Source organism: Anastrepha ludens, chromosome 6, assembly GCF_028408465.1.
Source record: "Anastrepha ludens isolate Willacy chromosome 6, idAnaLude1.1, whole genome shotgun sequence".
Taxonomy (NCBI): domain Eukaryota; kingdom Metazoa; phylum Arthropoda; class Insecta; order Diptera; family Tephritidae; genus Anastrepha; species Anastrepha ludens.
In genome coordinates, this window is record NC_071502.1 from 95,338,171 (window position 1) to 95,410,259 (window position 72,089).

Below are 72,089 nucleotides of genomic sequence, written 5' to 3' on the forward strand. Positions count from 1 at the left end.
AAGTAGTATTAATAATGCCATCGATATACGTGGAAAAAATGTGGACAACTGGTTTCGAAACTATTTCATTATACGAAATGTTTAAAATCAAGCTATGGTAAAAATTGAAACACTCAACACTGCACAGCTGAAAAGATGATAGAGGTGAAAGCGGAGTTGTCCTAATAATTTCTGAGAAAATGCGTAACATTTTGGTGGTTCAGTCTTCTGCCACAAGAAAATCCATAAATACTCCTTGACTTCACCCAGTGGGACAACTCATAACCAAATAGACTGGGAGCCGGCATAGACAGCGACCACGAGCTAATTACCGGCGACGTCAAGATCAAGCTGAAATGTAGGAAGAAAACCAAAACACTGCGTAGATATGAGTGACTCAACATCCAGCTGCTATTCTATCCTGCGACCAGAAAAGATGTGGCTAGCGCCTTTCGCGAGAAGCTGCGCACCAACCAGAGCAACAAAGATTGGGAAGCCACAAATGCCACGCTGAGGTAAATCACCCAAGAGTAAACTGGCACAATAAAAGCCACAAATATCAAACTACAGATCTCTGATACTACATGGGGCAATATTTAATGCACAAATGAACTCAAAGGGCAACTCATCCGCGATGGCTCCCTTCGGACAGCGGCGAAGCAAGTGAAGAAATCGGTCTAAAACTATTGATTTCACCAAACATTATTCAGAATAAGCGCTAGTAAGAGATCGTTTGTCGCGAGCCGTTTGATGCAAGTTGAACGCCCAGTATAGCCGCCACCAACCAGTGGTCCGACGCTACTAATTAAGGTGCTCGCCGTCTGGTTTTTTTCTTCAGCAAAGAAAATTTTGGTGAAGTAAGTTTCCGAGTATTTTCTTTGCTCTTTTGTCAGAAGACTGGAAGCTTACTTGGTTGGTTGGTTAAAGTGGTGATTTCGCCCAGAATTCAGTTAGCGCTTCTGCACCATCCGTGCCACCAACAAGTTAAACGGCTCAGTACTTAACGACTAGGTATATCCAGTCTGTGCGATTGAGAAACCCTATAAGGTTTACGTCTATACCAGAGGTTTTCAAAAAGCAGTTTGCCAAGGGTTAACATCCTCGCCTTCGATAGGGCAGGCCAGTCACAGTGGAGGTAGAATATAATTTCATTTTGCCTCGGTTGATTACAACTATGACAGTAACGATTTCGGCTACTTGCTCTCCTATGGATCAGAAACCAGTTATCACTGCCGTGAGCCTGCAGACATCCCTTCGTTTCATATTTAGCTATGTTGACGTTTGCTTATGGTGGGCTGGGGGTCATAATGCTCTGCGGACTTTGCTTGTGGTCTGATATCTCGATGTATATTCCGCCATCCGTAGGTATTTTGAGGAGATTGCATTCTTGATTACACCCAGTGGTGTGAATACTGATTCTGTAAGAATGTTATTCCCAGTGGATCCTCCACTTGCCAGTTCGTTCACTTTTTCGTTTCCTTGCGTGTTCAGATGACTCGGAACCCAGATTAAGGTAACGCTATGATTAGCGCTCAAGGTTGTAAGGCTATTTCTGCTTTGTTCCAACAATTCCAATAATTGGCATATCGATATTGCCCTTAAGGCCCTCCCACCTCATTTGAAAAGGTGTTTGCTGGGTGTTTCTTTAAGAACAAGTAAAATAGAAAAATACATGGTTTTGAAGGCTGACAACTTTTTGAACGAACTTTGTGTGATCAAAAAAAATTTTTTATTTTTTAACAATGGATCAGAAAATAAAGTACCGAAAACAAAAATAAAAAATTTTCTTTTTCATTTCCATTTTACAAGAAACACCCAAAAAACACCATTTTAAATGAGACGAGGGCCTGTAAACATAAGTCTGCGATTATGGGATAACTTCTGTTTTTTAACTAAAAACTTTTTATGTTTCGTTTTTAATAAACTTTAAGCCACATAATCGTCAAATAATTTTTCAATTAAAATAATGTGTTTTAATTAATTTAATTTTTTTCAACTAAAAAAAGGATTTTTTTTTGTTCTAAGCCATATAAGTGCCCGTATTTTCCGATATAAAAAGCGTACACAAAAATTCGAAAAGTTTTTTGGTAAAAATTTATTTTTATTTATTTTCTTTTGAACTAAGCAATTTTTTTGAACTAAAAACTTAGTTTTTTGATATTTTTTTAAAGATAAAATTAAAATTTTTTACATCAGAAAATACGGAAAATTATGTGGCTTATAATAAAGAAATTCCTTTTCAGTTAAAAAATTCGTTTTTTAGTTTAATACAAATTTAAAATAATTTTAATTAAAAGATAATAAAAACACAAGTTTTTATGGTTCACAAAATTATGTGATAAATATGGACTTCAAATTCCAAGAAAAACTAAAAAAAAAATGTAGTAAAATTAACAAAATAAAAAAAGTTTTTTCATAAAAAAGAAATTAAAATTTTTAGTTAGAACAAATTCTGCTTAGTTAAAAACAATGACCCATGAAGTACCTTAACAAAAAACGTATGAATTGGATCAAATATAAAGAACATCTTGCCAATGGACTTCCTGATATCAGGCAGTTTGAAATGGCAAATAAAAACGATATCGAAAACGCTGTCAACATGATAACGAAGACGTGTCAAAGCGCAGCACGACAATCTTGTCCCCTGACAAAAACAGGAGGTAAGCATAAACCTTTTTGGTGGACTCCAGAAATCTCAGAACTTCGCAATCGAACTCGGAAACTCTTTAACCAATCTGAAATAACAGACGAATGGGAAGAATATCGACAATGTCTCAAAGACTTTAAGAAAGCTGTCAGAAGTGCAAAACGCACATCCTGGCGATCATACACTCAAGAATTAGAGAACACCTCAGAAGTAAGCAGACTACGCAAGATTCTTGCTTCAAACCCAGTCTCTCCCAGTTTTATCATGACTCAAGATGGAACTTGGACTACTTCAACTGACCACACTCTTAGAATACTTCTAGAATCTCACTTTCTCTTCAGTGTAATTATGGGAATAGATCAGAACTAATCAGCTCTAATAGTATCTCTAGAGCAATACTAAGTTTTAAAAAATTTAAATCACCAGGTCCTGACAATATCATTCCAGCAGAACTTCAGGAAGGACTAGAAATTCTACTGCCTTGGTTAACAAGGATCCTTAACAAGTGTTTAAATCTCTCTTACCTTCCGACAATTTGGAAGAAATCGAAGGTAGTATTCATTCCGAAAACGGGGAAGCCTTCACACTGCAAACCAAACGACTTCAGGCCCATTAGCCTAACCTCTTTTTGCTTAAAAGCTTTTGAAAAAGTCTTAGATGAGCAAATCAAAACCCAACTTGATACTAAGTTGATCTCTGAGGCACAACATGCCTACACTAAAGGGAAATCGACTGAAACGGCACTTCATTCACTGGTGCAAACAGTAGAAACTTCCTTTCACAATAAGGAGTACTCTCTTGTCGCATTTATGGACATAGAAGGTGCTTTTAATAATATTGAACCCAAAGCTATTTTGTCGGAAATTGCAAAGTTGGGTATTAATTACGCCATCCGAAAGATGATCGAACAAATGCTCCAAAATAGAATAATCACTTCAGAGCTTGGGTTAAGCCGCATGAGAATGTATGCCGTCAAAGGCACTCCTCAAGGCGGAGTACTTTCACCCCTTCTCTGGAATCTCGCTATAAACAGTTTGCTCCGAAATCTCGAAAAAGCAGGCTGCAAGGTTGTAGCCTATGCAGATGATATTGCTCTCTGCGTGTCAGGCAAACACCTGAATACCCTCACTGAGCTCATGCAACGCTCAATCTATATTCTGTCCAAATGGTGCACCGAATGCGGACTAAATGCGAATCCAGCAAAGACAGATCTTGGTCTCTTCAATAGGAAACAACAATCTCCTCCATTGCAAACAATAACTTTAAAAGGGGAATCATTATTCCTATCTGATTCAGCTAAATATCTAGGAGTTATTCTAGATAGGAAGTTGAGTAGGAAATTGAACATTGAAAACAGATGTAAAAAAGCTTTCATAGCTCTTCATACTTGTAAGAAAGCGATAGGCAAAACCTGGGGTTTTTCACCTCGGATCATTTATTGGATATATACCTTGATCATCAAACCGATACTCTTCTTCTACGGTGTGGTTGTATGGTGGACAGCACTCGAAAAACGGTGTAGAGTAGCCACAATTGATCGAGTCCAAAGAACAGCCTGCCTCCTGATAACAGGATGCTTAAGTACAACACCTACTAAGGCTCTAAACACGTTGCTTCACTTGTTCCCTATCGATCTGGCTGGCAAAGTGATTGCAGCGAAAGCAGCGACACGCATGAATGCTATATCGAAATGGAATAAGTATCTTAGTCATTCGGCCATACTGAACAGGAGCACTGTTATCTCTTCCGACATAGACTATCATGTAAGTCTTCCATCACCACCCTTGCTATTCTCCTGTTCACTCCCAACTAGGGAAGAATGGAAGACAAATCTTACCGAAATCGATGGCCCTCTGATCATATATACAGATGGTTCAAAACAAGACGGTAAAGTGGGATTTGGAATCTTTTCCAATTTCCCTCACATCAATCTATCATTTAGATTACCCGACTACTGTAGTGTATTCCAAGCGGAAGTATGCGCTATCTGGTATGCTGCGAAAACTCTCTTAGAAAAGAGAATATCACTAGAGGATATCCGCGTTTTCACTGACAGTCAAGCGGCCGTTCGAGCACTCAGCTCCTCTTATACCCACTCAGATGTGGTTCGATCCTATCTCTTATCTCTTAACGAGATAAGTGTTCAGAATTCTGTCCAAGTTATCTGGATACCGGGTCGCAGTGGATTCGAAGGTAACTGCAAAGCTGATGAGCTCGCAAGAGCTGGAGCTGCGCAATCAAATGTTAGTAACTTACCCACAATCCACATTCCGATCTCAACATGTAAATTGCTCATTGATCGAGAATTTCACAGCATTGCTGATCGGAGGTGGCGAGTGGAAACTACTTGCGTTACGACCAGACAAATCTGGCCATCCTACAATCTGAAACAGACAAAAACCCTTATAAGTCTTTCGAAACACGAACTAAGGCATATAATATCTCTAATCACCGGCCACTGCCTGTTGGGCACTCATGCACGTCGGCTCGGGGTTCCTCAAAACGACCTGTGCAGATACTGCGAGGACGAAGATGAGGAAGTATCGAGCAGGCATTTGCTATGCAGTTGTCCCGGTCTAGCCAGAAGTCGACTCGTTCTTCTAGGCTCTCCAACAATTGACAATCTTTCAGCACTCTCGGACCTGAAAATCGAATCTCCTATTAAATTCTCGAAACGAATTAATATTTTGGACCAAAATCTATAATAAAAATCTCGGTTAGGTGGGGAAATCATATAAGATAATGAGCTCTAGGGCAACACAACGGACCCAACTTGCGGTCTATGTGGCACTCCGATGCGGGGTCATCCTTAAACCAACCAACCAAAAAACAAAGACAATTGTTTTATTTTTTATTTCTTATTTTTATTTTGGAATTTAAGTCACATAACTAACGTTTTAAACGCAAGCAAAAAAAAGGTTTTTTTAATTTATCGTACTTTCCGATAAAAACGCCAAAAATAAAAACGCACATCTAAAAACTATTCGCATACGAGTATACCTAAAGTTTCAGCTTGAGAAATGCTCACGCAGTTTCCCAGTCCTACTGACCCTTAACAAACCTTTACCTCACGTGTCAGCCTCCCGGTCTAGAATTTGTTAACTTTGAATCTGGGGATTCCGTATTTTAACAAGCCAAGTTGTCAGGTTGTCTCTTCAGGAATTTTCTATCACTTTTTTATAAGTCTTTCTAAATTTCAAACTGAGCTAAATTCTTCGCTACATCCTTTGTTGGTTGGTTGGCGCAGCTCCTCCCCCATTTTGTGGTGTGGAACTTTCAACCATATTCCGCCTACAAATGGCAGATGGTCTTCTATGTGGAGAGCATTTGAGTTGAAAATACAGTCGTAGGTTCGCCATTCCCGGCCAACGGGCGACGTTCATTAGAAAACGTGCATGAAACCGGGGTTGCGAATCCACGCTCCCACTCATTCCGCTACAGCGGCTTAAAAATCATTTACTAAAACTTAAGTTAATCCAAAACTCAGCTGGCGCAGCTCATTTCCCGCTTGCACCTAACAAAGCAAAAAAAATAGAAGACAAACTCTGTGTCTTGTCACATTGCCGACATTGCAGCTGTCTGCCTATCTTCCCCACGGCGCGTAATGGCATTTTTCTCCCAATGATCATCTGATGTTCTTATCCGGCGCGTAATTAAATGTCGATCTAAAGTTGAGTGGAATTGCAAGTGGAGTTAGGCTAAGAGAAGTATACAGCAAGGCACTGGAGGTGCGCAATAAACTAAGTGGGTACACACATATACGCACATACATACACATACATAAACATCTATTTGAGCACATATGGGCCGGTGGCATTACTGCAGCCGCATTTCATTCGCATTTCGCACTGTCAACGCGCTTTTAATTAAACTTTTGCGACGGTAGAATGTCAGCAGAAACTTCCGCTGGCCACTTGGCTGGCAGGAGAGTAGCCCGAGCTTGCACCACTTGGCTGGCCATAAAACTAACAGCTTAGGTTTGCCTCATGCTCCTTGTGGTCTGCAACTAATATGCGCCACCAAAATACTAAGTTGGCTTAAGAGAATAAGAGAATTGGTTCAGCATATCTTCGTCTCCTTCTTCTTGTTTGTTTTTTTTTCTTTTTTTTAACTGCAAGTTTTTTCACTTAAATTTTTTTGCAGGCTCCAGACGTCTTCACAAATGCCGCAGTCGGTTTGTGGTCTAGTGCAGTTGCCAGCGAATGTGGAAGGTGTACGCAAACGGGGATGAGCACCGACCGAGCGCCAAAGGCGCATTGCACTTTTTGCCATAAACTTTTTGTGCCTGCCACACTCTGGCATACCTTTGTGACACCTGTCGGGCTTCAAGCTTACTCTGCGTTTGTTGCACTAAATTTTCGCAACTTTTTTGCGCATTAATTAGATGAATTTACGGCTAATATGTTTGCAAAATGATAAGTAAATAAAAATGAAAAAAATATGTTGGCTGATAAATTTTTGACGCACTAAAAGTTCATCATACGCTCCGGTGGGTGCACCTCGTTGGCATTGCGCTGCAAGTGCCGCACACTAATTCACGTTGCATTTAGCACAAAACTCATTTAGCAGCCAACGAACCAAGCTGTAAATTAGCGCAATATTATGAACGTCACTACAGTAACAACAACAACAACAGCATGCATTAATAGTTCAGCCATGACTGGCTCCACCAACGACTAACCTCTGCTATTTTGCCTGACCTCAGTCTTTTCCTCACTTTGTCACCCCCTCTCGCCCTCGCTCCCCTTCTCCCTCTCTTACTCTTTCTCCCTCTACACTCCTGTGCCAATGTAATTACGTGGCTACACATTTGTATTGCGTTACGCATTATTGCTGGCCATTGACGCACTCACCCGCACACCCACACATCGACGGAAGTGTCCAGCCAACAGTCACAACAACACACAATTAACAGCCTTGTGTGTGTGTGTGTAGGAGTAGCGCGGCGCGCACGCAACAGCTTGACATTCAGACATAGTTGGATGTGTCCATCTAGATGATGCCTCAGGGAAATTTACTTGCCACATACGTTCATTGCCAGTATTGCTATTGCAATATAGGACGCACACACGCACCTACACACATATATACAGATGCATGCATACCACATATACTTATATTCACTTATATAATTACATATCTACTCCTCTAACCATTCACTTACAGCTTGGCGCCATTTCATCTTGTGCTGGCTTTGGTCTGCGTCCTGCAGTTTCGTTGCGTTTCGCTTCGCTTGGTTGGCTTGGTGTTGGCTATAAATGCCTCATACGAGTACAGAAGCTACATGCATACATGCGTGTGTGTGCCGCATACATACATACAAATCTTCTAATGCAATTAGCTGCGTATGTTATGGCATATAATTGAATCAGTTGTTTTGCGGTGCACGCACGGCTGGTTGGTCACACATTCATAGAGGCACCCGTACTCGCATTCAGCAATGAGTGGCATTAGTGAGCCATAACTACATTAATAGCTGCTACGAAGGGATAATCAATAGATTGGATTACTTTGCTTGGTGTTGATGATTTTGGTTACTTAAAATATTTTGCGGGCTGAGTGAGTCAGAGGTGATGATTTTTAAAAAGTAACCAGAAATTAAATTTAAGATTGTGCAGGCAATGAAGACGTTGAGTCAGTGTGACCAGCCTTGTGAAAATGGCACGTTAATTGGAGTTTATCACATAAAAAGACAAAACAAAAAAATTTTTAAAAAATTGTATTGGATTTCGCGCTTTAAATGATAACTTTTTAGCTGAATTTTTCTTGGGTAAAAGTAAGCTTATTGACATGTCAGTCTTTTATTGTGACAAGCTCAGAACACCTTGGCGAGAACTGATTACATCGTCTCGACGGTGACATTCAAAAGGAAGTTTGCCACTCTCTTGCCATCCTGGGAGATCTGAAGGCAGGGACTTTCACTAAGCAAATTCGAAACTACAGCCTACAAAGAAAGCCTATGATGCTGCAATGATCAGGAAAAGACACACTTACGTGTGGAAACCGGCATACTGGTGGAACAGCGATATAGCTGAACTCAGAGGCGCTTGCCACAAAGTTAAACCTCAATACCGGAGAGGCAGATTAACAAGTGAATAAGAAAGGTTGCGGGAAATTTTCAAAATGAAACGCAACGGCCTCAAAAATGCGATTAAAAAAAGCAAGGCGTTCTGCTTCAAAGAACTGTGTGCCAAAGCTGATGAAAATCCGTGGGGAGGAGCGTATAAGTTGGTGATGTCTAAGATTAGTGGTAAGGAAAGGAAAAGCGCCGACTTGCCCTGTTATCTTTAAAAAAGGTTGTGGAAACCCTTTTCGCAAGGCAAGAAGATGAGCAAGAATACCGACTACCAGCAGACGCATAATTTATTACAGTCACAAAAACAGCGGTAAATACAGCCTTGGGTCGTTTTGGAAACGCTAAAGCTCAAGGCCTTGATGGAATACCTAACGGAGCTCTACACACTCGCACTGCAAGAAGACGCAAAACCCCTCACGGAGACGTTTCAAAAGTGTTTTCGAGATGGTGTCTTCCCAAATATTTGGAAACAGCAACGACTTGTCCTTTTGCCGAAACCTAATAGGACGCCGGGTCAACCAAGCTCATATCGACCCCTCTGTATGATTGATACGATGGGCAAAATTTTAGAACGGCTTATTGCTGATCGTTTGGAGCAGCACTTTATTGAAAAAGAAGTCTATCGTCCGACAACCAATATGGTTTCCGCAGGGGACGCTCCACTATTGATGCAATAAAAAAGCTTACATCAATAGCGGAAAATGCCATTGAAGGCACAAGATGGATGCATGGTACCAAGGAGTATTGCGCCGTCATAACATTGGACGTAAAAAATGCATTTAACTCTGCATGCTGCTCCCACATTATGCACACTTTAGGGAATCTGGAAACGCCATCATACCAATTGCGTTTGATAAAAAGCTACCTGTCAGAATACTATTGTATGATACAGACAAAGGAGTTAAGCAATATAGAGTAACTGGGGGAGTACCACAAGGCTCCGGGCGGGCCAAAAAACTGAAACAATTTTGATGACAAGTAGAAAAAACTTGATAACATCACACTAAGCATAGACGGGCATAACATCAACACCCTACCGTACTTGAAATACTTGGGAGTCATGATTGATGCACGCTTAAACTTCAAAGTGCCCAGAGAAAGAGATTGTGAGTAAGCAGCACGGGTAAATACGGCGCTATTTTGAAAAATGGCTAACATAGGCGGGCCAAGTCAGAACAGAAAGCTACTACTGGCAAAAGGTACCCAATTCATTGTAACGTATGCTGAACCTGTGTGGGGAGAAGAGTTAAAGAAGCGCTTTTCGCACTGTATCCCGTGAAGCTATCGGGGTAATTTCTGGCAGAATGTCCCCAGATATAATTGCTCTCGACAGTAAGAGAATAAATGACAAAAGCCGAAGCCTTGGCAGGTCGTTAATAGCTGAGGAGCTGAGGAGGAAATCAGATACGAGAGTCTATCTAAATAGCCAAAACGCTGGGATATAACAACCAAAGGGAGATGGACATACCCACTCATTAGAAATGTGCAGGCATATTTTTTTATTTTTTATTTTTATTTTTTATTTTTATTCCTTGATATCTCTAGTCAAATTAACAATAAATAGTTTGTACATGAAATTATTTATATAGTTATATGAAGAAATACCGCTCTTAATCAGAGCATAGGGCGGAAAAAAACTCAGACCAACGTGAGCGATCTTGTGGAATTTTTCGAATTTCATGCCAGGAACATGTTGACTGGTATTCCGCGTGTGTTGATCGCATCTAAGTTGTTCGTGGTCGTCCTCTTTTTCTGGAGCCTTGTGGATTCCATTCTAGGGCCATCTTTGCGATGTCATTGACTTCTTTGCGTAAGGTGTGCCCAATCCAACGCCATTTCCTTTCTTTGATATCAGCTGCGATGGGCTTGCACATTGAAATATTTACAAGATTTTCGTTGGTGATAACTCTTGGCCAAAATATGCGGTGAATAATGCGCAGACATCTGTTGATAAATGTTTGTAGGCTATTGCATAAGGTATCTGTGACTTTCCACGTTTCGCACGCATAAAGTAACACTGGTTTGATGCTTGTATTGAAAATTCGCAATTTTGTTTCTGTGCTAATATGTCTTGATAACCAGATTTGATTCATCCTGTGGAAAGCGTAGCGAGCTTTGTTTATGCGGGAACTTACATCAGCTTCCGCTCCACCATTTTTTGACACTATGCTGCCAAGGTAGCAGAAGTTTCCGATGTCCTCAATTGTAACCAGCGTGCCACCCTCTTCAAGCGTCTGTGCGTCCTGATTTGGAGTTTCGATACGTATAAGCTTCGTTTTTTTGAAGCTGTCTCGCAATCCAACTTGGCTTGCATATCGTATTAAGGCAGTAAGTTTAGCGTGTGCTTCAGACAATTTGTGTGTCAAAAAGCATATATCATCGGCATAATCCAGATCGCAGAGCTTCTGATATGGGCGCCAATGAATGCCCGATGGAATATCGATATTTGTTTTTCTTATAATATCATCAAGTACAGTGATAAGCAGAAGCGGCGACGACACACCACCCTGACGCACACCATTGTGAATACTGAACAACTCGCTCGTTTCGCCTTTGAAGAGTACACTGCACGCAGCTCCCTCATAAAGTTCTTGAATGATGGTGACGATTTTTTCCGGTACTCCATTAGTCCTCGAGGTAGACCAAATTGCGCGCCTGTTCAATGTGTCAAAAGCGCGCTCAAAGTCCACAAAGAGTTGGCACAGTGGCGACCGCCATTCCACTGACTGCTCTATAATTATACGCAGCGTGTTAATATGATCTACCCACGATCTTTTGGGGCGCAATATGTTGTTGAGAACCGGGGCGATTCTCTCAAGAATGACAAATGCCAAGATCTTTATTACGGCATTTAAAAGAGTTATGCCACGCCAATTGCACAGCGACTTAAATCATCCTTCTTCGGAATTGATATTATTATGCCCTCTTTCCAGTCGATCAGGATGGTGTTTGTTGGACAGATTTGAAGTAAGAGGGGACTGAGTAGTGGGGTTATTTCATCAGCACCAAATTTTAATAACTCAGGTGGTATACCATCCGAGCCAGCAGCTTTGTTGTTTTTAAGCTTGTGGATTGCGGTTTTAATTTCCGTGCTAGAGGGGGGCTGAGTCGAGATATCCCTGTTGGGATTCCGTCGTCTATTGCTGGGGACGGCGTCTGCTTCTTCAACGCAGGCATGGGTCGATAGAAAACACGGTAATGCCGACTTTAACATAATGCAGTTCCTGACAGGGCATCGTTGTTTTAGAGGATATCTCCACAAGTATGGCCATGATGATGGAGTTATTTGCTCATTTTGTGCCAAGGCTAATGAAAATGCGGAGCATATTTTCTTTCACTGCCAAAGAGATAGTAAAGAATGAGAGTTTTTGGAAAACCAAATAGCAGAACCAATAACACCGGACACCACACGTACTACAATCTAAAGAGGTATGGGATTGTATCAAAAATTTGTCATGATTTGAGTCAAATGGAGAGAAGGTGAAAAAGCGAAAGCATAGCACTAAATAGCTGAAATTCCATAGTAGTAGATGTAGTAACTTTTCTTGTAGTAGTAGTAACTTTTTCCTTGGCGTATGCCGATGATATTGACATCATCGGCCTTAATAACCGCGCTGTTAGTTCTGCTTTCTCCAAACTGGATAAAGAGGCAAAGCGAATGGGTCTGGTGGTGAACGAGGACAAAACGTAGAACCTCCTGTCTTCAAACAAACAGTCGGCGCACTCGCGTTTCGGCACCCACGACTCTGTAGACAGTTATAATTTCGAGGTTGTAAAAGACTTCGTTTATTTAGGAACCAGCATTAGCACCGATAGCAATGTCAGCCTTGAAATCCAACGTAGAATCTCTCTTGCCAACAAGTGCTACTTTGGACTAAGTAGGCAACTGAGCAGTAAAATCCTCCCTCGACGAACAAAACTAACACTCTGCAAGACTCTCATCATGCCCGTCCTAACGTAGGGCGCAGAAGCAGAAGCGTGGACGATGACAACATCCGATGAAGCGACGCTTGGAGTGTTTGAGAGAAATATTCTGCGTAAGATTTTTGGACCTTTGCACGTTGGCGACGGCGAATATCGCAGACGATGTAACGATGAGCTGTATGAGCTGTACGACGACATAGATATAGGGCAGCGTATAAAGGCTGGGTAATGTTGTCCGAATGGATGCAAACGCTCCGGCTCTGAAAGTATTCGATGCGGTACCAACTGGTGGTAGCAGAGGAAGAGAAAGGCCTCCTCTGCATTGGAAAGATCAGGTGGAGAAGGACTTGACTTCACTTGGTGTGTCCAACTGGCGCCGGTTAGCACGAGAAAGAAACGACGGGCGCTTTGTTAAACTCGGCCAAAATCGCGTAAGCGGTAATAGCGCCAATTAAGAAGAAGAAGGTAAACTGACGATCCCGGACATAGAAACTTATCTTTCTATGGTATGGACAGAGACATGGTGGGTGGGGGAGTACTGTTATGACAGGGGTGGCTCTCTCATCAAATGACCTAAACAGGGGGTGCTAACAAGCAGATGCTACTTTGGACGTATTGCATCAGGACAATAACGGACGTTGAGTTTAGTGCTCAAACCACCTGCCGACGAATGCTTTCGATGCTTCCTCCTCGTAAAAAAAAGAAAGCCTATAAAGATGATTCAAAAATTGATTGTGCCGTTGGAGCAGTTATACAGTACCTGGCCATTGAATTATGACCGATGATAAAAATTACTTATTTATGGCTTTGAGAGCGAATAAAAAGCAAACGGTCTTAAAGCATTTAAAAAAGTTTACATATTTCTTTTTATTAAAGGCTTCTTGACATTTTTGCATTAGAAATATTTATTTTAAACTAATATTTCCTGGCCCCTCCCCTTGCTGTTAAGACGGTCGCAATTCGTTGAAGCATATACCACACATTTTGTCCATTGTTGCTGTTGTATTGTGGTATTATTCCGCTGATATACTGCCGATTTGAGGTATGCACAACAATTTTCGATGGGGTTAAGATCTGGTGAATTGCCAGGCCATGGCAAAACCATTATTTTCATTGAATTCAAACAATTTATGCTCATCCTGGAAGTGTGACATGGAGCTCCATTTTGCATGAAGGAGTATTGGTCTCTAGGACACTTCAGGGTTTCTAAATATGGCATCAAAACGTTTTCCAGCACCTCCACGTACTGGACAGAGCGCATTGTTCCCTCAGCAAAATGCAGCGGACCTGGTCCCTCTGAGGTTATACGTCCCCAAACCAAAAGGGGAGGAGGGGGGTGCGGGGTGTTTGACCCTTGGAAGCACACAATCTTCAGAATATCGTTCTCTGGCTCTTCTGCGAAGAAAATTTGCTATTTTGTCACCGCTTCCAATCACCATTCATCGCTGAAGATGATCTGTAAGAAGAAAAACACAACCACTGAAAAGTGCGAATGTTCACATCTTCTTACTACTGCTATTTGACAAAGGAAAATAATGTTTTTTTAAACTAACTTTTTTCGAATATTCCGCGTCAAAGTCTCTGTGAAGTTGTGCCCAAAGTTTCCGCCGATTTCGCATACAGGGTGTCAGTTTTGGCTCTTTTGCTGGTCGTCTACAAAAAAGTCCTTTTTTGTATAAGCGTCGTCGTAAGTAACGTTCTTTCCGAAATATTTACTCCAGATCTCTGAACCTCTCTTAAAATCATCCGACTTGAAGCATTTCTGTTCCAGAGAACTGTTTGGACGATTTTGCGATCCTGCCTGGTTGAGGTGATGCGTTCTCGGCGCCAATTTTGGCGATTGTTTGAAGTTACCGCTAAAACGTTGTTGGTATTTTTCAACTTTTTGGCAACATTTACCACAGACGCCTTGGATATTCCAACGGCTTTTGCTATGTCTGCATAGCTCAGGTTCTTGGCTATCAAAAGAACTGCAATTTGTTGCTTTTGTCCAGATGTCAAATCCGACTTTCGGCCCATTTTCTAAAAAAAAACTGGTTAAATTTAAAAAAAGGATAGTTCACGTGACAGATTTAAAAGGTAGGTATATTTTGTACTTACTGTTGTTATATTCTAGATATATGAATATTCACTATTCAATTCTTTCACTTTTCAGACGATCTCAATTATTTTTTTTATGCGCCTCACACAAGATCGAATTAATTCGCACTGGCACTTGCACACTTAACTTTTCACTTATAAGCAAAAAAACTGATCCTTTTCTAATCGTCACAGGCCAATTGACCGTAAATTTTTAAAAACATCTAAGAACAGGTTAAAAACCCTTTAATACCCTTTTTTTTTGGAAAAGTCCACATTAGATTGAAAATGTTACCTGATATTTGATATAATTTGATCATAATTCAATGGCCAGGTACTGTATATTCTCATAGACTGAGAATTGAAAAATCTGCGCCGACGGTGGATTGACAATAAAGGATGCTTTTGGGCCACTTATGTTTAATGCCCTCGCCTCATTTCAAATGGTGTTTTTTGGGTGTTTCTTTAAAAGCGTGTAAAACGGAAACGAAAAAGAAGATTTTTTATTTTTGTTTTCAGTATTTCATTTTTTATCAATGGATCAAAAAAATAATATTTAAACAATTATTTCAGAATTATCTCGTAAGAAAAAAAGTTATTCGCCTTGCTGCACTTCAACCGCAATGATTTACTATTCCATAACTTGAGTTTGTAAATTACAAAACCAAGTCTGTTTAAATTTTAAGATTTCCTTATCACTTGAAGTTAAATAAGTTGAACTTTTATTTAAAGAAAAAACTTGCCTGCAGCCGAGTTCTTTACCGCCTTCATTTCATTGTTATTTCACTTTTAATTTCTCACACCTACCACAAGCGTACGCCTTCAAGTATGCAACAAAAGTGCAGCACAATAAAATCAGCCATATAAAATGACGCGAAAAAAACCCCCTTACATACAAAAGAATGCTTTAATAAACAACCACAAGCGAATGCTGTGAAATGAGCAAAGAAAAACAAAACATAACAGAAATTATTACAATAAAACAACAATAACAACATAGCCACACTCCTACTAAATGACTAAGAAAACGTTTCGTCTTTCTATTATCCTGTTGTTTGTTAATACAACTCGCCACCAGTGCAACGCAGTGCTGCGGCATCTTATTCCTACCTCCACTGTATTTTACGCTGCTGCCTTCGCAGCGCAGTGACGCCGTAGAAGAGCACCTTGAAAGGAGCTGCTTAGTTGTGCCGTGAGTGTTTATATTTTGTTTACACTTCTCATAAAACATGCACACACACACACACAGGCACACAGCCACACTCCTATACTCAGATTATGAAAAAAATACACGTAAACAGATATTTATGTAGTTGTGTGTGCGCCTGCCTTAGTACTTAGGTGTTTTTGCTGTTATTTTTGCTGCCGCTGCATAACAAAAATTCATTAAAAATTAATCCTGCCGGACGCTTTGCAATGAATCCCACCACTGGCTGCCGCTACTGCTGCAGTAATTCAACGTATTCAATTACGGAACGTCGCAACAGGCCAACAACGCACACGCACACGCACACGCACACACTTAACCCATGGGGCTCAGCCTATAAAATAGTGCGGAACAAGATGAAACAGACGGTACAACCAACATGCCCAATTCTCTTGGACCAGATTGTACGAGAACTCTTCCCTCCGCAGCCTGACTTTGTGAGAAAGATAGATAGCGAACCAGCCACCAACATCCCGGCGGTAAATGTAGCCGAAGTGCTCAAACTAAGTAGCAAATTATCGTCTCGAAAAGCGCCTGGGCCAGATGGAATTCCAAACATTGCGTTGAAAAAAGCCGTGCTGCAAAACCCGTGCTTGTTTGCGAGAATTTTTAATGTGTACCTGCAAGAAGGCGTCTTTCCAAATATCTGGAAACTACAAAAATTGGTACTTGTACCAAAAAAACCAGGTGCTTGCGCTCCAAATGAATACCGTCCACTGTGTATGCTGGACTCCATTGGTAAGTTGTTTGAGCTTGTGATTAAAAACCGGCTGGAAATATATGTAGACGGACAGCTGTCAAGCTACCAGTTCGGCTTTAGGAGGAAGCGATCTACCACAGACGCGATAGAGGCCGTAAAAGTAATTGCGGAAAAGGCAATTGAAGGCAAGCGATGGTTAGGTGGTGCAAAAGAATATTGCCTAGTAATAACATTAGATGTCAAAAATGCGTTCAACAGTGCCAGATGGATAGACATACTACACGCCCTCCGCGCGATGCAAGTGCCTACCTATCTACAGCGTATCATATCCAGCTACCTGTCTGATAGGGTGTTACGTTACGGCAGCGACAGCGGAATTGTTGACTACCAGGTCACAGCTGGTGTGCCACAAGGATCCGTTCTAGGGCCCCTCCTGTGGAACATTATGTACGACGGCATTTTGCGACTAAAGGTACACAAGAGAGCAACATTCGTTGGCTTCGCGGACGATATATCAATCGTTGTAACCGCGAAAACGCTCGCGGAAATTGTAAATATCGCGCAACAAGCTATAGGCGCGGCTCAAAGATGGCTAGGCGCGAATGGTTTAAAGCTAGCTACGCATAAAACAGAAGCCGTACTCATCAGCAGCCGAAAGAGAGTTGAAAAGGTCAAGATTAGAGTTGGGGACAGCATTATCGAGTCAAAGCCATACATAAAATACTTAGGCGTCTTGGTAGACCACCGAATTAGCTTCCGATACCACTTGGAATACGCTAGCAACAAAGCTGCGACTGCGACAGCAGCCCTGGCTAGAATAATGGCGAACATTGGAGGACCAAGGCAGCAGGCAAGACAGGTCCTGGCTGGAGTAGTGAGGTCTATCCTTTTATATGGCGCGACAGTTTGGCGCGATGCATTCCAACACGCTTCATACGTACGAAGTAGTAACTCCGCGTACCGCTTGTGTGCTCTTAGAGTCTGCTCTGCCTTCAGGACAGTCTCAGAGGATGCGGCGCTCATCATAGCCGGTCTATGCCCACTCGACTTGATAGCGCAGGAGATGTATGAAATGAGACGTATGAGGAACAACCAAGCCCAATGCGATCAGCTGGCACTGAGAAAATCCATAAACCACCGCTGCGTGGACCAATGGCAGACGCGATGGGACAGTGCAAATAAAGGCAGGTGGACCCACCGTCTCATCCCCAACGTTGAAGCTTGGCTCCAGAGAAAGCACGGAGAAGTAGACTTCTATGTCTGCCAAATCCTAAGTGGCCATGGTTGCTTTAAAGCGTACCTTCACCGCTTTGGACACGAAGAAAGTCCATACTGCGAGCAGTGCACACCAGCAGTTGAGGAGGACGCAGAACATGTGCTTCTCACGTGTCCCCGCTTCAGAAGAGTAAGGGCTAAACTAGAAGGCAACCTTGGCAGCAGCATCACGCCCGAGAATTTAGTGCCACTGATGTTGATGAGCCAGGACAATTGGAGCAAAGTCCAAAACATGGCTGCTGAAATAATGCAGCAACTTCGAAATAGCGAGCAGGCAAGGAGGATGCGCGAACGTCAAATAAGAACGTGAAGCAGCACACCTATCCAGAGATGAAAACACAGGTAAACTGACGATACCACTATTAGAAACTAGCTTTTCTATGGTAACGAACAGGGACATGGGGGGAGGGGGCGTATAGATCCGACAGGGGTGGTTGTCTTCTGATATGACCTAACAGTGGTGGTAATAGGCAGATGCAGCTTGTGACATATTGCATCAGAACAGTAACTGACGTTGAGTGCAACGCTCAAACCGCCTCCCGACGAAATACTTGACGGTAGTACCGGGGGGATCGGTACTTTGACGGTAGGAGGTTTAGTTCGGGTTAAAGTCCCACACTGACGGGGTAAGGCTTTCGATGCTTCCTCCTCATAAAAAAAAAAAAAAAAAAAAAAAAAAAAAAAAAAAAAAACACACTGAAGTACGCCCCATATATGTGTGCAAATGCATATGCTATACTCTTTGTAAGTGTGGATGTGTGTGTACAGCATGCAGTGAGCTTTCTAGCAGACTTCTTGGCTAAACTTATAAATGTATGTGTGTGTGTGTGTATAAGAGGCAGCTTGAAACTGCAAGTGACCCGACACTGGTGTCCGGCTGCTTATCTTTAACACGCGCACACACACACACACATTCTCATATACTTGAATTCACTCACTTCCTTTTGAGTTTGCCAGTATTTGGTTTATATTTGCACTGCGCTTCATTGCTGCCGCTTATATTACTTGCTGCTGCTGGCCATTGCTGTGCTGAAAATTGTGCTTCTACTGCTTTTCAGCAAGGCGTTGAAGTGAAGTCCGAAGTTGGTACACTAAAAATTTTCAAATCAATAGAATGAACACTTTTAGCTAATCTAAATTAGAATTAGAAGTCCCCTTTCATCCTCTATTCCTTAGAAATCGTTTCTTTGGGAGTTTCCGCTTCGACTCTTGTTGCACCGTGGTCCACTCTTCTTTCTTCCTATTAGTCCTTGACTTTATCTCCATCTCCACACTATCGGACTTTTACTTTTTTAATAGCTGGGGATTGGGTTATTTCGGCTCCGTTGGCGCTATTTTTGGTCCTTACTCGCTTTGCAAATTGGGTTAACTCCACTAGTCTTTCTGCCAGCGAGACCTTCCCCCATTGTGTTGGAGTCTTGTTTTGGTCTAGTCGCCCCGTCTTTCTTACTTGTCCATCTGAAGCATGGTTTCGGCATAAAGCCGTTTTATACTGCTGGACCGCCTGTTTACAAACAGAACTTCTGCAGTTCAGCGATTTCTTTTCCCCGCAACATCGGTGGAACCTTCATCAAATAGGGTTGCTGGGTCACCATCTATGATCGACTAGGAACTGCATGCTGCAATAGTTGTAGATAGACTTTGCGCGCCCAACTGTAGTACTGCTATACACCCTAGCGTTTCATAGCTTTCTCCTGTGGTTCCATTAGTTTTCGGAGTCCATATGGTCCACATCTTGATTCTTAATAGGTGATCCCAAAGTTGTTGTATTTCTTCGAAATTGACACAGTATGTCGGTGTCCTTGAAGATATGCTCAGTTGTTGCCTTTAGAATGCTCATCATCGATTTCTGTTGTAGTTGTTGAGTGTTCTTGTTGATGGGTCAGCTCTTCAAGCTTCTAGCTCAGTGCTTACGCACAGTCGCCTCTTTGACCCGGTGATTATCTTTGCAATGCGGGGAGACCGACGCGAGGGTTAACACAAACCTTTATGGGTACCTGTGTTCAGAGTCGGGTCAGCATTAATCGGGAGAAAGCCCGGACTAACCTGAATCACCAACTGAATGGCGACGAACTGAGAACGTACTTCAAGGACTGCCATGGTTATACCGGGACGGGAGGAGCTGTAGCAATATCTGAATCGCAGTTTTTGTGGGGTATCAATCCACATACTAATGCACGAGTTTTAAATATTGTATTGCCAACTGATCTCCCCATTTCGAGTGCTTTAGTTCGGCGTGGTTCAGCCGCTTCTAACCTGGATAACATTCGCTGTCCGAGAAGTCGCTCGTTTCTAGACAGAAGCTTTCGGATTCCATAGTTTGCTTTGCGACAGAATACTATCAGCACCTCTAAGCTGGTGTTTTGCTTGTTTTGGTCCACGAGTGGTATTTTATTGAAATTTTTATTTCCCATTTACCCTATATATCTGCCGAGCATTCCCCGATCTGCCATCTGGGGACGCTTCCGATGTGAGACAGGGAACTCTGCACGAAAAGTCTCGCTTCAATAGAGCGCTCTGATTCTTAGGGGCAACCATTTAACTTAGATTGGTTCAAGTCGGTCGTCTGTAGTGGTTCGCACTTCGGCTCAAGGCTTTTTGTGATAGCTTCAAGACAAAACTAACCGCTGTCGCTCAAATCAATTCGGGCTGAAAATCAAAATTTTCAACCTTCTTTACTTCATAGACGTGAAATCAGTAAACTTCTTAGAGAAATGTTCACTAAATTTTGGGTGAAGTTGTAAGTTCTCTTTTCTTTCAATGTGCGACGACTTTTACAGAAACCATTGCAGACACCACCTTATCCACCTACGTGCCTGCCAATGAAGAAATGTACAGCAAGAACCGCAGTTGCCAGACCAACATTTCGCTAATCTCTTCGGCGTCGTCTCTATACCAGAAAACCTCGTCAAGCAAATGCTGAACTCGAAAGAGCAATGGGAAGCAGTAAAAAATAGTAAAGTGCAGTAAGGATCGTAGTAAAACTTCGAAGTATAGAATAGGAGGCGGCCACCGTAGCCGAATGGGTTGGTGCGTGACTACCATTCGGAATCCAGAGAGAAAATAGGTTGGAATCTCGCTGAAAAACCAAGATGAAGAACACGTTTTTTCTAATAGCGGTCGCCCCTCGGCTGTCAATGACATGCGTTCGAATGTATTTCTGCCATGAAAAATCTCCTCCTAAAAAATGAGTCCTGTTCGGAGTCGGCTTGAAACTGTAGCTCCCTCCATTTGTGGAACAACATCAAGACGCCACCCCAAATAGGAGGAGGAGCCCGACCAAACACAAAAAATAAAAAAAAACCAGATGGCAAGCACGAACACCTGAGGTAAGCTTGAAGACGAACTCAAACCGACGGCAAGTCGATATCGAGTAACGATATTGCAACTTTCCGATGCCTTATAGGTATCCCAAACTATGGGATGCTATTGATAGCGTATAACCTACTTAAGCTTGGACGCAGGTAGCTGGTTAAAAGGCTCAAACAGGTGGAGCCGCTTGATGAAATAATTTTAGCAGTCCCAGGGTGGAATCAGCTGAGAGGGGAGGAATACTACAGTGTTAGTAGGAGCGTGCCCCACATACCACTGGTGTGACTGCATCTTTGATGACGATGCTGACATTTTCGACTTTAGCCTGCTCTGGAAAAAAGGTCCAATATTTTGGGTATGGAGATATGAGTACTGATCCCTTAAGTCTTGAGTGGTGGAGATAAGACTGGCTTGGAAGTCTCTAAGAAAAGAGCTTTTTTGTGTATATAGCTTTGCATTCACTGCACTTAGATCCTAAAAGAATAGAGTTGGTGCTATTCTCTCTATTTTCACTGAAATAAAAAGTGGAACAAACAAGCGAATTATCGAAATTTCAAAATTTTTAGTCAGAACCAGGGCTAACGTAGAATAAATCGTAAAGTAGAAGTAGTTGCATACTTCATTTCATTATATTTCCTCTTAACTCAGAAAACTGTTTGGTCGTAGTACTGCCACATTTCTTCTCCCGACAGTCGGTGTCCAACTCTCTCTGGACTAAAGAGCTGTAATACCCTTCGACACTCTCAAGTTTCACATGCATTTTGGCCTAGAAATAAATACCATTTTCTTCAAGGGGCACTAATACAATTGCGAACGTATCACAATGCTTCGTTATACGCACATCGTTGCGGCCAATGAAGCCGTCAGCCCTTGAAGCTATCCATTCGCCTGCAACATTAATTATACGTAAATTTTCTCAGTGTATACCAGTTACCGTGTAAAATTTGATCCTTTGTGGTTGTTGTTGTTGCGTTTGGCGCATTTCATGCAGCTATTGCTGCTGTGTTGTCTTTATTTTGCTGTTTGTCCGTTGTTGTATGGTCGTTTAAGTCTACATATTTTTCTTGATGTCCTGCAATTTCGTTGCTGCTGCTCCTTTTTCTATTTCAGCTACGAAATCCTTCAATTCATTTTTGTGCTGCTGTTTATTCTTCCGCTTCTGCTCTGCACTACTCTGGTTGTTTTTGCCAACGTCTTGTGGCAATGCGACTTTTATGTGTTTCGTCTTGCCATGCTGCATAAACAGAATAATTTATAAAACGTATACTGAAGCTGTTCAGGCTGCTCTGTTTACCTGCCACATGAGGCGCATGCAATGGTAATTGTAGCTACATATATCAGCAAGAACACCAACAACTAGGCGATATCTACACAAATAAATACAGAGCAAAACACATTGAAAATGAATGCCACTGCTTAACCGGTCGCGCTGTTGTTGGCGCATTTGATCCGCATCCGGACATTAGGTAATGCTGGTAGCTGCGGTGGCATATTGCGAGTTGTGTGAGTGTGTGTGTATGTGTTTGGCACCACTTGAAGGACAACAATCAGACAGACTTCATTGCACTTCACTGCTGTGGCATTTCCAAAAGGAAGACATTGAAGTCTGAAAAGTGAGAAGGCAGCAAAGTAAAGGCAGTGGAGTGACAACGAGAGTTCCTTGTTATGTGCGAAGCGCGGCAACAGTAAATGTTCGTGAGTGTTGCGCAAACAATAAAAGCAACAATTGTGCTAGCGATACTTAACTAACCAACACACACCATCACCCTGCGAGCCGCTCCTTCAACAGAGTATCAAAATTTTTGTTGCAAAGCAAATAAAAAAGGCGAGTCGAGTTATCCTTTCATATTCAGTGAAATTACTTGGCGCAAAGGTGTGAAGTTCTATTTACAGCTGCGGTTCGTTAACTGCTTCGTCCTTTCGCTAGTTCTGCCCGATTTTAGCAGCTCGTGGAGAACCAGCCCCGGCAGTGAAAGTGATAAAGTTACATTAGTTAAGCAGCATTTAGCGACTTAGAGGGGAGTGAAATGAATGTTTGACCGACGCACAAGCAAACTTGTTGAGGGGGCAGAACGAAGAGACTGAAGAGATTTAATATCTTATTTATGCTCTTTGCTACAGAATCATAAAAATGTCTATTGTAAGTACAAAGTTTCATTAAATCGTTGCAAAAATATTTATTTAATTAACGCAACACAGAGCGGTTGGAGGAAGAAATGAAATTGTCAGCTCAGCCGAGCTTAGGGATTCAGTTTAGTTTGTATCAGACGTCAGTGGTTGGTTTATTAAAAATGATTGCATTGATGGAACTTTATAAAAGACTTATCACCATCAGCGTATGAGTTTTAAGAGGAGATTAACTTGATTTCTCTAAGATCAATGAGTACAACCTCTGCACGTCAGTAACCTCAGAAGGGGGGTTTTCCATAGAAACAGGGGCGATGTTTCCCGGCTATAGCCATCGTGCTGGCGTCCGTAAGATCCCTTATCTATTACTCAGTGGTCGCCGTAGCTGCATAGACGGGTGATGGACTACCATTCGGAAGTGCATAAATTCGAGTCTCTGTGCATTAAACATCAAATGACAGAAAACATTTTTTCTATTAGCGATCGCTCTGCGCCAGGCAATGGCAAACCTCCGAGTGCATTTCTGCCACGAAAAAGCGACTCATAAAAAACGATTTGCAGTTCAGAGGTGGCATAAAACTGTAGGTCCCTCCATTTGTGGAAAAAAATCAAGACGCTCATCACTAGAGCTGTGATAGTCATGCAAAATAAAAGGCCAAAAAATAATAATAATTGGCGCGTACACTTCTGTTAGGTGTTTGGCCAAGCACCTCCTCCTATTTGTGGTGTGCGTCTTGATGTTGGTCCACAAATGGAGGGGCCTACAGTTTCAAGCTGACTCCGAACGGCAGATATTTTTATGAGGAGCTTTTTCATGGCAGAAATACACTCGGAGGTTTGCCATTGCCTGCCGAGGGGCGACCGCTATTAGAAAAATGTTTTTATTAATTTTGCTTTCACCGAGATTCGAACCTACGACCTCTCTGTGAATTCCGAATGGTAATCACGCACCAACCCATTCGGCTATGGCGGTCCAAAAGCCAAAATATGCATGCAAAAATGCATGAAAAACTCTGGAATATGCACGAAAAAATGCAAAAAAAGACAAAATAAGCACGAAAAAGTGTATGAAAACATGCAAAAAAAAGCCCAAAATAATGTTCGAAAATCTCTCAAAAAATACCGAAAATGCAAAAAAGGTAGTTTTTCTCCTGGGCTAGTAAACATTTTTATTTCAGTTAGCCAGATACTTACAGTAATTCATTGTTGCAAGTCAAAATAAGATGTTGTTTCAGACTATCGAACGAGAAACACCGCCGTTTTTCAGTTAAAATTGACTTATAGGTTGAGAAGGAAAGTTCTAATTCCACCGATGTGAATCTCCATTCAAAATATCATAAATTTCAAGCAAAGAACTATATCCAACATTCCGAGATAACACTTCTTCGAACTTCTTCAAAAAATGGTCGTCGGTCATTGTGCCTAAGATAGAATGAACTTCTTCATACAGCTCTATACACTTTTTCAATTCAAGTCCTTTCGATTCTAATATTTTGATCTTGTCTGCGATGAACATGAAGTTAACTTTTATGAATGCCAAATTTTGTCGAATATTGGACGCTCTAAACGCTTTTTTTGCATCTCGAATACATTCCGAATCTGCATCATTTAAATAATCAACAACCGATTTTAAAGCGTCAAATTTGTCAGCATAGTAATCACGTGCTTGTAGCCAAGTTCCTCATCTAGTGACAATTGGTTCGGATGGCAGTGGATTTGCTTGCTTAATTAAACAGCTGCCGTCAAGCTGCTGACTGTGAATATAATTAAGAATTTGAACTATAGATAAAAATAGCAATACGTACTTTGACGAAGGTAGCCTTTACTTTTGATATCAACAAATTTACTTCATGGAATTCTGAACGAATAAATTCTACCAATCGATGCAAATCATGGGCAAAGCATGTAACGTGTAGCATTTTTGGGAATAAAACTTGAAGAGACTTCATTGCCGAAATTAATAGGACTATGAATAAGTTCGTGCGGTTTTTTTTCGAAATTTGAAACTATTGACGTAAAATGGTTACAAATTTAATATTCAAAATATTGTCCATCGCTTACTACTACTTTTTCCCATCTTTCTGGCAATTCACGGATTCCTTTTGTGAAAAATTCGGTCGGTTTTGCCGCAATCCACGAATCGATCCATTTTTTGACTTCATCGTAATTACGGAAGTGCTGGTCAGCCAGGCCATGTTGCATCGATCGGAAGAGATAGTAATCGGATGGCGCAAGGTCTGGACTATACGGCGGGTGGGGTAGGACATCCCATTTGAGCGTTTCTAAGTATGTTTTGACCACTTGTGCAACATGTGGCCGAGCATTGTCATGTTGCAAAATAACTTTGTCGTGTCTATCGGCGTATTGCGGCCGTTTTTCTCGCAGTGCTCGGCTCAAACGCATCAATTGTCGTCGGTAGACATCCCCCGTAATCGTTTCATTCGGTTTCAGTAGCTCATAATACACAACACCCAGCTGGTCCCACCAGATACACAGCATAACCTTCAGGCCATGAATATTCTGCGCCGACGTCGATGTTGAAGCATGGCCAGGGTATCCATACGTTGCCCGACGTTTTGGATTGTCGTAATGGACCCACTTTTCATCGCCAGTCACAATTCGATGCAAAAAACCCTTTCTTTTGTGCCGTTGAAGCAGTTGTTCGCATGCCATAAAACGGCGTTCAACGTCTCTTGGCTTCAATTCATACGGCACCCAATGGCCTACCTTTCGGATCATTCCCATGGCTTTTAAACGTTTGGAAATGGTTGATTGATCAACTCCCAAAGTTTTTGCAACCTCTTCTTGCGTTTGAGCCGGATCTTGATCGAGCAATTCCTCCAATTCGGTATCCATGAACTTTGGCGGCGCACCCTCGCGTTCTTCGTCTTCCAAGCCAAAATCACCACTTTTAAAGCGTGCAAACCACTTCTGGCACGTTCGCTCAGATAGAGCATGCTCACCATAAACTTCCACCAAGATACGATGACTTTCGGCTGCTTTTTTCTTCATATTAAAATAATGAAGAAGAATTCCCCGCAAAAACACATTATTTGGCACGAAATTCGACATTTTCAAGTGTGGTAAAAATATTGTTGTTTACGCTTCAAATAAAAAACTTATACTGACGTTTGTGCCTTACGACAGTAGCTCTCCAATGAATGTTTGGAAATGTGGATCGATGGAATAATAATCAAGTTACGCCATCTGTTGTAAAACCGCACGAACTTATAAATAGACCTATTATATATGCAATAGCATCGATAGTAACGAGCATAACATTTTCATATTGAATTCCTTCAATGCAAAAGAAACGCAAATAAAAGGTGTTTAGGTAAAGACTTACATACCTTTAGGCCATAAAAGTAACATCGATTCAGTAAAAAATATTGCGATCGTGTTGGCGTCACATTTGTCTAATTCTTTAACGTTCAACAAATAAGATTTGCCGCGCTCATTTTCATCATCCAATATGCCAAAAACAAAATTCGCAACTGATATTTTTTCAATATCCGTTGTTTCATCCAGAGCAACCCAAATATGTTCTCCATCAGCTTTTAAACGCAATTTTTCACTCGATTTTTCATACAAATGTGGCACATAATTACGACGAAGGGTGCTTTGATCTGGAACTGATTGTGAAGTGTATTTTTCTATGAATTGTACTACACTCGGATGATTCAATTTATTTAATGGAATGTTGGCTACGATTAAAGTTTTACATAAATCCATATTGGATTCCGAAAGATTTGGCCCACGTTTCTGTTGATGATTTGATATTAACAATTGGCTCATTTCACGTTCAGAATTCTGTTTTTTTCTTTGTTGAGCATCCTTGTGTTTCACTGAATCAATGTGCTGTTTGAATTGAAATATTTTTTTCGCAGAAACCAAACAATTGCAATGTGAACAAAATAAAACTGATTTGTCCGACTGAAAAACATTGGGAAATTGGTTCTTCATACGCACAATAAATTCACCCGGCGTCTCTTTTCTATTTGTTGGCATCTTAACCCAATTTTCAATCAACCGAGAAGAATATGATGGAACTTACTGCTTTTACTATGCATTTCATACTAACGAGTGACGCATAGCACTTGTCGTTGTGCTCTCTTCAGAAATCATATTAACCAATAATTGCGCCAAACTCATTTCGTGGAAATTTTCGAGTCCCATTTTTATAAACAAATTTGTCGCCTCATTGGAGAAAGCAAATAAAAAGATTTTGAAACAGATGGGCGCATAAAATGTTATAGATCTGTTCTTGAAGCGAAAGTTTAGCTCCGAATTGGTTTGCTTTATGTTTTGATTAGAAGAATGATTTACATTTCTTAAAATTACTCAAAAAATATGCAAACATGCATTTTAAATCAAAATATGCTTTTATGGACGAAACATGCAAAATATGCATGCACATTCATTTGCATGACTAACACAGTTCCCTTCATCACAAATAGGAGAAGAAGCTCGGCCAAACGCCAAATAAAGATTGTAAGCGCCTTACTCAGTCATTGCAACTAAATTGCCACATCCAAATAATGAAACTTTATTATTCGAAACTTGAAATAAAATTTGGAGACTGTTCCAGAACGACTATAAGAAAGCTGCAGAAATTTAGTCTGAATTCGAACAAAGAAGTTACAACTTCAGTTCAGTCTTCTTTTCTTTTTTTCTCAGTGACACCTTTTATTCTTTCTAAGACTCAGCTTTACTACATAATCGACCTCGCTTCCCCTCCTTCCTTCCTTCAAACTCTTCAGCCGATTGTGACACCTTGTTACATAGCGGCTCTCAGACCAATTGGCTAGCACTTGAAAAAACTACATCTAGGACCAAATCAGAAGGCATGCAATGGGCGGTATCTATGCTTGGTGGACAGCAGCTGGAGAACTGCCCTTTACCCCTATCAAGGTTTATAGCGCTTGCTCTGAATTTTCATCTTCTTGTATGGCAAACTTCAGGAGTTGAAGGATCGCATTTCTTGTGTGAAGGGATCTCGTCTTTGACTACGCCAAAGCTCTGGAAGCTACTCCTCTCAAACTTAGGCAAGCTATACTATACTATATCACGTGTGTGCCTTGAAAACACAGGAATACCTGAAAGAAATGAATGGCAAACTTGTCGAACCTGGAGCTAGCATCTACAACCATCCTCGTCGATATCTCCGATGGCTCAAAGCTTGATGAAAAGGTTCTTAGTGGGCTGCTTTTCTAAAGAGCTCTCATTGAACTGCAACCGAGGGTTTCAGGATCATTCTAGCGCTTTTAAGTATATAGTAATAAAAGACAATGCTGCGAGAGACTTGAAAGGGTTCTCATCTCGCCTCGCGACTGGCCCACTTGGACAAATATTCCAAAAAGTTTTCCCTTGTGATACTACACAGGGGGAGGGGAGGGGAGGGGAGAAGGGTAGGAACCAGGCAGAAGCGAAGGTTCGCGGTACTTTGCATATTTGCGCACTAGCCCAGTGCTCGCTGAGTTGACGCAAGGCACATCTTTCCAGGAGCAGATCACAGGTTCTCAAGGGAACCCCATCGTCTCATTTTGCGATGAAACCAACATAGACCTACACTCTCAACAGAGTGTACGATATCCAGCTCGCAGTTATATGTCGACGTTGCAGTAGTACCTCCTTGAAAGTAGCTGTTGCGTGCGAAACTCATTTAATGAGCTCATGGCGAAGTGTGCTACGAATGGGCCCTCGGACACAGGAACGACCATAGGAACTTTACCGCAGACGAGCTAACAGTCGGTAAACTCTGTCTCTAGCTCAAGCATTTCTCTACCTTCCTATAAATTACGGCTTAATTAGCTTGCATGGAGCAGAAAAATAAAAGAAAACCCACGTGATGGGTGGTTACATAGATCTGTCCTTGGTGAAAGATCCAGCGGCTACGTTGGCTGGGTCATGTCGTCGGAATGGGTACAAACGCACCGGCTTTGAAAGTATTTGATGTGGTACCAGCTGGTGGTAGCAGAGGAAAAGGAAGCCCTCCTCTGCGTTGGAAAGATCAGATGGAGAAGGACTTGGCTTCACTTGGTGTGTCCAACTGGCGCCGGTTAGCACGGGAAAGAAACGACTGGCGCGCTTTGTTAAACTCGGCAAAAACCACGTAAGCGGTTATCACGCCAATTAAGAGGAAGAAGAAGAAGATGTAATGGATAATCTCGCTTGGCCGATCCTCCATCCTTGGATCCACTATTACTTAACGTTGACTAATGGCAGCTCGCGGCGCATGAATGGGTTTCTACCCAAGCTACCATTACCGTAGTTGCAGAGAAGAGAAGAGCATGGAATCCGGTAAGTACCATCTTTGCCACTACCCAGTGCCGGCAAAGTATAGCCGACTCGGAGTCAATAGAACTTCGGATTCTACAGCATTTCATAAGAGAAATTCATAGCTTGCACCAAATGGGTATGGGAAGGGATGTTTTAAAGTCTGTTCGTGTGACATCACAATGGAAAATTTGGACTAAGTGTGTCTCATAATTCTCTGAGGAAAGTCAACCAATTCCACGTGGTACTCAAGATATCGGCCTTCTGTAGACTTCAGATAGGCGTATTGCTCGCCAGAGCTTGGATCCGTACCCGTGCAGTATGCAACTATTCCAGGTGTTAAAAGTTGGTGATCACAGACTAACTGCGTTCGAGTTGTTTAGAAAAGTACCCCAAATTCGGCAAAATCAGTTTTAACAACGAGTCGGATTATCGGATCGTTGACAATATTAACAGGGTAACTTAACTCGATTTGTATGGAACAGCCCCAACTCACATGAATTTTACAAGGTGGTAGTGTATCCATAAAATTTGCGAATTTTGCGGCAACGGCGTCATTGCTCCGTACTTCTTCAAGAAGACAAATATTTTTTCTGTTAGCCAGTCGAAAAAAAAACTCTAAGCTCTCTTTGCTGGTGAGATCGATTGAGGAATACCTAACTCTTCTCTGAGTCTCAGCTGATTATCCCACTGCCACGCTTGTATATATTCCAGGCTCCGGGAACTTCGTAGAAAACTTCAGGATGGCTAATGCGGTTGGACAAAATACTCTTGAGATTCACTCTCTTTGCAATGTGGGTATGTCTTTTGCTATCCGTCGGCTGTGTTTGAGCAGGTGTATCGTGACTCAGGTCTGCGATCGCTAGGCAAAACAGTTGATTTCGAGAGATGTCGTGGTCGGCACCTCTTTTTAGTGACAAATTGTTGTAAACGAACACTGCCCACTGTGCATCTATATTATGAAACTCAACGTATCTTCTAGGCCCTTCTGCGGTATCTGCATGGTGGACAATGAAGTGAAATCACCTCAGGAGTGCCTTTTTAATCGCACAGCTGCTGCAGGGCTAAGACTCAGACCACTTCGTTGTGATTTTTTACACATGTCTAAGGAACTGTATGCTTTAATATTCAAGTTTGAGGTCCTTTCTTAAGCACCCTGAGCGGGTAAATGATGTAGTCTATGATCACCAATTTTGAATTCTTGGGGCAGTTTGATACTGCACAGGTACGTATGCAAGCCTCAATTATTGCCAATTGTTCCTATTCGAGCATTTTTCTTGTCTTTATATTTTATTCTCTGTTACTGTTGTTATTGTTGCTGTAGCAGCATAACATTCACCGTGCCTATACGAGGAATGCAAGTCCTTGGCCGGATATAAATCCGGGTCATTCCGGTTACGTAGAACGGACTGTCGTGGGAGCGGTTCCCTCGCTATCTTCTTTTTTCATGGTACCACAAAGGAAGAAATAATTAAAAGGAATATTTTTTATGTTTTTTTTTCGTATAATTTTCTAAAAAATTGAAGTAAAGCAAATTAACGTGACGAGTTGCATTTAATTAATTAAAATTAAATTAATAAAAAATTTATAAAAAAACCGAATTTTCAAACAAATGAAATTATGCGTCATCCGGTATTCATAAAACAGATTATCCTTCAGTGATTTACCTCCACAATTTAACAATCGAAACACTCAAAGTGACGAGAGCGATAAGCATTGCACTCAACTCGTGCGAACTCACTTCATAAAATGCACTACTAAAAGCACATAAATCACTTTTAGTGTAAATTGTGGCAGAATCAGCAACAGCAGCAGCAGCGGTAGCAGAGCAAAAGAGCCGCCGGCGCCAGCAACTTCTACGCTTCATCATCATTATGAGGACAAGTAAGTGAATTTTGAAATGACTGAAATCTCGACAAAACGTTGTTACCATAGATTAATTACCAAAGCACTTGGCAAGCGAGCGTGCGACAGCCAATGTGCAACTACCTGGGCCAAGTGGGCTACAGAAGGACGGAGAAGGGTGCTGCACTCATGCCACTGAGAGGCAAACATATTTGCATTTGTGTTTTTTCCTTTCATTTCGTGCTTCACAAGCAGTGAAAGCGACCAAGTTTTCCTTAGAAATTTACCACTTTTGTCTTGTTTTTTGCGGCTGCTGCTGCTGCTGCTGCTGTACATCCGTTTCTACACATCCTTCAAATTATCTGCAATCAGTGCGACAGTCAGTCAGTAGTTCTTAGTTGGTGGTAGGTAGTAGATAGTAGTTATGCCACAAAAATAGAGAACAGAAGAATGATACTGCAGTTGCTGTCAGTCGCATGACAAGCACTTTCATGCACTCACTGAGCCGTGCCCCTCTACCAATAAGGTACGCTGATGTGCAGTAGTTGTTGTTGTTGCAACACTTTTCTTGATTTATGATGCTAAATATGACACAATAGCTCAGTGGGCCTCGTACATGGGATAACATTTGTGTAAAATGCAACAACAACAAGCTAGCATGAGACGTTTGCCGCTTAACGTTTGCTTGTTTGCATACTTAAGGGCGCACTACAGTGATTATCTACTTTTGCATGTGAGCAATGATGCGCATAAGTACTTATTTAGTTCTTCTGCTTGTGGATTTTCGTACTCGTCGTATGTGCGCTGGTGTTTCATGTGCAAAATTACCGCACTAAGATAGTTCGCTGCCGTTTGACTGTGCCGCCTTCTCTGCGTCCTTGTCTGATAGGTTCAGTTGCTCAGTTTCGCACATTTCCACATCTCATTTTTCTTTCCTCTTGTGCCCTTCGCCTCAACCTGCTACCGCCTTTTGCTGGCTCTTTTGTTGACCGCCTGTTTTCTTTGTAAATTATGTAATTAGCATCAGCTGTTGTTGCTGCTCTTCTGCAGCCTTAGCATTACTCAGCACAATTACGTGCTCACATATGTGTGTGTGTGTTAGTATAGCGCCTAAGCTTGACAGCTGCTAGTAGTCACCCACCCAAGCATGCTCTTAAATACTTGATTAAGTGCCGCTTTTCTTCGCATGGCCTTTTCTTTACTACCTCAAACTCAACTTCAGCCCGCACCTCAATCTCAGCCTCAGTCTCAGTAGCAGCCTCAGCTCAGCGCTTTTTCAGCAGCTCTCGCTTAAAGCTCGCGCGCTGCTTTTATGTTGGGAAGAAAGCTTATTTTGTTTGCAGCATTTTTACTTCGCTGGTCGTAAATTTGATTTTGAGTTGCCACTTTCAGATTGTTGATACTGAGCGGGTGTGGAGAGAGAAACTCCCGAAGCTTTTCTTTTCGAATTTAGGTGTAAATGCGACGGAAATTTGAATGCTGTTATGTGTTTAGATATAAATTTAATAGTAGGTGATAATTTTTGTAAAGCTAAAAATTTTTAAAAAAGATAAAAAACTATAGAAAATCCATGAGAATTGAGAGTAATTGGCTGCTTTCAGAAACTCCTAATAAGAGATGACAAATGACAGACGAAAAAATAATAGCTAACAGTTGGCGAAGCATCACAAGCTGTCTTACCATTTGTGAAGAACGGTAAAGTGCCAATGCGAAGGCGATGAGGGAAAGTATTTTTCGTAAAATTTTTATTGAGTTATGAAAAAATGTAGCTCACTAAATTCCCATTAGCTCGGATTGTAAAGGGTGGGCCAATGTTGAATGTAAACTACACCTCAACGTCAAGCTTTTTCTGCATTTCATTTGACATTTTTTAATTTCAGACTAACTCAATTCCAACCGTAGAAAGATACTTAATCGAGAAACGCGTGAAAGTTACTCAGGCTTATTATGAAAACGGGCGTTCAAATCAAAATGCATATCAAAGAAAATCATCTTCAGTGGTGAGGCACATTTCCACCTCAGTGGATTCGTCAATAAGCAGAATTGCCGCATTTAGGCGAATGATAATCCAAGAGTGTTGCCGAAAAACCAATGCACCCACAAAGAGTGACTGTTTGGTGCGGTTTATGGGCCGGCGACATAATTGGGCCGTATTTTTTCCAAAATGAGGCCGGTCAGGCAGTTACTGTGAATAGTGTTCGCTATCGTGAGCTGATAACGAACTTTTTATGGCCCGAATTGGAAGATATGGATGTAGACGATATGTGGTTTCAATGGGACGGTGCCACGGTGTCACACAGCTAACGAAACAATGGCTCTTTTGCGCGAAAAATTTGATGGCCGAATAATCTCACGTCGCGGCGTTGTCAATTGACCGCCAAGATCATGTGATTTGACACCGTTGGACTTCTTTCTTTGGGGTTGTTTGAAAGAAAAGGTGTACGTCGATAAGCCTGCAACAATTCAAGAGCTAAAGGATAAGATAATTCTGCACATTAACGGCATAGAAGCTCAATTACGTCATCGAAAATTTGGGCCATCGGATGAAGGTGTGCCGCCGAGGCAGCGGCGGCCATTTGGCCGATATTTTGCTCTGCACGTAATTGAGCTATACTAGGATGTTTCCATGTGTAGAAGTCCACGCAAGTGGGGAAAGTTACTGAACGCCATTCACTTGGGAGTGGCCAGGACGATGCTTCTGCTTATGGTTCAAACAGCTCACAACGTCCGGGATTAGCCCATGTATCCTCTGGGTAGCTTCCGAACACCCGTTCGGGAGTAAGCTAACGTGAGAAGGCGAAGCATTCCAGGATAGCTGGTTGTGCGCTGGGTTTGGGACCCGCCACTTAAAAATCCCCCCAATGAAAAGAATTGCAAAGCCTCGGATGAGAACTGCCTTTACTGATGACGACCCCTGCAAACGAAATAAGGAATATGATTTGAGGGCATGCACCTGGAATGTCCGGTCCCTAAATGGGGAAGGTGCCTCGGCCCGCCTGGTTGATGTCCTCGTGAGAGTAAAGGCTGACATCACTGCCATCCAAGAGATGCGATGGACGGGGCAAGGTAAGAAAACCTTAGGACCTTGCGACGTCTACTACAGCTGCCATGTAAAGGAGCGCAAATTCGGTGTCGGATTTGTTATGGGAGAGAGACTTCGTCGCCAAGTACTGTCGTTCACTCCGGTGGACGAGCGTCACGCAATAATCCGCATCAAAGCGCGATTTTTTAACATCTCGCTAATTTGCGCCCACGCCCCGACGGAAGAGAAGGACGATGCGACCAAAGATTCCTTCTATGAGCGCTTGGAACGTTCCTAAGAGCGCTGCCCCCGCCACGACATAAAAATCGTGCTTGGCGACTTCAACGCCAGGGTGGGCAAGGAGGGAATTTTTGGTCTCACAGTCGGAAAATTCAGCCTGCACAACGAAACATCCGGTAACGGACAGGGACTGATCGACGTCGCCGGGGCCCGAAACATGGTAGTCTGCAGCACCAGATTCCAGCATAAAAAGATACCCCAAGCTACCTGGCTGTCTCCTGATCGAAAAACGCGAAACCAGATGGAAGACATGCTTCTAGTGTATTAGATGTACGCACGATCCGAGTACCCAACATCGACTCGGATCATTACCTTGTTGCAGCCAAGCTGCGCAAACGCCTCTGTGCAGCAAAAAACGTACATCTACCTACGCAAAGAATGTTCGACATCGAAAAGCTGCAGTCACAACAGACAGCCAGAAGATTCGCCACTGGACTCTCATTCCTGCTCTCGGAGAGCACTGCCCAACAAACCGGCATGCGCGAGCAATGGATCAACATTTCTCGTTCCCTACGTACCACCGCCGAAGAAGAAATCGGATTCCGGCGAGCCCGAAAAAACAATTGGTACGACGAGGAATGTCATGCTGCCGCAGAAAGAAAGGATGCCGCCTATAGAGCCACGCTCCGATCGGGCGCAACGCGAGCCATGTGGGATCGCTACAGAGAGCTGAAAAAGGAAGAGAGACGTATTATCCGACAGAAGAAACGAGAGGCCGAAATACGTGAGTGCGAGGAGCTTGAGATGCTGGCCAATAGGAACAACGCCCGAAAATTTTACCAGAAAGTTCGGCGGCTTACAGAAGGTTTTAAGACCGGGCCGTTGTCCTGTAAGAACAAAGACGGCGATCTGGTGACTGACGTACAGAGCAATCTTAAACTATGGAGGGAATACTTCTCGAACCTGTTAAACGGTGACAGCTGCGCATGTCATAGAGAATGTGAAGATCCCGATACCCCAATTGTTGACGACGGAATTGTCGTTCCGTTACCCGATCATGACGAGGTGACAATAGCAATATCACGGCTAAAGAACAACAAAGCCGCGGGCGCCGACGGACTGCCGGCTGAGCTATTCAAACATGGCGGCGAGGAGCTGGTAAGGTGCATGCATCAGCTCCTACGCAAAATATGGTCGGATGAAAGCATGCCTGCCGATTGGAATTTAAGTGTGCTCTGCCCAATCCATAAGAAGGGCGATCCTGCAATCTGTGCCAATTACCGCGGGATTAGTCTTCTAAATATCGCATATAAGGTTCTAGCGAGCGTATTGTGTGAAAGGCTGAAGCCCACCGTCAACCAACTGATTGGACCTTATCAGTGTGGCTTCAGGCCTGGAAAGTCTACCATCGACCAAATATTCATAATACGCCAAATCTTGGAAAAGACCCATGAAAGGAGAATCGACACACACCATCTTTTCGTCGACTTCAAAGCTGCATTCGACAGTACGGAAAGGAGTTGCCTGTATGCCGCTATGTCTGAATTTGGTATCCCCGCAAAACTAATACGGCTATGTAAGATGACGTTGCTCAACACCAGCAGCGCCGTCAGAATTGGGAAGGACCTCTCCGAGCCGTTTGATACCAAACGAGGTTTCAGACAGGGTGACTCGCTGTCGTGTGACTTCTTTAACCTGATGTTGGAGAGCATCGTACGAGCCGCAGAACTTAATCGCTCAGGCACAATTTTTTATAAGAGCGTACAATTGTTGGCTTATGCCGATGATATTGACACCATCGGCCTTAACAACCGCGCTGTTAGTTCTGCCTTCTCCAAACTGGACAAAGAGGCAAAGCGAATGGGTCTGGTGGTGAACGAGGACAAAACGAAGTACCTCCTGTCTTCAAACGAACAGTCGGCGCACTCGCATATCGGCACCCACGTCACTGTTGACAGTTATAAATCTTGAAATCCAACGTAGAATCTCTCTTGCCAACAAGTGCTACTTTGGACTAAGTAGGCTTGGAGTGTTCGAGAGAAAGATTCTGCGTAAGATTTTTGGACGTTTGCACGTTGGCAACGGCGAATATCGTAGACGATGGAACGATGAGCTGTATGAGCTTTACGACGACATAGACATAGCGCAGCGAATAAAGATCCAGCGGCTTCGTTGGCTGGGTCATGTCGTCCGAATGGATACAAATGCTCCGGCTTTGAAAGTATTCGATGCGGTACCAGCTGGTGGTAGCAGAGGAAGAGGAAGGCCTCGTCTGCGTTGGAAAGACCAGGAGAGAGGAGAAGGACTTGGCTTCACTTGGTGTGTCCAATTGGCGCCGGTTAGCACGGGAAAGAGACGACTGGCGCGCTTTGTTAATCTCGGCCAAAATCGCGTAAGCGGTTATCGCGCCAATTAAGAAGAAGAAGAACACCGGTCCTTAAAACTTGACCACCCGTTATTTAAACAGGGCTTGAGTTCACCAGTGTATAGCTGGGCAATTTACGAGTTCGTTACTAAACTCCGCAAGGCAGTTCCAGATGCTAGTTGGCATGTCCCCTCACCCAATATTGTTATACACTACCCTGTTCAAAAAGTACTTGAAGTTGTGTGATTTTATTTTATCTGTCAAACCTTTGAGAATATTGGGGTGCAGCAGCTTTTGCTTTGAGAAATATGCGGTTTTCAATCATCGAGTTCATCAAAATTTCTGAGTACAAAAATTCTAAAATATTGTGATTGATTTTTAATCTTTAATTCGTCAAATATCATTTTTTTTCCTCCGCACTATTTCAGCTTAAAAATTGCATTCAATATAACCCCAGACCCACTTAAAGTGGCACGACAAACATTGCCCCACATCAGCATCTTGCTTCCCATTTTTCAGCTCACTTCTCACTGAATTATACCTGCCACATCGAGCCATTCACGTTTAATGCACTCATTAATATGCAAAAAGTGTTAATATTTCAATAGGCGCACATTTATCAAACACACAAACAAACGTGCATGTTGAGGTAGCAGGTCAACTGCAATGCGACACTGCCGGCGTAAGAGTGGGCAGTCGGCAACTTGCAACAAACAGGTGACATATTGCAAATGTCTGCGGAGGTACCACTGCGCCGAGGCAAGAAGGTGGTACGTATGGCGAGGTATGCCTAGCTACGCATAATAATCAATACACATACACACGCGCACGGTTACATTTGCATCCTCCTACAAAGGCATGCATTGAGGCGCGCAACATATTGCGGTAATGAAGCTGCCATATGACAGTGTGTATTGATGTAAATGTGAAGGTAATTAATGAGATGCACATAAATGCAGGAATGCGAAACAAAAAGCAAATTCTAAAGGTCAGATGAAGAAATATATAAAAAAAGTAAATGAAAGATAAGAAATATGACAGTTCATATAGTAAACAATGAGTGGCATAAGAGCGAAAAATAGCAACAAAGTAAGCCTTTGATAGATATTTATTGGCTGAAACTGAAAGTGAGTAACTTTTTAAATCTTATGAACCTTACTTGTATCTTTCGATGACAAAGCTGAGTAGGGGAAAGCTGCCATAGAAGAAGTGTTTTGAGAATTACTGGAACGACCTATTTACTCTACAGATCCAACACCCAGCTACTGCTGTCTGTTTCTTATCTCAAAGGGCAGCTCAGAGGCCGAGAATTTGATGATAGTGGAGTGATAGCTAGCGAGATGGAATCATTTTCGTGAACCAATGTAACAAAATCTCATGCACTATTTGCACTTCTCTTTCGCATCCTTAATCCTGAACTGTTTAATACTCTGGCCTCCTTCTCTTCGAGCATCTGGGTTATTGAGAGTTTCTACTCAAGAAAAAATTATAGCACCTCAGAATTTTGAGAAATTTTAGCTGTTTATTTATTTCTTCATTCAAGTTATTTTTTTATAAAAATATAGTTGCAAAATTTGTACAAGATTTATACGTCATTTATTTTTAACAAAATTTCAAAACTTGTAAGGGGGTATTCTGGTCTAGAAATTTGAAAAACGCGTTTTTTTTGCATATTTTCAAAGTTTAGACCTTCAAAAGTATGTTCTTCAACGGATTTTTCAAAATTCGAATTATTTTCGGAGATACAGCGGGTTTTGTGACGTGGCGTCTATGCCGGCCGAGTGGAGCGAATCGCACAATGAACGGCAGATGTTACCGGACGACTTGAGGACTCGTTCTTTCCAGAAAATCTTTTGTATCCCACACAACCTTTATTCATTCTATACATTAGGCCGGGTCGATTTGTGGGGAGGCAAAAAAATCGCCCATTGCTCTGTGAAAATCATATTCTAGGGATCAAAATAAGAAACTTTGCCGAAGGGACCATACCTCTAAAACGAATTCTGATGTCCCCCAATTAGGGTCGAACTTTTGGGTAGGGGCCTTCCTAAGAAATGCGCGTTTTTTGCAACAATTTCAACAATTAAGGTAGCACTGGAATGCACCGCAACCCTTTTAAACAATGAAGGTTTCACTGTGACACAATTGCAGATCGTAAAATTGCTTGTGTTGTTTTTTTTAAGCAACCACAAGACACAGCAGGTAGAATTGAAATTACCATTTCATTCTTATTACCTCGTCTCGTAGACCATATATAACGCAACAGTTTTTGTGAATGCATTAAGTCGTTGTGAAGAACTCAAAGTGTGAAGTGCTAATTTCAGATAAAAAAATATTAAAAAAAAAAATAAGTGAAGAGACCATCCCAAATCAAAAAGTTTACAATGAATCCACCATTCTCTACACCGCAAGATGAAGCAACTACATCAACAACTATCGAAAACCCAATGAGTCTTATACCCAATCATGATGTTACTGTTTTTGGTGTGTCTACTGATTTAACTGATCTTAATTTACCAACGCATCTGGATATCTTCAGATATTATTTTTACTTAAGCGAACGTGCTAAAACAGAACAAAAAAAGTTTTCCCATAAATCATTCACTATTCAAGTACAAGATAAGTTGATTGGAATTTGGGAAAAATTTGGTATGGAAATAATGCGGAAAAAAAGTGTACTTAATAAATTGAATAAATTGCTTGACAAGTATCTGGAAACAATTTTTTACATTGGAATATGTAAATGCGATTTGAAGGCAGCTCCATGTGCATGCGGCTGGGTTCCCGAACGCCTCAAAGAGGTCATGCACGATCAACATAATCAGAGAAGACTAACAATGGATGCATTTGTGATGGAAACTGAAGAGCAAGGAGCAACGTCTATGTCATCAATCATCATACCAATATCCCGATGATTCAACATACGCACCGCCACCGGTTCAAGAAGATATGGATAGAAGCACAAGTTCACAATACACAGAGAGATACGATTGTTTTAACTTTGCCTTGGTATGTGACAGATTTGGTGTGCCTGACAGAGTAGCATCAGCATAGGGAACCGCTCTTTTGCAAGGTTTTAAAATTAAGCATGGGAAACCTCTCATCATGGATAAATCGAAAGTTCGCAGAGAAAAAGAGAAATGCAGACAAGAAGTGCTTCGCAAACGGTTAGATGATACCAATTTGTTAGCGTTTTCATTCGATGGCAGAAAAGATGATACTTTAATGATAGATACAATTGATGAGAAGTATCATACTAGGATGCTAAAAGAACCTCATCTTGTTATTTTGAGAGAACTCAATTCTGAATTGATTGGTTACGTAAGACTTGAATATGAAACCGCTGAATACAAAACAACCAAATTAAATGGGTTTTTCAACGATAAAAATATATCACTGGATGCATTAATTGGAATATGCACTGACGGTGAGCCAACAAACACTGGCCCACACGGTGGAATTATACGACGATTCGCAAAATTTGCCCCTACCCAAAAGTTCGACCCAAATTGGGGGGCATCAGAATTCGTTTTAGAGGTATGGTTCCTTCGGCAAAGTTTCTTATTTTGATCCCTAGAATACGATTTTCACAGGGCAATGGGCGATTGTTTTGCCTCCCCACAAATCGACCCGGCCTAATAAATATATATGCGCTGAGAAATTTCTTCCTCCTCAAGTGGCATTCTATTTTAATAGAGACGCCTAGCCCTTCCAGATGCAAACACAGTTCATTATAAATGGTTAGGTCACTTGTTGGCAACCAACCGATCTAGCCCATTTCTATCCCCACGGCACACAAAGGCTGAACACTTTGCTACCTCACGGCCTTAAAAAAATATAAATTATTTGAGAACCTATGAAATCAAGCTTTTTGTAATAAAATTTTATACTACTGCGCACTTAGTACACCTTCATCGATATGGCTTTATAAAATGGAAGCTATGCCTCCTGTTTACTAACTTACCTAAGGTGCTTAAGCGATTCCAGTTAAGTACCCACCTAAGCCGCTTAAGTGTCGCATTATGCTTAATGCTTTGTATGAGACACTTAAGCGGGCTTTACTGCATATGAATTTTTATGCTGCTAGATAGGCTCAAACAACAACAATGACCTCGAAAAGTGCATAACTTCATTTCCATAGCTGGCTGTTCAGACGATTTGGCATGGAGTGAGCAACTGTAAAATATGCTCGCTTGCTGTTAAGCTCTTGCGCTCTCTCTCTCTTTCGCCTATTTCACATATGCTCTCTGGCGTGCAAAACGTTATGACGACATTTACCGTTCCACCGCTGAAATTAACTATTATTGTTGTTTTCTGTGTTTTTGTTTTTTTATGTTTCTTTTTTTGCTTTTTTGCGAATGCTCATCTTCAACGTTCGCCTACTTGCCTATGCTGATGAATGTTTGTAGGCGTATGTGTGTGTGTGTGTGCGCGAGTGCTTGCTTCGTGCCTTTACACTTTCAGTTTATATCCTTGCTTTCAGCTTTATACTCTTCCGCTGCTTACGCTGTTATTCCCATACGAAAATTAAATTATAGAAAAAAATAAAAAAATTCGAATATCAAAGCAAATGCAAATATTTGGCAAATAAAACGTAAAACAACGAAACTGAAGTCAAAGAAAGAAGGACAACAAACAAAGTTATTGAATGCAAATCTACTTCACAGTCCAAACGACGCAAGCAGTGCAAATCCCGTTATAATATTTGTGTGCCGCTGCTTTTTGTTGTACCGAGCCCATCGCGCTATTCGCACGACATATTTTTGGTTTTGTTTTTATTTATTGTGTGCGCTCGTAGCATTGTTGTTTGTGTTTCGCGAACTGAGCAGCTGTGTGCTGAGTCATTTCCGAGGCGCCGCCAAAAGGGGCAATCTGCTACAAAAACAACTGTAGGTGATTGAAAGTGTTAAGTGGGGTGATTGTGACATTTGTTTCAACAACTTCTTGCCAATAAACCGAACTCGATTGAATAATAATAAGTTGAAAGTTAGAAAGGTGAACGAAAAGTGTTGTTACTCCTCTCCACAACAGCTGGCATTCTTGCAATCCGGCTGTGTGCATAGCGTGCCGCCAGTTCTGCATATCCTTCACACGCTTCACTTTCCTCATTGCAAATTACGCTTACTCACGCTCTATTAACTTCGTTTAGTTGCCAACGAGCCAACGAGCCACGAGCAAGCGGGCCTACGAAGCCTACACTTAGGCAATCAAAGACAAAGCTGCGATAAGATACGAGAGAGAGGGATAGTTTGAGTGAGCGATAAGTAGGTAGTGCCGGTCTCTGTTGCAGAAAGCGCTTGCAATGAATTGTTTGCTATATTTTTCAAATAAGTTTCGCTCGTTTGAGGACAGGCGAGCTTTTGGCGCAAGCTTTTGAAATACGTAGCGAGCTGTACGAAATTCCCGCGCAAATAGCGAATGAGAAAAATTAAATTGACGATATAAATAAAATATTTCGAATATTTCTTGAAACAAAAAAAATAAAAATTAAAATTAAATCAAAAATATTCAAATATTATAAAGATTTGTTTTCAGGAAGAATTTTTTTCTAACAAAAAGAAATTCAGAAAAATGAGGAATTCGGGTATTAAGCAGGGTTATTTATAGGTTAAAACATTGGATAAAAATAAAATAAAAAAGTTTACTGTTGTTTTCAGCAGACTTTTTTTTTATTAAAAAAAAAAGAAAATTAGAAAGGTTTGGATGCTCACAGGATGGATGTTTTTTAACAAACGAAAAAAAACAATAAAAATAAAAAATAAAAATTAAAAAAAGAACAATTAAAAAAAGCTATAGAGAACAATTTTTGGATCCCTTTTCTCTCCTCCGCTACATCAACAGCACTGGATGGCTGCAGACGGTTGTTTTCTCTTCCCTAAATCCTGTCACAGGTAGTGGTCCACATTATGGTATCAAAACGGCACGTATGTAAGTGCTAGTTGTAGTGTACCTGGGGTACTCTTGCCATCTAACCTACCTACCCACCTGCCACTAAGAACTAGGCAAAAAACAAAAAATCAGAAACAAAAAATTTGGAGTATTTGTCTTAGAGCTGTTTCTATGTAAAAAAAAGTATATGAAATAGACAATTTTTTAATAAATACCTCCACAAACATACATTTTGGATACAATTTCGAGCTGTTTTTATTCAAAAATCAAAAAAAAAAAATTTCTTTGAAGAAAAAAAATATTTTGGAAAAAATAAAAAATTTCAAATATTATTTAGTGTGGGTTTCAAGTTCCAAGAAAACTTCTTTTTAATAAAAACTAAAGCCGTGTTTAGGATAAAAAAAAAATTAAAAAATTGAAATAAAAAATAAATCAAAAAAAACTCAAAGCTGCGAAAATCCATAGACTTAACACTTTGCTCACAAATACCTACAAAAACATAAAATTTAGAATATACATACGTACATATTAAAAAGGTTTAGAGTTTTTACGAAACAAAAATTGAAAATTTTTGGGAATAAAATAAAAAAATTCGAATATTATTTAGGGTAGTTTTGAAGTCAGAAGAAAACTTGTTTTGTGATAAAAACTAAAGAAAAAAATTAGAATATATTTTACAAGTGTTTTTAGGATAAAAAAAAAAATTATAAAAAAAATAAAAATATATCCAGAAAAGTTAAAAGCTTGGAAAATTCCATGCTCTTAAAAAAACTAATATATACAGGGTTGCTCATATTCGACGGACCCGACGCATTTCGATGACTCTTTGGGCCCATTCCAATCGACGAGGCTTGTCCGCAGGCAACAATCTTTGCGTCAATTGAATCTTATACGGGAATAAATGCAAATCAGTGCGAATAATTTGTTGTAAAGTGGTCCGAGCAATGCCCAACTACTGAGAACGGCGATTTTGGGATGTCCTTGGCGACGTCTCAACACTGGCCCGTACAAGAGCAATATTCTCATCCGATCGCCTTGGTCGGTTTTGATTTGACCTCTTTGGATTAGAAAGAGCATCACCAGTCGAAAACCTTTCGTACAAACGTTTAATGGTGTTCTTAGAAGGCGCACTTTTCACATTATTTAATTTTTTATACGCACGTTGAATTTACTTCTTTTGTTGAATGTAAATTTCAACAATTTGGGAGCACTCGCGTGGCGTGTACTGTCCCATGGTAAAAGTTTGCTTGGACTGACGCCTCCAACGCGGTATTTCATTAAGCGATCTGACGTCTCTGTCAAAAGATACAGGGTTGGCAGATGGGTCCGTCGAATATTGGCAACCCTGTATATATATAGTATCTCTATATATAATTGGCGCATGCCCCCTTTTTGTGTGTTTGGCCGAGCTCTTTCCCCTAATTGTGGCGTCTAAATGGAAGGACCTACAGTTTCAAGCCGACTCCGAACGGCTAATGTTTTTTTCATGAAGAGCTTTTTCCTGGCAGAAACACTCGGAGGTTTGCCATTGCCTGCCCAGGGGCGACCGCAACTAGAAAAATGTTTTTCTTAATTTTGATCTTTCACCGAGATTCGAACCCACGTTCACTCCGAATTTCGAATGGTAGTCACGTACCAACGCATTCGGCTACAGCGGCCGTGAAAAAACTAATAAATAGCTACGAAAATATACAGTTTGAAATACAGATACATATTGCTACATATTGTTTTTATGCGAAACCCAAAAACAGTTTTTTTATAAAGAAAATTAAAAAAAAAATTAAAAATAAATAAAATTAAAATATTATTTGGGGTAGTTTTCCGCTTACAAGAAAACTTGTTTTTTAATAAAAAACAAAAATAAAGAAAATAAAAGTTGAATATATTTGACAGCTGTTTTGAGGACAAAAAAAAATTATATATTAACAAAAATTAAAAGTTTCTAAAATTCCATGCAGTAAAACCTGCTTACAAATACCTACATAACGCTTTCTGAAAATCACTTGAAAATCATAAACACATGCAATCCTTGAACTACTCAGCACATTGCAAATTGTATACGTGATGGTGTAATCCACGCGAAACACCGTCCGTCTTAACGAATCCGTCTAATCCGAATACAATAATCTACCACTCGAAAAAACAAAAAAAAAACCACAACAAAACCACAACAAAAATAAGACTAATAAAAAATAAAATACCTGTAATAAACAAAGTCAAGCTGCACAATCAATACTGCGAACAAATCTTTATCCAGCGCATTGTGAAAAATACAATAAAAATTTACTTTCCTTCCAATTCGTGCAAATTTTTAAACAGCTTTGAATTTTCTAAACGCCAATGGTACGAGTTTTGTTGTAAAACCGAATATTTAAAAAGTTTTTATGAAAACTATAAAATGACTTAGTAATTTACCTATGTTATACAGTTTACGCGCAGATAATCATTGCCGCAACAGCTTAGAGTTTTGGCAACAGGTAAGTTTAAGTTGCGTATACGACATGGGTTGGGGTGTGGGTGAGTGCATTGGGTGGCTGTTGAATTTGGTTACATTAAATAACTTAAATTATTTTATTGTTTTTGTCATAAAAGGTGTGATTAAGTGTGCTTTTGCAACAGGTCCAGTTGAAAGAAATTCTTTTTCGGTGTAGCTGGGGAAAACAAAATTCCTGCAGGAGTTCTAAATGGCGTTGCCTAGAAAAGGTTTTCTACTAAAAAAAAGTGATGCATGGACAATTAGAAATAAAAACAAATTGCCGTACTTCATATACAGCTTGTTTTAAGCGGCTGTGGGTTGGCATTTTTGAAAAATCCTATAGAAAAGTATTGATATATCGTATCTGAATAGAATCAGCTGGTCTTGCAAGAGAGTTACTTTTCATTTTAGTTACAGGCTTTGACTTCTATGCAAGTCTAATGCAGATCTGTTTTGTTTACCAATATATTACCGAGTGGTGCAAAAAGACAATGGAACCCACTGATTCTGGGTCAAAACTTAGATTCTGTGGCTACATTTCCTCTCGAGGAGTATGACTCAATGTCCCAAGTCAAGTAAGCCGTAATCCATGAGCTGCTTGCCAAGTAGCAAAAAAGGAAAAAAAGAGCCTAGTCTGCTTAAAAGATATTCTAGATAGCGTAAGTTAGATAGATTAGATTTCAGGCACACACTTCGACTCCTTGTGCTTTTGTGCCCTCTATTCATTCTAGCACCTCATTCAAAACCACTTGCCTTATTAAACTTAAGATAGAGCTGGGTTGAGCTGAGCGTATATGCTGTTATGCTGGCTGCAATTGGCCGTGATGTCTCAACCTTTTCCGCGCTATAGCGCAGCATCTAAGCAGAAGGTGCATTGGAGTCTCCTGAGATTGGTCACACAAGCGACAAGAGTCAGTAGACCATATCGCAATTCTGTGCAGATGACCGCGCATTCTGCAATGAACTGTGAGAATACCCGTGGGTTTATCCTTAGGGAGGGTTATGAGTTACGTAAACCTCTTTTGATTGTAGCCTCCCAGTAAGGATTTCGCCTGATGTAATGCCATAACTTCGTGCCAGTTAACCTCGCTTAGCCCAAGCTCTCTTGCTCTTAAACTTCTCGTTGATGGTATTTTGTCCCACAGCAAGGAAGAGCTCGGGTGCCATTGGTAAATTGGTAACGAGGCCGCAGCTTCTCTAGTCAATGCGTTCGCTACTTCGTTCCCAGGAATGCCTCCAGACAGCGTTAAGACATAGGCTTATAGACAGTTATTTATTTTTATTTATTTTTAATAATTTAAATTTTCCTAAAAAAAAATTATAAATCCAAGTTAAAAATCTAGTATGGAATGACAAATATTCACCAAATCAGATTTTTTAGAAACATTTCGAGTACGCAGTACTATCGCCTTGATTGCCCATGTGCTACTCAGAGGAATTAAAGACTTAACAATGGACGCCACTGACTGGAATCCCCCCAGACGTGGAAGACCAATGAATATTTGAAGACGACTGTTGGAGTGAGAAACCCGCGTCATGCAGCGTAGCTCGAAGGAAGTGAAGAGATTGGCCCAAAACAGACCAGAATGGAAGAAATTCGTTGTGGTCCTATGTTTCGCACACTAGAACTATAGGAATTTATGATGCATTTTGGTGAAAGTGCAAGTTTGAAGTGGCTAAAATATTGCATTTTTTCCAAGTTTTTTTTTTTGCTGACGATGTTGGGGTTTTTTTGCCACAAAATCTTATCAAAAGTCCCCGTATTATAGTTATCAAGTGCAAATAACAGGCTTTCAAATGTTACCAATCTCTATTTCTCTTTAAACTAGTCATTTTCTAGAGTCACAAAACTTTAATGCCGCCGTACTTCTCACCTTATCGTTGCGCTCAATTCACTTAAATAACTTTTAATTTACCTTTTTCTGCATTGCGCAGAGCTAAGAAATCACAGTTTCTGCTTGGTCTTTCTGTATATTTTTTTTGTGCTCACGGCCTTGGTGAATAGAAGAAGTACTCTGACGTATGTTGATATATAAAGAAGATTCGGTGAAACAGTAATGTCAAACAGCAATAAGTTGACTTGCTAAACCTGTCATCCTTGAGAAATGCATTACACTTCGAATCCTAGAGGAAGATCAGTGGCAATACTACTTTATTGTTTCTAAAGTCGCTTTTGACAGCACAAAAAGGTGCCTCGTTGTCTCATATCTTAGGTACCTCGTTAATGTTTTTGGCCCTTAAGAACTTTAAAATTACGCTGAACCAGACTCAGGCAGCTCTAAGAGAATTGGTAGGTTTCAGCGAAGGCATTCTCTTGCGATATCCTCAATCTGATTTTTAAGAAAATAAGCCGAACTATTGATCTGAAATGCTCACGTACCATCTGAACAATTTGAACATAGTAGAGCGCATAATTTCTGGCGTATGCTGATATTAACGATCAAGATTTCGCTTGTCTTCCACTTCCTATTTGGTTTACTTATTAAATGGCATACTTCGAGCATTTTTCTCATTTCCTATGAGTGTTGCTGCACCTAAATTTCAATCAAAATACCATCACACATTCACATGCAATACATATATGCAAACATGCACTTACATTTTTTGACGAAATCAGCAAAATCAGTAACAAATGCCAATTGGGATTTGCTCAATCGCTTCGAAACGATTGAACTCAAATACGTAGGAGTTCTAGGAAAAAAACAGAGACTTCGTAGCACTAAAATGCAGTAGCGGCGAAATGTTGGAAATCAAAACATTATAAAAGGAAAGATCCGTACAAATTTAAAAAATAAGAAAAAAGGTAAGCTGCAATGCCATCCGAATTTGGAGTAAGAAAAATTCGTTGTAATACAGCTGAGTGCTAAACGTGCGTCCTATGTGGCTTGGTAATATTTGGCGTTCACCTTCACCGCAAATGTATACGACGGTGAGCAGCTAAGATACTCGGTAGATATTCTAGTTCATGCGCTGATATTTGATTGAAAAGTCATACTAGTACGAGAGTGACTAGAAGTGGACTAGTTGCAAAATTACCCGTTATAGGAGTATGCAAAATAAATACGATTTTATTAAGTTTGTTGCTTCAGTTAAATAAATAAGGAAATAAAAAGCAATGTTTAATAATTTTTATTTAAGGTTGCTTGTACCCCTTTGACGGCCAGGGCTCACAATTTAAGGAAAACAAAAATTTGTTTGCAATATTTAAGTTCACAACAAAATATATTCCAGACTGTTCACTTAACAATTTTTATTTACTTTCTTATTTTTTTAACTTACCCAACCCTGACGGTTTTCATACCAAATTGGACTAGTACTTTTTGGCTCTATTGCGGACTAGTTGGGTATTTGGTAAACAATGGGTGAAAGGGCTGATTAGTTAATTAACTGGCATTAGGCAGCCTCTGCGGCTGATAATTCACATTTACGAGGATACGAGGATACGAGGACATTGCCATGTGGCTTTGCTAAAAATTCTGACTGCGAACTCTGAAAGAAGGTGGGAGAGGAACGTAGCTGCAAGGCAAACTTATGCTAAGGTAGTTCAGAACCAGTTAGTTAAGTGGTAGAAAATTGATGAATGGGCTAACTAGTTAATTAACTGGTGTTTTGACAAGACTGACAAGACAAAACAGGGCAAGACTGAAAATTGACGTTTACACGCACATCGCCATGCACTTCTAAAAGCCCCAATTGCTAGCATTGAAAAATTGTAGAAGGGAAACCACTTCAGTTGCACAGGAAACCAGTACTCAGGTAGTTCAGCACCTATATGTTTCACTGCAGGGTACTGCCATCCAATACACTCTCAAATCCCCACCTCTTATCTTCACATTCCCCGCTACTTGGCTCTTTCCTGCTCTGCTGCTTTGTTTTGCTGTTTCGGCTGTCGATGCTTGACTTTAGAAGCAATTGCTTGTGCTTTGATAAATAATTTTTGCTGAATTTGTATTGGCAAATCTCGAAGGATTTTAAAGCAGCGAAAGGCAGTTACAGTCCAACCAAAAGCTATGAATGAAATGCAACTAAATTGAGAATGTCATGTTTCGTTAGATTTTTCTATTGACTTGTAAGTAATTTATTTATTTTGAGCTCAATGCCGTAATGCAGAAAGAATGCTGGTGCAGTGGTAGATGGGTAGGTAGATGAGGGAGGGGTGAAGCTAAAATTCTGAAACTTAATATTAGCATTGAAGTGGTCAAAGTGGTGTGAAGAGTTCAGAGAGCCCGTCAGATGCAAGGAAGATTGTTTGGTGCTCACCCTAGAGACAGGAAATGCTGCGAAATGCAGTTCCACGAATATAGCCGGTTTAACTAAGTCCAAGAGGACTGGAGGTTATTTGGAATTAAATGGAGTATAAGACGACATCCTACAAACTAAAGTTACCGCTACAATTCTACAAATGTCGTGAGAGTTATTCTTAGGGATGCAAGTGATTGTATGATAGTCTGCTGTGAGCACCGCGGTGCACCTTGATTTAGGCAGCAAAATGCAAAGGTTAGGCCTGATCGGCTAAGTACAGCACTTCAGGTCACAAGAGGTAATAGTTTAAATGCCAGTTTACATTATATTGAACTAAAGTTGGCAGCTCATGAGATGCTCACTATTTGAAAGGCACCTTCCAATGGATGTCTGAAACCCTGGGAATTCTGATATACTGAAAGGTTTAGCTTTCTACCGCGCAGTTCATATCGGTGTGTACCGATATCTATGCCTGAAAGCACATTTAAAATATTCTGATAAAAATCCTAAGCGGGGAAGAGTTAACAGAAAAGTATTACCCTGCACCTGATGGTAAAATAATCCACATACATATATATACCAGTATATTACGAATACGCATATACATATAGTTTTCAATATTTTTAATTTAATATTTACTAGTGTCTTCTAAAGCTGGGAAAAATATCATTGAGTTCCCGTGAGAAAAACGCAGTTTTCCGCAAATTTGGCATAAAAATTTTACAGACCGACTATTCCATTTCTTCTGTTAATATCTCTTCAAAAATGTCCAAAAATGTTACCCAAAATAAAAAACAAAACAGATGAATATTTTTATATTTTTCCAACATTTTTTTCCATTTCTTCGGTTAATATCTCTTCAAAAATGTCCAAAAATGTTACCCAAAAATAAAAAAGGAAAAGGTTAATTATTTTTTTATTTTTATAATTTTTTTCCCATTTCTCCTGTCAATATCTCTTCAAAAATGTCCAAAAAATGTTACCCAAATTTTATGCAATTTTTTCCCATATCTTCTGTTAATATCTCTTCAAAATTGTCCAAAAAGTATTACCCAAAAATAAAAAAGGAAAAGGATAAATATTCTTTTATTTTTATAATTTTTTTCCCCATTTCTTGTCTTAATAATCTCTTCAAAAATGTCCAAAAAATGTTACCCAAAATAAAAAAAACGAGATACATATTTTTATATTTTTCCAACATTTTTTCCCATTTCTTCTGTTAATATCTCTTCAAAAATGTCCAAAAAATGTTACCCAAAAATAAAAAAGAAAGAGGATAAATATTTTTATATTTTTATAATTTTTTTCCCATTTCTTCTGTTAATATCTCTTCAAAATTAATATGCATAAAAAATAATGTTAATGTTAAAAATAAAATAAAAATATAAATAACTGATTTTGGGTGGTGAGCATGAAAATTAATTTTTTTTTGGCCTCTATTTTTGGTTACCAGATGACTGCAGCTGCATCCACGTTGAGGTGTTAGCTTTAGCTTTGAGGTTTGGAAGCTTTAGAGTCACTAAGAATTAAACTGCTATTAGATGTTTGCACCTGCATTTACAGCTCTGTGCTCGCTCACGAGTAATTCGCTTTTCCATGCGACTGATTTTGTAGCAGCTAAACAGAAGTGATTCGATCTGACTAATACTACAGGTTATAAGGACAGAGTAGAATGAACTTACAAAGCAAGTTTCCCCCATCCGAATAGAATATTCCTAGAAAATAACGCGTTGGCGTGGCACTTGCAAGCCGCATTTCAGGCAATTTTTGATTTTTTAGAAAAGCTAAAAGCGGACGAAAAGTTCGATTTGACAGGTCTCCTGCTCCATCACAGCAAAGCTAATAGCAATAATATGATGCAAATACTCATTTCCTATTTTCGTAAGATTTTTGTTCAAATAACGAGTGTTTTGCGGTTCTAAGCCTCTTCTTATCGGCAAATTGTTTCGAAAGGAGATTTTTCTCGGAAGTTTTGCTATAGCTAAAGAGACACATTTGGCTTTTTCCATAAATAGTTGCCACTCGCTAAGAAACTAAAATTCAGGCAAAAGGGAAAAAGATTTATTATTCGCTTCCCTTAAAGGGTATAATTACTCGAGCGGTCGAAGAAAGCTGAATTTTTTTAACACTTATTTAAGTGCGAAAGCCCAGTTTTTTCATATCATTCTGATAAAAAATGGTGGCCAGAGGGAAAATTTAGAAATCACTTTTTCTAAATTAATTTAAGGGCGCACAGATTTCTGATGTAGTGTTGGATAGGGAAGAATAAACAAAATATTTTATAATTATCTTCGAGATTATCTTTGAAAGTACGTAAAGTTAAAAAAAAGTTTTTTGGCAGCATTGGTTAATTTTTCTACCGAGAAGGTGAGTAGGAAACTTTTTATGAAAAATAAAATTTATACTCAATACTGAAACGCTCATCTAAGGGCATCCACATAAAAGCTGCAGTAAGGCTACTAGACAAAATTCAATTCAATTCATGCAAAACTGCCCACTATGAAAAAAAAACAATTTTTTTAGAAAAATGCGAAAAATCACAGGACGCAAAATTCCAGGGAGGAAAAATCGGAAATTGAATATTAACAACGCAAAATTCGCATTATACAACCAACTGGCTATTGTTTGGTAAGACCCTAAATTACTGAGACCTACAAAAATGTATTAGACGCCAGAGTATAACTTCCTCATCCTCTTCTTCTTCTTCTTCTTCTTCTTAATGGGCGCTTAAGTGATTTTGGCCGAGTTTAATAAAGCCCGCCAGTCGTTCATGTTTTGTCCTAATCGGAGGCACCAGTTTGACACACCAAGTGACGCGAAGTACTTCTCCACCTGATCTTTCCAACGCAGAGGAGGCCTTCCGGCTATCACCACCTTTCGCATCAAAGCCCACATAAGGGAATTGATAAAACGCTAAGAAGACAAAGAATTCACACGAAACTGCGTGGAGCGTCTAAGATATCTTCCCAAATCTGCAAAGAGAGGCTAACGTGCTATCACTGGATATCATTTCAGGAAAGTCCAATTAGTAGAAACAATCATCTGCCGCTTTTCTTAAGCCGCTTTTGTGGATAATGAAACTCTAGAGCAAATTCTCTGCGGATATGCAGATCGCGCCGGACGTAGAGCCATTCCAATATGTGGTGCGACTTCAAGTCCATTAGTGATGTGGAACCCAGGCCTGAAGGGCATTCAAAGTCATCAGGAACCTCCAATTTCAGAATTGCTGCCAGCAAAATATGCCACCTTAGAGGGCGCAGTGCATTTTGGCCTAGTAATGAAATTAATAAGAATACTTTTCCAAAGCTTATCGACTTAATGAATGCAAATCTAAGGTGGCAATTGCTGTGGTAGTTCAGATTTCTGATATATTTAAAACTGTAGGCTCCTCCATTTTTGTAACAAAATCAAGACGCACACGCCACAAATTAGACGAGGAGCTCGAGCAAACATCTATCAAAGGTTGTGCGCGCCATTTATGGTATGAATTTTCAAAATTTCTAACTGCATGATTTTTTTATATAGAGGATTTTTAAATAATGAGAAATTTATAAATTTCAAATTTTCAATTTTTTAAATGCGTTGACTCAGCGGAAAAAAATATTTCTTAAAACTCAATGGCATTTGAAAAAAAGAAGACTTTTACTCGGACTTGGATTGAGCACTTCGAAAACCTTTGGCACCGTATCCTCTGCTTCCTGATTAATTTTAACGGCGCATGTTATTATAAAGGGTGGTTAAATTTCAAGGGCCGATGTTGAATGTGAACCACACCTAAACGTCAACGACACCGCTGGACTTCTTTCTTTGTGGTTATTTGAAAGAAAAGGTGTACATTGATAAGACAGCAACAATTCAAGAGCTAAAGGATGAGATAATTCGGTACATTAACGGCATAGAGCCTCAATTGTGCCTCAGCGTCATCGAAAATCTGGACCATCGGATGGAGGTGTGCCGCCGAGGCCGTAGCGGACATTTGGCTGATATTTGGTTCCATACGTAATTGAGCCATACCAATATTATCATATTAAAGAGAAATTATAATAATTTCCTAAAAAAATTGTATTTTATTCAAAATCAACACCGGCCCTTAAAATTTAACCACCCTTTATAAGCCAGAGAAAAATCGAATTTTGATTGAGAGATCAAATCCATTTCTAAACCCTATTCGGCATAGTAAATCAGAATAAAGATCCAGTAGCGAATTTCTAGCAAAATATTTCTTTTCGTTTACCATTAGCAGCGAAAATATGTCATAATATAATATTTTCCATTTCACTGCCATTGCTCGCCAGTCGTGATTCTGCACTTTTCTGCAGTCTACAAACAGTCCAACAAAAAGTTTTATATGTTCGTTTGTTTGGCAGTGACGTTATTTGCCTTATTGGCTAATCAGTAAATAAAATCGAGAAGTAAATAAACTTCAAAATCAGTGATTTTGGCGTGTGAGCACGTACCAGTGGTATGTATGAGTGTGTGACTGGCTGATTTTTGCACACACACCAACACAAACACGAGCATAAAGTGCAGCTATGTTTTTGCGAGAAAGAAAAAAAATGCTGTCGTGCGTATTAAAAAAGAGTAAATCAACGATATAAAAAATATTGGGAAAAGTAAAAAAACAACACTAGAAAAAAGAAGAAAAAATAGAAGAACTTGCACTTGAAAATATAAAAAGGATTGCTTAGAAAAATTGGAAACAATTGACGTCTTTTTTCAAGTAAGCAAATATATGCGCATACCAAATATTTTAATATAATTTTATTTTATTTTAATGTATTTTAATCTAATGTAATGTAATGTTCAAAAAAACAATTCTTTCAGCTTGCATTCTCAAGCTGGCGTTTCTGCTCTTGCTCACTGCCAGTGACTTGTCACATAAATCTCATTTTTTCTTATACTCTGTGGGCAAAAAGTAAAGTGAATTTGGTTGTAAAATGAAAAATGTTTATTTATTCTTATAAATCAATTTGATTCCCTTCAAAATAATCCCCTCCCGATGAAATACACTTATGCCAACGATTTTTCCAATCCTCGAAACATGCCAAATAGTCCATTTCCGGTATAGCCATCAGCACCTTCTTCGATTCAGCTTCTACCTCCTCAATCGACTCGAAACGCGTTCCCCGGAGTGGTCTCTTGAGTTTTGGGAATAGCCAGAAGTCACACGGAGCCAAATCAAGCGAATACGGTGGTTGTGAAATGATATGCGTGGAATTTTTGGCGAAATGGTCACGAAGAACGAGTGCAGTGTGAGACGGTGCATTATCGTCACGCAAAAACCAACAGTTGTTAGCCCATAATTCTGGCCTTTTTAGACGAATTGGTTCACGTAAACGACACATAACGCTCAAATAATATTCCTTATTAACAGTTTGGCCAGGTGGAAGGAATTCATAGTTCACCACACCACGAAAATCGAAAAAAACTGTTATCATGACCTTTATTTTTGAACGACTTTGACATGCTCTTTTCGGTCTGGCCTCGCCTTTAGAACGATATTCGCTTGATTGATCGGTTGTTTCAGGGTCGTAAGCATAAATCCAAGTCTCATCTCCCATAGTGATGCATTTGAGCTTGTCCTAATAGTCTGAAAGCATTGTTTCACACACATCAACGCGACGACTTTTTTCCAAGAAATTGAGATTTTTCGGTACCAAACGAGATTTGACTTTTCGTAGGCCCAAATGGTCTTTCAAAATGGTTTTCACAGATCCTTCTGATATTCCGATCATATCAGTAAGGTCTTTAACAGTCAACTGACGACTTTTGAGCACTAACTCCTTCACTTTATTGACGTGTTGGTCATCTGTTGATGTCGATGGTCGTCCGGAGCGCTCCAAGTCATCAACACGTTGCCGACCCTCTTTGAAGTCTTTGTACCACTTATAAACATTTTTCTGCGACATGGTCGAATCACCAAATGTCTTCTGCAACATGCTACACGTTTCCGCAGCCGAAATCTCATTCCGCAAACAAAATTTGATAGCACTTCTCTGCTCAATCAAATCAGACATTGTAAAAATCGAAAAATGCACTCTTGGTCGTTTGGTAAACACAAGCAGTGTGTTTGATAATGACATTCACATGAAAGTTAGCCTAGATGTTATTAACAGTGCTGCCAACTCATGAAAAAAATAACTAGAGCGAAATTTTAATCCCGCGAAGTTTGACAAATAAATTCACCTTACTTTTTGCCCACAGTACTCCTTATATGAGAATAAACCCTTTATTGGGTGTTGGGCCGAGCTTCATCTCTTATCTGCGATGTGCATCGAATGCATGAACTTATAATTTTGTGCCACTTCAGAATAACAGAAGGTTTTTTATAAGCAGTTTTTTCATCGCAGAAAAACAGTCGGAGGTTTGTCATTACCTGACGAGGGGGGATTAGAAAAAAACCGTTCCTATCCGAGTTGTATTATGGAGTTTAGGGCAGTCAGAATTTTCAAAAGTTAGATTTGTTTCATTTTCTTAAAGTGTAATATCTTAAAAATATTTTGTAAGAATCTTAAGTGCATCCGACAAATACTTCTTGAGTTATTCAACAGTCAACAAAGGGCGCGCGGCCACTCCGGAGCGGATAGCAAAACTTTAAATGTGCTTTGCATTTTTTTGAAGGGAAAATAAAATTCAATCGGTTTGATTTTCTCAGTGCTTGTGCTTGTCGTTCTGGCGGGTGGTAAGATCAAATGATGTTGACAAAAAATAACAAAATGGCGGACTTCGTAAGAAAATTGCCTTTTTTTAAAGTGGAAATCGGACTAAAAAATGGAAAGTTAGGGACGAAATAAATTAAATCTACTACCCGCCAGAACTATTGATGTGTAGAAAAACATATCTAAATTTCAGCTCAATCCGTTAGATAGAAAATTTGTTTTCACGACGGCCATCCGGAAAAACGTTGTTTTGAGAAAAACGCGTTTAAAGTTTTAGCAGCTTAGCGCGCGCAAGTACGAGCCGCTCTCATGTGTGTGCTATAACTTCGTCAATATTTCGAATTTCGGACTAAAATTTGGACAGTATATTACCAATATATGGCACTTTCAAAATATGTAAAAAACCGAAATTCGAAATTTTCAAAATAAGTTACCAGACTACTACCTTAATAATCACTGTAACTTAAAAACCGCTTGGTAGATTTCTACAAAATTTATACTGCTCTTGAAAAACATAAAAAACTCGTGCCTGATCGAAGTATTTTTTTTTTTAAATTTCGATTTTTTTAAACAATTAATTGTCGGTTTTGTTCTCGAAAATCTGAAAACTATTTTCTGAGGGCGCCATATTGTTGATTTAAAAAAAAAAACCGTCGATCAGGCACAAGTGTATCTATTTATAAAACTAATTTCTCTTGACCGATTGATTTTAGATGAATCTCCAAGGACTTGTGATGATCACCGCATGGGACTGCAGGAGAAACCGGCTCCACACAAACAGCAATAACTTTTGCAATTATTAATTTTTTTTTTAAATTTTGTTCAAGTCAAGTCGAAACAAGATGTATTAATGCTATGTTTTTATTTTTGTAAAATAAAGCAGTTGACTAGCCGAAGAAAATTATTGAAAATCATCATTTTTTCGGGCCTCTGACTACCTCAACCCTCTTATGACAACAATTCATTCGGCTATGGCGGAGGATATGCCATTAGTCACTGCTAATTAGAATAGTTAATATTGTCACTTCAATCCAACACTTTACTTTCGAGAATCATCTTAAAACAAAAAAAAAAACAAAACACGTCCAAATTTCCCCGACTGATCTGTCACACAGTCGGATTGTGGTAGCCATTTGAAATAAAAACGTATTCGAATTTGAATAAAAAAGAGAACAACAGAATTTCGTGTGCTTCATAACAAAACCTGCTGGTGTCGATGACCACATTTCCAAGCAACTCCAAGCAGTGGAAGTGTATGTCATCTGTCTTTGTGAAGAGATGAAATTGAGGAGAAACGTCTGCAATGAGCTAATAGCCGTGTTATGTGACAGTCAGGTTGCCGTGGCCGAATGGGTATGAGCATGAGTTTAAAAACCCACTGTGGTACCCGCGAAGCACCAAAATGAAAGCAAATGTTTTTTTCTAATACCGTTCACCCATGGACAGGCAAACCTTCTAGTGCCTTCTGTCATGAAGAGGCTGCTCATAAAAAACTACAACTCCGTTGGTAGGCGACATGAAATTTTCGGTCGCTCTGTTTGTGGGAAAACATCAAGACGCACCACTAATTGAGGAAAGTGCTCAGCTAAACACCCAACGGAGAGATATAAGCGGCAATTATATATACAAGGTGGTGCAAAAGTAATCAATAATTTTTTTCTGAATAACTTGTTACTAAATAATAACCTTTACGCACTCCGTTGCTTGTCTGCTTGCTTACTGCAAGCTGTGATGTACGACGAGATTTGCTAAAATTGTAACTCTTACCTTAGGGTTATTAATTTTGCACCACCTTGTACTTATATATTCGTACATAAGTCAGCCTTGCTAACCTTTGTGGCTTAATTCCCAATAATTTGTTTGCAATTGCACTCACCTTGAACGGGTCTGGGAGCACAAGAGCTTACCTGGGAGCGAGGTGTCTGCTGCTAGAGGAAATCTATTTTTTGTCCTTATTTACTCCTTTCGGGAGCATAGGTCCTCGACAAGACTCTTCCTTCGTACACGGTTTTGTGCTGTTGTTTTTTCACCGTCCCATGAGATGTCGGCCTCTGCTAGTTCGTGCAGCATCGACCTTCTCCAAGTGTTTTTTGGTCGACCGCGTCCTCTGCTCTCTTGCGGGTAATCTCTCTTGGGTAATCTTCACAGTGCGTCGTTACAGATGTTGTTTGGCCAGAATATTCTGCCGATGATGCAGAAACATTTGTTGATGAAAGATTGTAGCCTCCGTGTGATGGTGTTAGACGCCAGCCATGTTTTGCTTCCGTACAAGAATACTGCCTTTACGCATGAGCCGAATATTCGTAGTTTAGTGCGCCTGGAGATTTGCGAACTCCCCCATACTGTATGCATTGTTCAGTCTGCAGTTGACATCTTCATCTGCTCCACCATCTACCGTGGTGATGCAGCCGAGGTAGCAGCAGCTTTCAACAAATTCAACCAAGTATCCGTAAACCAATATCTGCTTTGCGTTATTGTGGTTAGCTCTTATGGCCTTGGTCTTGGCGATGTTGACCTCCAGTCCGACACTGCGTACCAACCTGACCAGTTTGTCCGCCTTCGCTTGCATGTGAGAGAGTTTGTGAGAGAGGAGGCAGATATTATCGACGAAGTCCAGGTCTTCAAGATGTTTGGTGAAACTCCATACGGTGCCTTTTTTGTGCAGGACCAGTTGGCTCATGACGTCCACAAGGACGATGGCGAAGAGATGGGGTGATAGGGGACAGCTTTTCCGCACGCCTGCGTTGGTAGTGAATGGATCGCTGTTATCTTTCTCGTGGAGAGGGCTTTGATGAGGCGGATTATCTTGGCGGTAACTCCCTTTCTATGTACTTAGTGCCAGCCATGTTGCTATAGGAGGAGTCCTGTATGACCTGTTTTTTCTCAGGGCAGCGAGACAATCATCAAGGATGTGCTCAGATGTGCTACTGGAGCCAAGCTGTGAGTCTAGACCAAACAAATTCGTTACTGGGAGGCTATAATCAGGTCAGATATATCTCTCAAATATCTCTACAACCAAACCGAGAAGGCACTTAGCCATCTTTAGCGGCCAATTCTGAATGCTTAACTCTCTCTTCATATTCTCGGGATATGGCAGAATGACTCCTCTCGATTCTGCGATCTTTCCAATATCATAACTTCCCAATATGATATCACACTTGCTGCTCGAATGTGATGCCATATCGAGAAGGCGAAGAAATTATGTCAACGATATACGGCTGGAGAAGAGGTGCGTATGTATACTCAGCTCCGCAAAAGAATTTCAGGTCGAAGTGCAAACCTCTATCCGTTTATGTATCATTCTATCTTCAAGAGATGATACCTCCTACTACCCAGTAATAAAGTTTTCAGAACAGTGTAGTTTCTTACACTATCAGGTAAAGTGTGATAATTTTCCGCTCAGTCTGTTCTGTTAGAATTTTGGCGTTAACTTTGCTTTGAAGAGCTAATATCAGAGCATGTCCAGCTGTGTTGCGCGGAAAAACGCAAAATATTTTCGGAAAAGAAGAGTCCCCATGAGTTTCAGGCACCCAGTTTGATGGTTCGCTCAGACGGGAGGTAGCAAGAACCGCAATTTATTTAATGGTATGCGTGATTTGGTGGCAAGGAATATAAAATAACGTTCAGGGCATCACTTGGCGAGCCATTCAAGTATAGCTGCTTTATTCAAGGCAGGCCACCAGGTACAGAAAAATAGATCTCACAAGTGTTGTATAACTATTGCTGTTAGAATTGAGCTCCGTTTCTTGCTTATAACTGCTTAAAAATCCAGTGAGATATAGAAAAAAAACTTCTTATGATGCAGCTCAGCTTCCAACTGAGGTTAATGCAGCCACATAGAGGCCTTTGGGCGTACCCAAAATGGCTGAGTGCAAAATATTGACGAAAGTTGAAGGATAAGGCATCAGAATAATATCTGCTACTGTTAGATGAGATAGGCGACAATATCATATGACTTCACCTCATCGGACAGAGTTTTGAAAAGCACTACAATAATAATATTAACATTTTCTAGACCAGAATTTGAGACGATTCATGGCATTCAACACAAAAAAAAAATTGTTTTTATTTCTTATTTATTTATTTTCTACTGATTACTCTTACAGGATAGCTAAATGGTGATATTATTTTTACTTATTTTTTAGGATTTTTTTTTGTCCTTGTTGGCTCCACTCGGGAGCATAGGGCCTCGATAAGACTCAGTCTTGCGCCGGTTTCGTTAATCTATTTTGCTTTCTGGCAGGGTTGGTTATGAGTCCTAAATAGTGGGAGTGCCCACCTGTCGTTGCTTAGGAACAACGCCTTCTAACTGTTTAGTGCGCCATCTGTGTTTCACATTTTTCTTTCAGAAGGATCGCACAGACGGTTGAGGACTTCGCTATTTTTTGGTATGTCGGCGCTATAACCGCGATTGCCCACTTCGTCTTGCTGACGCCACTGATGCAATGTGTAACTGTGTCTTTTTCTTTGTTTTTTGCTTGTTTTAGCAGCCACAATGCAAGTAATGCGCTGACTTTTGTGCGGGAGTAAGGACTGGAAGGATAAGATTTTAGGGCTTGAGGAATGAAATTTGTTTTTTGTATAACATTTTTTTTTGGTATGTTTTTGTTTTGTGTTTTAGAAACTAGGACAGTAGGTAAGTTTTGAAAAGTGCGAGAGCGGTGCTTTACGTGGGATTTGAATCAACAATCTTTGCGATGACAGCCTAGTGCACTAACGCTAGACTACCGAGGCCGATTAAGTCATAACTGAACAAATTTTATTTTTTATTTATTTTTTTATTTATTAGTTGTCTACCGATTACTCTTATATGCTAGATGGTGGCAAAAGCAAATGTTGATATAAATTTTAATATAAATGAGGTCAAAATAAAGTAAACAGCTACAACATTTTAGTTACCAGCTGATGCTGATGCTTTCATCACTTATCTTCCCTCCGTTCTTCTTCTTCTTCTTAACATCACAGTCTTTGGTGAACCATTGCTTCCTTGATAGCTTCTTGCCATCGATCTCGACTTACAGCCACTTCCCTCCAACATTGCGCGCGCATTTTCCAAAGATCAGGTTCCACATCTGCTAGCCATCTTTTCCTCGCACGTCCCCTTTTTCTTTCTCCAATTGGGCGGGGCGAAGATCTAGTGCCTTTCTCTTTAATCGCTCCACTGGCATTCTAGCCAAAAGCCACCTGGAAACGTAAATAGATTTTTATTTAGTTCTGATATCAGTCGTTCTTTGTATGTGCAGCTTTTGCAGTAGCCTAGAAAATGAGAACATCTTTAGTAGTAGAAGCCTTTCTCAACTCAGAACGACCAAGTGGAGAAAAATATAATATCGCTTCGTCTTTATAATCGATGTTAGGTTGAAGGTGAAAAAAAAACTTTTTAAAAGTGCTACTCAGCGGGAGAGGAGAGAGCCGGCGAGCTCAGTACGATGAAAAGACTAATTGAAAAACGCATTGGCCTCAGTTGGTGTTTCTAGCAGGCCTTAGCTAGCAGGGAAAATACCAAGAAAAAACTGGTATGCTTTGTTGGAGTAGCCCGAAATCACTAGAAACCTCAGGGCAATTCATCGAAAACCAGGTTGAATCACTTACCTCGCTATATTAGTATTTGTTGTACAGCATAGAGTAGAAAGATTTTTTTTGTTGTGTTTCGTTTTTAACTTTTTGTCGTATTGCTGTACTGTTCCGCACAGTTCTGTGCAAGGCCACATAAAAAAAAAAGAAACAGGTCAAATTAAACAAATTTTCATCCGGCCAACTTTACGACTACCACTTAGTGCTTGGCCGAACGCCTAAAGGCAGGCCAAAAATTAAAAGCCAGTGAGCTGCAATAAACAAAATAAAATAAAATCATTTAAAAACTGTGGCCAAAAAGTGCAGAGTGGAAGAGTGGAAATGTTAAGCATGTGCATGTAGCAAAAACAACAACAACAACAAAAGACAAACCAAATATAAATAAAATGAATAACAATAAATTGTGCAAAAAAGTTTATGCGAAAAAGTTTTACGCTAAAAATGTCAAATACTGCTGCGGCGTTTGCATGTAGTTTGCCAGTAGGCATACCGTTAGCCGTTAGCTAGTCTCGACAAAAAACCCAACGCTTGTAGCTCACTCTTAGAAGCCGATTCTGCACCGCTGCACCTCCACCTCCCGCTGGCGGCTGCCACGCATTTATGCCGTTCGACTTCGGCTACAGTCATTCGGGCAGCCAATAAAGCGCAACAAATCCACTTAACCGGCGTGCCAGAGTTGCCAAAGCTTAGAGTTGGGCGCTGCCACTAAATAGGCAACAAAAAAGTATACAAAAAACAAACAAAAAAAAACGACAATATAAAAATCAGCAACTATGTACGCCGGGGTATAACAGAATTGCAGCAAAAAAATTCGAAACTCATAAATTGGCTTATCCACTTAACTGCTAACGTAGCAGGCAGAGCGAGAGAGAGAGAGGGGCAGGGAGGAGGGTTGTGCAAGAAAAGTTTGTAGCAAACTAAAATATTGTATGTATGCCGGCTCTACTCAGTAGTGAGTGGATACCCCTCGGCTTGGCTAATAGTGTCGCCAAATGCCATGACAAAAGCGGCTCAAGTTGGTACCAGCACTTTTATGAGTATTGTTGTGCGCTCCCCTTTTTTCTCGTAGCCTTTCACTTGTAGTGGTGCTTAGTATTTTTTAGTATAATTTGTGGCGCACTCGTATTGCTGTGGTTGTTGTTGTTGGCGCTGTTTCCGGCTGCCACAATGTCGTTTAGCCGGAAATGCACTGCTCTAGGATTGATCACCTCGAAAGTTGTTTCATTTGCCAACTTTTGCCAGTTGTGACAACATTTTTGTTGTTGCTTTTTCGTTTTTTTTTTTTCATTTTTTCTACTTAGCACACGCGTCCTGTGACAGCGGTGGTCACAACGAAAGCAATTCTAACAAAACAAAGAATGCAACGCAAAAAGCAAATATTTGTCACGCACACATGCGTACAACTATTACACACACACACACTCATGCGTACAACTATTTCCTGGGTGCTCGTCACTTTTGCTTCTTAATCACCGTAGGTGACCTTCTTCGAACGGGGCTGCCATTAGATGGCCTCAATAACATCAATTAGTAAAGCAGCTACGGCAGCAACAACAACAGAATTTTGCTCAAGTAAAATAATCAAAGTTCTGGGGACGCCACGCCATTCTATTTCCAAACTCGTCACTGTGTTTACCTGCCATTGGACGATCGGCACTTACTCGTACGTAGAAAAGCTAGATTTACCATTTAAGCCCCTTTGTAGAAGCTGTGGGGACCTTTCAGAGCAGGAGACTGTTGAACGCTTGAACGCTGTAAGTGTCCGGGTTTGCCAGCTAGACGATTGAGGTCACTGGGAGCCCCTTTCTTCGACAGCCGAGGCAGTGCGCCAACCTGAATCCCCCCAATCTTCTGCTTTACTTCAACAGTTTGGGTTAGTTGGTTGTAGATATCTGCTTTTTGGAGGCCTCATATTGGTATCAAAACGGCCCGTTAGTACTACTTTGGGACTGCAAGACTGGTACCTCAACTATTTTACCTAACTACCTAAATAATCAAATAGTGCTAAAATCTCCGTTGCCCTTTTTTCTAATCGAAACCACTTCTGACAATTTTTCTTCCCAACCTTCTTGGAAACATAAGCTGCCGTTTGTAAACTCCCTTGCATACCACATTTCTTGCCGTTCTACTTTCTCTTGCTAAGTTGTAAGACAAATATTAAGGAAGAATTGGGTGCATCAATCAGAATTGGTTCTACGTCTCCACTTATAACAAACCTTTCCTCTACAAATTTTCATTTATCACACATCGCGCCAGCTACTTCACTAAGAGGCTTATTCTATAAGTTTGGTTTAAACTACAGGCATTCTAAAGTGCTCAAAAGGTTCTATTCCACTTCCGCTGAGATTTACCTGTTTACACTCAGATTGGATCCAATCACATTTCTCTTTACATACATTCGCTCAGCGGCGGAGTGCACGGTGTGCAATATTTGGAAAGGAGGTCGGGATAGTCTCTCTCTCACAAAGAGTTCTAAGTTTACTTGATGGGCCTTTTACATAGAACTCCCGCTTATGACCAAATCTCGACTTCCGGATTAGTGCTGTGTTCTCCAAGTGGTAGTAGTCTTTATCAAAGGAGTAGTTCTTGAGCTGTTTGCTTCTGGGCGTACTGATTTGATGTTCAATATTGGTTGGGGAATGTAGTGTCTGTCAGTTGGTTAGACAAGGGACATTTGAATTAGTTTCTCCGAGCAAAATGAGCCTGTCAGTTATTTTAACTAACCTCGACCTGCACTTGAACAGATCGACCTCGAGTCAAGTTAACAAGCGCTGGACGAAAACAGAGTTGCAGCAAAACCCGGTTGGCCACAGGTCTACAGATCTTAGGTGGGTTAGCAGTCTTCTGAATCTAAAAAAATCCGCATATCTCGATACTGATTAAAATTCTAAGTGCCCAGTTTCAATTCTATGTGCCCAGTTAGATGGGATTTCTTGTGGTTGGACTCAATACAATTTCGGACCATTGTGCAGTAGTTGTATGTCTTCTTCTTCTTCTTCTTTTTCTTCTTCATCTTCGTCTTCATCTTCATCTTTTTTGTAGGACTAGGCCCTGTTTTTTCAACGAAACAAATTACAATATGTTATTGTTGTTTTTTTTAATAGATATATAGTTATTGCATCATTCGGATCGGGAACCAGACGTCCAACACTTTTGCCAATGCTCTGGTGGCCTTCCGGGAGGTTGTGGTGTTTTAAGTTGACCTTTCATCACAATCTTTGCCAATCGAACGTCTCCTGTTCTCTCCATATGCTGGTCAGTTTGATTTCTTCTCTTGCGGCTCCATTTGACTACGTCAGCCAGCTAAGCTAATTCCTTTCCTTTCCTTTCCTTTCCTTTCCTGTCCTTTCCTTTCCTTTCCTTTCCTTTCCTTTCCTTTCCTTTCCTTTCCTTTCCTTTCCTTTCCTTTCCTTTCCTTTCCTTTCCTTTCCTTTCCTTTCCTTTCCTTTCCTTTCCTTTCCTATCCTTTCCTTTCCTTTCCTTTCCTTTCGAAACAGCTACTTAACATCGCCTAGCCTATCACCTATTGGGGAATCGGGCTTAAGAAAGGAACGGCCGAAAGTGGTCGGTCTTACCCACCCTAATTTATAAATAAATCTAACCAGAAATAAAAAATCCCTACGGAGGCTTTGAACGAAAGTGCAGAGGATTCTGGACAAAATCGATGGCTGTTGCATGAGACAAGGTCTTTCCGTTAAACTAGGAGTAATCTTGAATAAGAAGCTGAATTGGGAGACAAACGTTTCACTGAAGGTGAATCGCGCAGAAAGGATTTTTCAGCAATGCCGCAGAGCCTTTGGTAAAACCTGGGGTCTGAAACCTGTTGTGGTCCTGTGGAAATACACAGCACTGGACAGCACAGCGACGGAGCATTGTTAAGTTCACATTCCGGGAACTATACAGGCTGCAAAGAAGTTTATGCATCACGGGCGCCATGAGTACAACCTCTTGCGATGCTCTAAATGCTATGCTAGATTTGCTCCCCTTGGATCTTAAGATACAAGAGGAAGCAATAAAAGCAATGTGTAGACTCCATAAATATGGTTTCTGGCTCGAAGACGGAACTTCGAAACTATAATTTGTTATTCGAGCAGTATCCACTGTTTTTGGCACCAAAAGACGACCTGATACCCATAATTTCATTTGATGTTAGATTTGCGTGAGCAATGGAGCAATCCAGAATGCATTCAGGGAGGTTTGACGGATATTTTCTTTACCGATGGGTCCAAGAATTAAATAGGGCCTGGAGCCGGATGATACTTAAACGATAGTAATAATTATCACTATGCAATGGGGGAAATACCAATAGTTTTCCAAACGGAAATTTTTGCCATCCTGAAATTAGCCGAATGGATAATCGAGAGGAGATGGAGCGGGAAACAGATTGGAGTCTTCAGTGACAGGCAGGCTGCATTGAAGGTCCTGGAGAACGCGAAGCAAACCTCAAAGATTGTTCAAGAATGTAAGAAGAAGCTCAATTCTGTCGCAAGACAAAACAGGCTTGTATCTATATGGGTTCCAGGACACTCCAGTGTTCAAGGAAATGAAATTGCCGATGAATTGGCCTACTGTGGATCAGCGGTCACCCCACATAGACAATGAATGTTTTGTGACAACACCGAACAGAAAACTATTGAACTTTCTCCTAAAACTTGGTGGAAAAGACGTTCGGTTGATGGTCGGTATTATTGCAGGACACACACCATGGGGTCAGCATATGACCTCCGTTGATTAGATGAGTGAGTGTCCTGCATTTGCCTGAACACGGCGACGAAGTTTAAGTTCCAACTTCATGAGAACGATTAAATTTCGTTCTCTAAAACTGGAGAACATTTACAGATTTGCCAAAGAATCTGGACTAACTACCTTTATCTCTGTCTCTATTCTTTCCTATCCCTTTCTCTGATACTTTTCTCCTTCCAAGTGCTAGTCAAGGAGCTATCTACCCTCTTTCCAGAGCTCTAAATACAATGGGCTTTTTAGCCAAAGTGAGCCAAATCTCTTGGTGCTCCTTGGCTCGACCAATTCAAATTTCAATTTCAACCAGAAATAAAACTCTACCGACGTCTCGATATATTTCTTCTTAGGGGATTTGTTTGATTTAGAATTTGATATGTTCGATTTAAGTCTTCCCTACACATAAATGGCGATACTGGAGGTAAAGAAAATCTTCTTTCTCTTTCTCTCTATCTCCCTTTCTCTCTGAAAGTAAAATGATAACTCCAACTACCTTAGTTCGGGATATTTTCCCATCAGAAATATTTTATTATCTGTAACTCACGTAATTTTTAAAGTTAAGGCCTGACTAATTTCACAAATTAATAGTGAATATCGTGCACACAGACGATCTCTTTTTGAAATAACTTCGTCGCGCTCTTTAGTACTCTATCCAGTTGTCTACAGATTTCACTCTACCTACTCACTAGACAAGAGTTTTCTACACAACATGGACTATTCTATTATACTTTCATAAAACCAGTGAACTATTTTGAGCCAGAAGCCCCTAAGCAAAGATCTCTACAGCCTTCGTAAGAGTGCAAGGCAACTATTGTCCTCTTCGTACTTTCCTCGATACTGAGCTTGTGGGATAACTTTCTCTTCTACGCTTCGAATGTTCTTCCTCACCTCTGTATGTTATCGTCGCCAAATATCACAGACGGCGGAATAATGAGCTGTATGAGCTTTAATGAGACGTAGGACGTACACGTAGCGAAAAAGAGCGAAAAGCGGCTTCGTTGCGTAAGCTATATCTCACGCATAGATGGAGGGATAGAAGGATGCATTTAAGTAGGCTGAGATATCATTAATGAAGACCAAAGCGCTGAAGAATGGTTGTTCTTTTCACTTAGAGCTAAAAAGAAAATGTCGATAGTGAACACAGGGACCGAGGAGCGTTATTATTCATTATTTCAGGCTTCTCACCCTCCTTGTTGAGTCTGCGAAGTTTGTCTAGGAACAGAGAATGTAAGTAGCCGGTCCATTATTAATATATCTGAGTCCTTCGGCTAGCGAATGGACACAAATACTCCAGATCTGAAAGTATTCAATGAGATATGTAGCTGCTGGTGGTGACAGCGGAAAAGAAAAATGGTCCCTTTGCGTTGGAAAAATCAAATGCAGAAAGAGTTGGTTTTATTTGGGGATCTGTAATTAGTCAATTGAAACTAGAAGAAGCGACGATTTTGGCACTTTGATGAGCTTGGTTAATATTGTAAAGAAGAAGAAAGGGACGGATAGCTTTTTACTCCGGATCTAACTCAGATGCTTAGGTAAAATGAAACAAAAATAGTTTAGGAGACGGATCACTAGAACCCTTATACTTGTAAGTTACTAGTAATTCGTAATGCAATTTAATTTGCAACTTGTTTGCTTTGTTTAAATTTAAATTAAATTACCTATAATTTTCAGTATTAAAATTTTGGAAGAATTATTGGGCAATCTGGGCAATCCTAACGAATACACTTGAAAATGCATCGAAAAAAGTACCAAATGGACACGCCCTGGTACTTTAGGCCGTGTGGGTAACTTTCGGACTATTTATAAAAAAAAAAGTGAGTATTCGCTTAAGCAACTTATTCTGCATAAGGTGGGGCATCTGTTTTGCTTTTTTTTGGGAAAGTTAAATGCGTTTCTATGCAAGGGGAAATATTTTCTGTTAAATAGCGTTTTTCAGAGTTGTCATTTCAGTTTTTGCAATACCAATTTTTTTTTGCTTACATTTCGTTTGGTCTTTAGCGTCTTAGATTTATATTTTGCTGCCGAAGGGAAGATGCGAAATAATTGAGCGAATTTTTTTAAGAAAATTAGGCATACTACGATGCATCTCCATATCCACCTACAAATGGGTAAACAGCCATTTTTACCTTCTGTTCAGCAGATGATTTTTATGAGGAGATTTTCCATGGCAGAAATACACTCGGAGGTTTGCCATTAACGGACGAGGGCCAACCGCTATTAGAAAAAAAGTGCGTGTAGCGCAGTACACATAACAGAAGTGAAACTTTCAAGGCAGACAAAGAAAGAGGGAGAGACCCGAGAGAGAATGAGAGAGACAGAGAGAGAGAAAGAATATATATCTAAATAAATTCACAACATTTGCTGAGAATACAAATAGACAAAATTTACAAAAAAAGGAGAAGGGTCGACCGGTGAAGGTAAACGCCGGACACAAACCGTGGCAAAAAGCGCACTACTCCGAGCGTTTATCACCCGCACAAACGCCGCGATTCCAGGACCGCAGCAAAGGCACAAATTACCGCAAGGCAATACCAATAAATCCGACGCCGGAATGGATAGCACTTTATAGTACGCACAAGCACTAGCCAGGAAACAGAAATAAGCGCCAAAAAGTAGGCATCAAAAAAAAAACGCCAGAAAGTCGAGGAAATATAACGCTAAAAGTAGGCACCAAATATGTATTTCCTACAAGTTTGCACCAACAAACAAGCGCCAAAAAGTAGGCCGTGTTATTTCTCACTAGAAATTAGCAACCACAAGGAACAACTCAGGAAAAATAGCCTAAAGTGTATCTAAAAGTAGGCACCAAAAATATATTTCCTACAAGTTTGCTCCAACAAACAAGCGCCAAAAAGTAGGCAGTGTTATTTCTCACAAGAAATTAGCAACCACATGGAAAAATTGAGGAAAAATAGCATGAAGTGTATCCAAGATATATATGAGGCATAGCTCTCTCTCTCTCCTTTTCCTATACGTTATATAATATCTTTTTTCTCTTTCGCGGAACGAAAATGCCCAAAACGTTGCATGGCCTTGAAATTTTACTCTCCATTCTCGCCCGTCCATGGACGCCTAGGAAGTTTCACTTCAAAAAAATGTATTTCATTTGGTTTTTCATGACCACCGTAGGCTTCGAGGCTCCGCGTACTACCGACTGATTGTCATGCATCAATCCATTTGACTATAAAAGTCGCCCTCAATGCTTAGCTTCTCATAAATCGAGACAGCTTCATATGAACAGGATTTGCGATATATTTACATAGACAATAGGTTCAGTGGCTACTACTAATGTTCTCCTGTGAATCTGTTCCACTGATTTCGAAGTAACTAACCTTCAATAAAGCCTACTGAGCTTGTCTTCGGCCAAGAATTTAACTGCCAGTAAAATTCGCCAAAAGTGTTTAGGTAATATTTAATTCACTACAATAACTTGTTGTTATTGCTTTTGAGTTTTTTTTATTTATTGCTTCTACCTCAGCCCAGTTCAAGATAATTTTAAGCAAATTTAAACCAAAGCGGAGGCCAAAGAAAATCAGAAAAATAAAAATTTAATCATTTCCAAGTACAACCAACACAAATTTTCAGAATTTCTTACATGCATACATACATACATAGAATGCTAAACAAGAACCATACAAACTTTGAATTTAAAATGCCCATTGATTTGGCCCTCATGAGTAAAATTCAAAGCAAAGGTAGCAAAAAAAAAAAATTATTCCACACAGTAAGAATGGGAAAGGAAGTGACTTCAGTGGCTGGCTGGCTGGCAGCATCATGAGATTAAAATGTTAAAAATTAAAAGAAATTGCTGCCAACAAGCGCATACACTCATATACTTGCACGCACACACCTGGGCAGCTGAATTTGCAAATGGAGCAGGAAAGTGGGTAGCGAAAGCTGCTGAGGAACTCAGGCGCGCATAGACAAAGCAACGCAAGTGAAGATAGCGAGCACAAAAAAAAATACAAAAAAATGACAAGAAATACAAAAAAATCACAAGATATACAAAAACAAAAAATACAAGAAATATCAAAAAAAATATATATAAAAAAAGAAATACAAAAACATAAAAGAAAAGCAGATACAAATAAAAAATGTAAGAGAAAAGAAATTTAAAGGTGTGCAAGCAACTGTAGACAATTGCACCCAAAGCCGTTATAAACAAGGCAACAACAGCCAATATTGCTTTAGCTTCTGTATTTGTGTGCGTGTGTGTGTCTCTGTATAGGTGAACGCATGCAGTTGTGTATCACTTCCAAATCAGTTCGCATTGTCTGGTAGAGTTTGACGCTTTTCCGTTACCTTCTGGCCGCTAGTGGCTCGGATGAGTCAAGATTCACGCGAGCTCCACTGCATTTGTTTTTTGTTTTTCGTTTGTTTTTTGGCTGCTGCCCGGGTCTTTCATTGCTCTTCGAGTCGTAAAAATTTAGCACTAGTCCACTATCTTTACGCTACTTTCGTTGCTGTACAAATATTGCTTTCACCTCAACTGCTCTCGGGTATTTTGCAGATTTTCTGACTTTAAACTGGCAAAGCGATTTCTTGCTGATGTGTTTTTTTTGTATATATTTCGTTTTAACTTTTACTGTTATATTTTTTAAATTCCATCGTCATTTTCTTTCCTTCTACTTTGGTGATTTCTAACTGCTTGCGCTTCTGCAGGTTAATTCTTCGCGCGTAAGTTAAATAAGTAAGTTGTTGGTGTTGTAGTAAGGTGAGCAGGGGGTTTCAGCAGCTGCTGCTTTTGGATGCATTCTACGCTCTGCTTAATTGCATGGCAGAAACGGATATGGCCCGAAAGGTAGAACTACTCTTTTCTAAATACTCTAAGAATATCAGAATTGGCTGAGGAGATTAAGGAGAAGAAGGTGTGTGGTAAAATCTCATAGGCCCGCCTAATTGCGAAATTGTTCATTGCAAATGCCATCGGCGAGACGCAGGAGGCTGCATATCTCTCTAGCTGAATCTCTTTTAACCCCTTACTTCCTAGTTGCTTTTTTGTATTCACTCAAAATTACACGGTAATTTTCAAAGTTTTTAGTTTGGTAGCATTCGTTAAAAACCCTCTTAACCTTCTTTTTCAAGTCGGTCAGCGTCTTGCTCTACCAGGGAGGAAAGCCTTTCATGCTAAAAGATACTGGACAAGCCACTTTGAAGGCCATCCGATAGGATCGCTGCCTCCACCTGCTTGTCCAGTTGATCAGCGGATGAGTAGAAAAAAGTTCGCCTGTTCAATTTATTATTGAAAACCCTATTGAACAGAGAGCAGTCGGTTCTTTTAGGGTTCCTGTTGGGAGATATGGTTGCCCGTGCGAAATTGAGTTCAAAAAGGATCAATCTGTGATCCGAAAAGGAATTTCTCTAGGAAACCTTCCAATTATCAACTCTGATGACAGGCACAGGGCACAACGTCTGTGGTCAGCATATGCCTGCCATGG

General features: G+C 40.4%; 1 protein-coding gene and 1 pseudogene across 1 annotated transcript; one reads left to right on the forward strand and one right to left on the reverse strand.

The window, feature by feature from the left end:
- Positions 1-10,763: 10,763 nt before the first annotated feature.
- On the reverse strand, positions 10,764-27,502 carry LOC128867182 (uncharacterized). Its single transcript, XM_054108278.1, has 4 exons — positions 27,404-27,502; positions 26,677-27,184; positions 10,838-11,433; positions 10,764-10,796 (listed from the first exon to the last, which is right to left on the reverse strand). The coding sequence occupies exons 1-4, from the start codon at positions 27,500-27,502 to the stop codon at positions 10,764-10,766; spliced, it is 1,236 nt and encodes a 411-aa protein (XP_053964253.1).
- An 11,956-nt stretch (positions 27,503-39,458) lies between these two features.
- On the forward strand, positions 39,459-45,561 carry LOC128867183 (uncharacterized; annotated as a pseudogene).
- The last annotated feature ends 26,528 nt before the right edge of the window (positions 45,562-72,089 follow it).

What these genes read in the sequence shown, in the direction of transcription:
- LOC128867182 (XM_054108278.1), bottom strand. Translation starts at nt 27,502, where the DNA reads ATGGGACTCGAAAATTTCCACGAAATGAGTTTGGCGCAATTATTGGTT. An exon ending in GTGCTATGCGTCACTCGTTA is followed by an intron (nt 27,185 to 27,403) that starts GTATGAAATGCA and finishes CAATTCAAACAG; the next exon opens with CACATTGATTCAGTGAAACA. An exon ending in ATGGTGGAGCGGAAGCTGAT is followed by an intron (nt 10,797 to 10,837) that starts GTAAGTTCCCGC and finishes CGCTTTCCACAG; the next exon opens with GATGAATCAAATCTGGTTAT.